A 72089-nucleotide genomic window follows, 5' to 3' on the forward strand; every position below is an offset into this window, starting at 1 on the left:
CGGGTGGATCACGAGGTCAGGAGATCGAGACCATCCTGGCTAACACAGTGAAACCCTGTCTCTACTAAAAATACAAAAAATTAGCTAGATGTGGTGGTGGGCACCTGTAGTCCCAGCTACTTGGGAAGCTGAGGCAGGAGAATGGTGTGAACCCAGGATGTGGAGCTTGCAGTGAGCCAAGATCCCGCCACTGCACTCCAGCCTGGGCAACAGAGCAAGACTCTGTCTCAAAAACAAAAAACAAACAAAAAAAGAAAATGTGGTATTGTGGTATTCACATATAATGGAATATTAATGAGCCATGAAAAACTGGTGTTCTGATACATGCTACAACATGGATGAACCTCGAAGACACTATGCTAAGTGAAATAAGCCAGACACAAAAGGAAATATATTGAATCATTCTATTTATGTTAGGTGCCTAGAATAAGCAAAGTCACAGAAACAAAGTAGATTAGAAGTTGTCTGGGACTGGGGGAGGCAATAATTAAAGTTATTGTTTAATGGGTACAGAGCTTCTGTTGAGGGTGATGAAAAATTTTTGGAAATAGCTAGTGGTGGTTGCACAACATTGCATCTGTAATTAATACCACTAAATCGTGTACTTAAAATTGGTTAATACAGCAAATTTTATGTTATATATTTCACTACAATAAAAAATGAGATACTTAACAAGATATTTCTGAAATATCTTTGAACTTATATATATATACACACATACATATATATACATACATACATATATATACACACACACACACGTGTATATATATATATATATCTCCATCTCCTGCGGCACAGCAGGAGATGGCAGTGGGTGAGCCAGTACTACCTGAGCTCCGCCTCCTGTCATATCAGCTGCAGCATTAGATTCTCCTAGGAGCACGAACCCTATTGTGAACTGCTCTAATGAGGGATCTAGGTTGTGCACTCCTTATGAGCGTCTAATGCCTGATTCGAGGTGGAACATTTCATCCTGAAACCATGCCCCACCTCTTCGTGGAAAAATTGTCTTCCACAAAACTGGTCCCTGGTGCCAAAAAGATTGGGAACTGTTGTGTTAGAATTTGTCCACTAGAACGCTTCAAAGATGGGAAAGCCCAAAAATGGCAAACAGGAGGCTGCACGCCAAATCCAGCCAGGAGGTAAGTTTTGTTTGATTTTCACAGTGTTTATCAACACAGTATTTAGGATTTAAAAAAATCAGTTGCTAAAATTAAAAACACGAGAGTATCGATATAAAAATTCTGATTCCTGGTTTCTCTGGAAACATTGGATGATCTGGTAATACCAGACCCATCTTCTCAACAGGAGTTATGAAATGGCTGCTCCCTTTAGGCAGTATTTGAACTCTCTGTACTGTCTGTATTGTTTTATTCCCAGCTGGCTTTGTAATTTCTGATACTTGCATTTGAATTTCTGATCCCTAACATAAAACAATAATCAGGTAAATTGTTTCTGAGGGCCCTGTCCCTGGGTTGTCAATTTATATAAAGTATTAAATATTTTGTTTTCTTTTAGTTTCTTTCTTGCCTCATCTACAATATGGAAACAACTCTTCTAGGCTACCACATAGGGCTTCAGATTTCTGTAACTGACACAAATATGTGTATATAATTTTGCAAGCATAGAGTTATAAAGAAGACTTAGACTATTCATGCATGCAGTTCTTGAAGTTGGGTCACTGTTTTCTAGAATAGTTAAAACATTTTATAACTACTTTTATGACCACACATTTTATTGGTTTTATTTTTCATTTCAAAGAAAGTCAAAAGTATTACTTTAGTGTTAAACAAAACTTAATGCACAGAAGTACCCAAAATAAAAAGAAAAAATCCTTCCTGTTTTACTTCCCTAGGGGTAACCACAGTTAGCACTTGAGTGTTTTTCTTTCCATACCTTTGTTTCCGTTTGTGTCTTTGTTTTAGTTTTAGGTTTTGCACCTACAATTACATAGATATTTGAATATGTATTTATATGAACATAGAAACATAGAACATATGGGTTTTTCCCAAAAATACGTGGTTTGCAACTTGCTTTTAAAAAATTTGATGGTATATCATAATCATTTTTCCATATGTATACACAAATGTGTATGCTTCATTGTGATGGCTACGTAGTATTCAGAGAATGGATGTAATTTATTTTAGCACCTCACTTTTGACAGATATTTCAGTTATTTCTGATTTTTACTAATATAAATGTAATGACACTGTTTTTGGCAATGTGATGGGCAAATGATGGTGTCTCATTTTGTTTAATTTGAATTTCCCTTCTTAATCACTGAGATGGAACATCTTTGCCTATGTTTATTAGCCATTTTTATTTCCTCTCCTGGGAATTGTTTATATCCTGAGTTGCTTACTGAGCTGTGGACATGAAAATAATGTAACCAGAACATACATGTATGTAGTTATGTACTAAGGGATGTTTCAAAACCTCACTCCTGTCTTGGAGTGTGTGTTCTTGTTCCTTCCTAGCATGTCAGCTTCCTCTTTTTATGGCTTGTAGATCACCAGATTAGCAACATTTGTTCTTTGTTCAGAACAACTAGCTAGGGGCAACATGTAATTTACAAAGAAATGTAGAGGTTACAATCTACTGATGGCAAAGAGAAGTAATAGATATAAAACATACATGGAGCAAATCTAACAAAAGATAATGAAAATTGCTTTCTTTTGAGCAGTGCTTTGCAGTGTTAAAGAAGATGTGTATATAAATAGCTAAAATATTAAGCAAAAAGTTAAGTGCTGTAGCATCGTAATAGGGATTCCAGGGGCAACAGATATAAGTCAAGAGTGTGGGGACTGATATTGTGGAACCAGAAAGAACTCCAAGAAGGATGGTAGAGAGAGATAAAAGAAGGGATGGGAAGCCTTCTTCGAAGTGGAAGATAAAAATGTGAAGAGAAAGGACAAAAGAAGGACCAGCTCCCATTAGATTGAGCACAGCGTTTAGAATGCCTGGGAAGTGACATAGGAGTGAAGACTCCCCTATTAACCTTTCTTCTGAGCACCATACACCTGTTAAGTCAGTCTTAAGGCTGTGCCATTTTTATCAGCCATATCTCACTAGTGGTTTATCTGGGGTTTGAGTTGAACTGAAATCTTCTAATGTTTCCACACAGACATTGTCTGTGACCACAGAAGGAATACACTACATGTGAACCATTCTATCCCTGATTTTTAGTCACTGTGACACCCATTAACTCATTGAGTCCTTTATTATCTAATGTGACAGCATTCTGAAGATAGGTACTGCCCTCCCAGTATGCATTAGGGCTGTGGTAGATGATAAGGAGACAAAGGTGAACGTGGCAGGTTTCCTTCCTTGTGTAACCTCAAGTTTCTTACAGGTGGGATAAGTGGAGTGCTTAGGTACTTGGCTAGAACATGTGAGTACCCCAGTCTCAGAGGTAGTGTGTCTGGATTTAAATCTGTTTCAAGGCCTGATCTTCACTCTTGTTAAAAGGGTTAGCCTGCAAAGGTTCTTTACCACTTGTATGAGTCTGGTGAGACAGAGCACTCATACATACCAAGTTAGGCAAACAGATGTAATACTCACAGATAAGCAGCAAGGATAAACCAAAGCCTAGGATCCATGACAAGCTGGTCCTCCAGACCTCAGGAAAGCCGCCCAGGGTGGGTGGAGTCTCATCTGCACAGACCCCATGTCACACTACAGCTAAGGACACTGAAAGCACACCACCCTGGGCTTTTATATCCTGGGAGACATGGGACTTGCTGAGCGCAAGCGTCACAGAATATAGCCCGGTGGTTCCGGGCCTTTCTCCTTATCTCAGGATGTCATATTCTCAGTGCAAGAAATCTGGGTGGATCAAAGTTATGCAGAGACCTGTCCTCCTGCATAGCCTTGTTGGGAAGGACCAACAGGTGGCTTGCTGGTGCCTGAGACACAAGAGACTGGTGAGATGAGCTGAGAATGGGAGGTGATAGTTCACATTCTCATTCAGGGAAGCCTTGGCTTTTATTTATATTATATTTTATTGTACCTGTTTACAGAAGATCAGTATGCCTTAGCAGATGGAGGAAGTTTTACTTACACTTAAAAGTAAAGTTTTACTTACACTTAAAAATTTTTTTTTTTCTTGCTGAACCAGTTAGTTCACATGGCCCTCTGGCATACTAGAAAGGTGGAGTGGCTCTAATAATGTTGGCATTACAATAGAATCTAACTGGACATCTCTTACTTCTTTCAGGGTTCATATTCAGATTACTTTGTTTTGTGTTATCTTGTTTTATTGCTTGCTGTATATTGTAAATGTTACAATAACAAACTGACCTAGGGTGAGAACAATTTTCAACTTGCTGGATTTCTATATAAATAATACACTCTGTGTATCTCCTACATGGGTTTGCTCAGATAGTTTATAAAACACCAATAAAATGTCTGACTTCAGGATTAAGGAAGCTGTGTAGTACGGTGGATAGACACTTGATAAGTGTTGGAAGGTAAGGCTTCTGATCTCATTTCTGCCACTTCTAATTGTGTAGCACAAATCACAAACTTATTTCCTCATAGGTAAAATAGGGAGGGTTCAGTTGACAAGGTGTCCTTAGTGTCCCATCCAGCTGCCAAAAACAACAGCCACCCCGGACCCAAACCCACGACTTCAAGAGACACAAGTGTGTGCTGACCTCAGAGATGCATGGCTGCATATCTTCCTGGTTATGCATTTGCTGTGCCACCTGACAGCCTGACCTTCAATCTGTCCTCTCCTCTATCTACAAGCCTGAGTCCCTTAGCTTCTTGGAACTTCCATTTCTTCAACTGTAATATAAAGAAAATAATAGTACTGTTACCGGAAAGGGTCCCGATCAAGACTCCAGAGAGCGTTCTTGGATCTCACACAAGAAAGAATTCGAGGCAAAATCATACGGCAAAGTGAAAGTAAGTTTATTAAGAAAGTAAAGGAACAGCAAGCAGGCTCTGTGGTGTAATGGACAGCGCATTGGACTTCTAGCCTAAATTGAAAGAGATTTAAAGATAGTAAAGGAATAGAGCATGGCTAGTTCATAGACAGAGCAGCCCTGAGGGCTGCTGGTTGCCCATTTTTATGGTTATTTCTTGATTATATGTTAAACAAGGGGTGGATTATTCATGCCTCCCCATTTTTAGACCACATAGGGTAACTTCCTGACATGCCCATGGCATTTGTAAAGTGTCATGGTGCTGGTGGGAGTGTAGCAGTGAGAAGACCAGAGGTCACTCTCATTACCATCTTGGTTTTGGTGGGATTTAGCAGGCTTCTTCGCTGCAACTGTTTTATCAGCAAGGTCTGTATGACCTGTATCTTGTGCTGACCTCCTGTCTCATCCTGTGACTAAGAATGCCTTAACTTACTGGGAATGTAGGCTAGCAAGTCTTAGCGTTATTTTATCAAGTCCCTATTTAATATACAATTGCTCTGGTTCAAATACCTCTGACAGTACCTCTGTCATAGAGGTGCCTCGCGGTCAGAACAAATTTATAGACAAAAATATAATGTGATGTACAGAAATTGGAAGTGAGGTACAGAAACAGCTGGATTGGTTACAGCTCAGCATTTGCCTTATTTGAACACAGTTTGAACACAGCAGTAAATGACTGGTTGAAACATGGCTGCTGGGATTGGCCAAGACTCAGAGATTGTTACAGGCACATACGCCTGAGTTAGGTTTTCAATCTTGCCTACCTATTAAGTTAGGTAGCAGTTCATGCACCAGGACTAAAATACAGAGGTATGGAGTCCTTCTCAGGCCATGTTTAGTTTGCTTTAACACACTAAGACATTTTTGAAATGAAAACAGCGAAATTCCAAATAAACAGTAAATAGAACTACCAGTCAGTGAGTCATTTTTCCTGGCTCACAGTGAAAATGCATAAAAACACTGGAGAAAGTATAACATAAAATGACATTTAATGAAGAAGACTTCAATAAATCGATGAGAAGTTGGGATTTTTCAGAGGCTAAAAAGCAAGTGAAAGCAGAAACACAAAAAGGTGAAAGAGGTAGGCTTTTACCATGGAGACACTTACCAAAGCAAACTCTGATTTTCTTCCTTGAGAAGCCCAAATGACCTGGAGCCAAGGCGTGTTACAGTAGGTAGCCAGGCAGACATGAACAGGGCAGGAGAGGCCCCCCTTCATCAGGAATGTCTGGCAACCATCAGGTGATGGTCAGGCTGTTGTTAAACTGCCTCTGTAAAATAACAATTTGTTGCAGCCAGCGCCAGGGAAGGGCAGTCTCCCAATAGATAGAAACTCCTCAAACTGGTGATCAGCAGCTTCCCGATGGAGTTGGGCGGGCGGGTTCACGTATGTTCACCAAGCAGCAAAATGGCAGAGTTTAACTGGTATAGGACCTTCTAGGAACACTTGACTAGTAAGGGAAGAACGCCTCAAGTGAGCATGCATACAACTCCAGTAAACGCAATGCCCAAGTGGCCCCTCTCAAGTGCTGGCAGGTCACTGTGCACGTGGAATGCCAACGTATAAGACCCCAAGTCGAAGGTCAAACCATGCACTTGATCTCTCAAGTCACCTGCTTGGCCTCTTCCAAGTATACTTTACTTCCTTTTGTTCCTTCTCTAAAACTTTTTAATAAACTTTCACTCCCACTTTAAAACTTGCCTCAATCTGTTCTTATGCCTCATGCCCCTCAGTCAAATTCTTTATTCTGGGGAGGCAAGAATTGAGGTTGCTGCAGACCCAAACAAATTCAGATTCACTGCTGCTAACAGACTTGCCTGAATTGAGGGTGGAATAGCAGACCCCTATCAAACCTAGAAGACATAAAAAGTAAAAGTGCTGATGTCTTCTTGGATTTCTTCTTTTCCCTTTTCTTTTGGAAGCAAATTGTTCAGGAAGTCCTCTTCATTCTGTAATGAGTCATTGCTCTTGACCTTCAACCCTTCAGGCACTGACATCCTCTACCAGTGAAAATCTCACTTACATGTGGAATCTTAAAAAAAAAAAAAAAAAAAAAAAAGTCAAATATAGAGAGAGAGAGAAATTGTGGGTGTGGTTACCAGGGGAAGGGCAGGGGTTGGGAGGAGAGAGGAAATGGAGACATGTAGGTTAGAGTTTACAAAGTAGCAGATGAGTGGGATGAACAAATCTAGATATCTAATGAACAACATGAAGTCTATAGTTAATAAAATTGTACTTTATTTGGGAATTCTGCTAAATGAGTAGATTTTAGCTCCTCAGGACACATACACACACGCAAATGGGTAATTGCATGAGATGATGGATATGTTAATTTGCCTCACTATAGTAACCACATTACTATCTATATGTATCCCACAACATTATGTTGTATGCCTTAAATACACATACACAATTAAATTTATTTAACACAATTTTAAAAAATAAAATAAAGTCATGGGTGTTGGAGTATGTTTAGATTTGCACAATTTATAGCATGTGGTATGTACTCAAAATATATTAGTTTTCCCATCTTCAACTAGAAAACAGAGGAGATTGTAATGTTAAAGATGCTTGAGAATGTTACACATTAAAAGCAGAATTTTAAGAATCTTAATGTAATAGCAGTGTTGGAAAGAAAAGCATTAGAGAATAGGACAGTGTTAGGACACGGTTTAGGACAGTGCTTTTCAAACTGTTTCTGATAAGGAGCCAGTCTTTTCTTTTCTTTTCTTTCTTTCTTTTTCTTTCTTTCTTTCTTTTTTCTTCCTTCCTTCCTCTTTCTTTCTTTTCCTCCTTCCCTTCCTTCCTCCCTCCCTTCCTTTTCTTTTTTCCTTCCTTCCTTCCTTCCCCCTTTCCCTTAACCCTTTCCCTTTCCCCTTCCCCTTCTCTCTCTTTTCTTTTCTTTTCTTTCTTTTCTTTCTTTCGTGTTGCCCAGGCTGGAATGCAAGGGCACAATCTTGGCTCATCACAACCTATACCTCCCCAGGTTCAAGTGATTCTTCTGCCTCAGCCTCCCAAGTAGCTGTGATTACAGGCATGCGCTACCACACCTGGCTAATTTTGTATTTTTGGTAGAGACGAGGTTTCTCCATTTTGGCCAGGCTGGTCTCGAACTCCTGACCTCAGATGATCTGCCTGCCTCGACCTCCCAAAGTGCTGGGATTACAGGCATGAGCCACCTTACACAGCCAAGACCAGAGTTTTATTATTACTCAAATCAGTCTGAGCATTTGGAGAGCAGGGTTTTTAAGGATAACTTGGTGGGTGGAGGGAAGCCAGTGAGCCGGGAGTGCTGATTGGTTAGAGATGAAAAATAATCGGGAGTCGAAGCTGTCTTCTTGCACTGAGTCCATTCCTGGGTGCGGGCCATGAGATCAGATGAGCCAGTTTATGGATCTGGATGGTGCCAGCTGATCCATCAAGAGCAGGGTCTGCAAAACATCTCAAGCACTGATCTTAGGAGCAGTTTAGGGAGGGTCAGAATGCTGTAGCCTCCAGCTGCATGACTTCTAAACCATAATTTATAATCCTGTGGCTAATGTTAGTCCTTCAAAGGCAGTCTAGTCCCCAGGCAAGAAGGAGGTCTGCTTTGGGAAAGGGCTGTTACTGTCTTTGTTTATAAACCATAAACTAGGTTTCTCTCAAAGTTAGTTCAGTCCATGCTCAGGAATGAACAAGGACAGGTTGGAGGTTAGAAGCAGGACGGAGTCTGTTAAGTTAGATCTCTTTCACTGGCTCAGTCACAATTTTGCAAAGGTGGTTTCAAGATCAAGTGCAGGGTTTGACCTTTTGACTTGGGTTTTATATGTTGGCATAATTCCAGGTCCTTGCATTATTTCTGCCCTGATTCTTCCCTTGGGGTGTGCTGTCCACAGGCGCAGTGCCTTGCCAATGCTTGGGAGGGGCTGCATACACAGTGTGTTTACTGGAATTGTGCGCACGCTCACTTAGGTCGTTCTTCCCTTACCAGTAGAGTGTTCCTAGAGTAAGGTCCTATAGCAGTTAAGCTCCACCATTTTGCCTCTTAGTGCACATGCTTGAACCCACTTGCTCAGATCCTAAGATCTTACTGGAAAGTTACTGATCACCAGTTTCAGATTTTTTCTACCTATTGGAGAACTGCCTTTCCCCTGGCACTGGCTGTGACCAATTATTATTTTAGAGAGACAGTTAACAACCACCTGACCATCACCTGGTGGTTGCCTGACATTCCTGGTGGTGTTGGGGAGGGGGGGTCCTCTGCTGCCCTGCTCATGTCTGACTAGTTACCTACTCTAACAAGCCCATTACGTGGTTACATTTATAGCAAGGCAGATTGCACATCCTGGGACATCTTAGTAGAAGCAAGTGAGAAAGGCTTATTTTAGGATTTGGGCTTGTATTAGGTGATACTGAGAAGTGGAGCTTTGCCTGGATTCGTTGCTGTCAAGGGAGCAGAGGCAATTTTATGACTGGGTATTTTAACCAATCTTATTGAAGGGGGTAGGAATAAACTGAGTCTGAAGTTTTAATTGGCAGAGGCAAGATCCTCTCATATTAGCTAGGTTGGGGGATATTTCGGTTATTTTTGTGGTTTGGGCTTGTTTGTTTTTCTGTTCAGATATGATGATGGAGTGCTCTTGTTTTTGTCATGATCACAGAGTACTGTGGTCTGATGTTGATGTTCAGTGAAACTGTTTATGTTCCACACCAAAGACTAACTGTGAGTGCTAGGCCAACTTCCAGTTGTCGGGCTGCTTTTTCCTTTCTTACCTCCATGAGGTGATATAATTCTTGTGTAAGGGTAAAAACATTGGAAGGATAAAGGAACAAAATGTGGTGGATTGCTGTAGAGGACTAGCATTGATCCTCAAACTTTGACATGCATCAGAATATCCTGGAAGACCTCTGAAGATACGGAGGGCTGGGCTCCATGCCGAGTTTCTGATTCTGTAGCTCTAGGGTAAGACTTGAAAATGTGCATTTCTAACCAGTCCTCAGGTGTTGTCTATGCTACCAGACCACACTTTGAAAACCACTGAAATAGATGGAAGTATCAAAAGTGAGGATAATTACAGTATAAGAAAACTGACCCAATAGAGGTAGCTGCAATTCCCAAGATAAAAATCTAGAGCGGGCCGGGTGCAGTGGCTCATGCCTGTAATCCCAACACACTGGGAGGCCGAAGCGGGTGGATCATCTGAGGTCAGGAGTTCGAGACTAGCCTGGCCAATGTGGTGAAACCCTGTTCCTACTAAAAATACAAAAATTAGCTGGCTGTAGTGGTGCATGCCTGTAATCCCAGCTACTCAGGAGGCTGAGGCAGGAGAATTGCTTGAACCCAGGAGGTGGAGGTTGCAGTGAGCCGAGATCACGCCACTGTACTCCAGCCTGGGCCACAAGAGTGAGACTCTGTCTCAAAAAAAAAAAAAAAATCTAGAGTGGTCTCTATGTTACTCTCTGATGCAATTCTAACACTGTAGAATTGTAGAATTGTGCATTTTCCTATTTTAAATTACCAGTCTTTCAGGGGGAAGGGCATATAGGAAGATTCTCCCAAAAATAATTTGTGCAAATTGTTAACAGTCAAATTATGTAGTACACATAAAAGTAAAAATTTTATGTGTTTATTGTTCATTTTCCAGGAAATTCTCAATTATAAGTAGGCAGATTTATTTTAGGGAAATGGATTAGAAAAACCAGTTTTCCACTAGATTATTTACAAATTGTCTTACTATACATTATACATATTACATGCAAAGTAGGCCTTATCATCCTTTTTTAACTATTCTCTCATCAATATTAAGATAGAATTCTTTAAAAGGAATGTAACTGCTCACCCTTTTGACTAAAAATTTGACATTTTCTACTTGATTTGGTTTACTTTTTCCTGAAAAAAGGGAACACAGTGAAAGGAAGTGAAAAATAGATATGCGAATGGGTTATCCTTTCTTGTTCTGAAAAATTAGTTTTAAGTTTATTTTTCTCTATATAGGAGATAAAAGAAGTGTGACATGGACCACTTATGGTTTAAGCTGAATTCCCTCTGTCTTATAATTTTTACTGAGATCCAGTTTATGTTTGACCTAAAAAATTTAAGTATCATACAGTTTATATAAGAACTTAATATAATTTTCTACAGCTCTTTTAACAAGTTGTAAACTATTTTATTAACCCTTTCTTTAAAAGGCTACCAAGAAGCTGATAATTCATGAGAAACAGATAAAATGACTATAAATTATTCCTCTCAAATAGGACACTTGGCCCTCTTTCGAAAATAATTTTGTCATCTCTTTAGAGAGACTAGTCTTTGGCAGGGAGCTAGAGCTTGCAAATCTAACAGGGGGTTTTCCGTGTTGCATCAGAATAAGAATTCAGGCTGGGCACAGTGGCTCACACCTGTAATCCCAGCACTTTGGGAGGCTGAGGTGGGCAGATCACGAGGTCAGGAGTTCAAGACCAGCCTGGCCAACATAGTGAAACCCCGTCTCTACTAAAAATACAAAAATTAGCCAGGCATGTTGGCGTGTGCCTGTAGTCCCAGCCACTTGGGAGGCTGAGGCAGGAGAATCGCTTGAACCCGGGAGGTGGAGGCTACAGCGAGCTGAGATCACCCCACAGCATACCAGCCCGGACGACAGTAAGAGACTTTGTCTCAAAAAAAAAAAAAAAAAAAAAAAAAAAAAAAAGAGAATAAGAATTCAAATAGAATAAGATAATTAACTTGAAATTCTAGGGTTAGGTCCACTCCTGACTATCTAGTGGACCAGGAGCCAGTCTTGTGTCTTGCTCTGATGAGTAATTAACTTCAGTTTCTTCATTTGTGAAATAAAGGGCCCAGACTAGATCATCTTTAGGGATTCCCTGAGCTCTGAAATGTTTAAACTGTTGGAGTAGGCCTAAGGGTATCAGTTTCAATGATGTTGTACTCATCTGTTTCACAGCTCTTCTTGAATATTTTGTTCAATATCAGAAGGATGTTGAGAGCAGGGCATGTAAGGAGATGATGAAAGGTCTAGGAACATATTAGGAAGAATTGGAGGAATGGAGCTTGGAAAAGTGGTTCAAGGTGGGAGAGGTATGAGATCTTTTTCTCTGAAAAATATGGAATCTCTCATGTGAAGAAGGCAAACATGTATTCCAAGAACAATGGGTGAAACTTACAAGGAGACAATTTCAGTTCCTATATACCCCTTTATCGCTAACTTCTGGTCCCTGATCCTCCAGAAGATCTTTTGATCTCTGGGCCACTGGCTTAAACTCTCCTCCTCAAAATCCAGTCCCACCTCCTCAACACATTTTTATGTAAGTTCTAAAACTCCAACTTCCCTAGAAAATCCTTTAAACATCAACTGCCTGCTTTATCTTTCCTTTCCTTGCAAAATTTTCAGAGAGCACTCCAGCCTGATCTCTAGGCTCAGAGTATACAGGTCACTTGTGTCAATGCTGACAGCCAGAAAACAAACCTGGCACAGGCCCTGGTACGTGCAGCTAGTCTTGCTTTGTTGTACCTTACAACTCCTCCTACTTCCTGGTGTTCTGTAATCAGACTCCTCAGCCACAGACCTTCCTATACAATGCCTCCTGCGAATATATCCTGGATCCCTACTGCAAAGAATTCATGTCCCTTGGACAGAGACAGATCTTCTAAATTACAAAGCCCTTTTGCCTCCACTTTTGAAAGAGCCTGTCAAATTTAGAGAGGAGTTAGAAAGATTAGTGGCCATTTATAACCCCATTCATAGGAACCTCCACTGGCTACTAAGGGGTATTCTTTCCACCCATGATTATACTGTGGTTATCAGACATTCCAGAAAGCCCCCAGATGAATGTCTTACCTCTAGAGGGAACAAGTGGCCAGAACTTCTCCCAGATCCTCCTACAATTGACCAGGAAATGGCTGAGTTATGGGGCCTGATAGAGACAATAATTGAGGCCTTTTCCTCTAAGGTGAAGTGGTCTAGGGTTGAATTATGTACTCAGAAGAAAGGGGAACATCTTAAGGCCTGTATGGAATGATTTGTACAAACTTTTGGAAGGTTCACTGCATTAAATCCTGAAGTCTTAAGACATAAAAAATGTTAAAATTCTGCCTTGGTTAGAAATCACCCCGATATAAAGAGCCAAATCCAAAATAGTGTCATTGTGTGGACAGGTCATTCTCTGGACGTTATTATAGAAGGAGCAATGCAATTCTTTAAAAAGAACTTGCAGGGAAATAAGAGGAAAAAGGGATTAAAGTCAATAGTAATTGCTTTGCAAATTGATTCTTTACAAAAACAAAATCATAACTCCAGGGAAAACTCAAAACCCACTCACCTTTCTCCCCAACCACAGAGCTTTGTGTTCAGATGTTTGCAGATATTGTAAAAAAACAAGGGCACTGGAAAAACAACTGTCCTAGACTTATGAGAAAGGAAAGCTTAAATAACCGTCTCCCTAGACCCCAGCACCTTCACAAGGTCAGCTTTCTCTCTTCTGTGGGACAATACCCCATCGACTGATGGGGTCAGCTAGTTTTCAGTCACACCCTAGATCCCACTATTAAACTTATAGTAGAGGATTGGGAACTGACATTCTCTTTCTTTTTTTTAATAACAGATAAACTTTAGCTATGTTGCTCAGACTGGACTCCTGGGCTCAAGTAATCCTCTTGCCTCAGCCGCAGACTACAGACATGGGCCACAGGGCCAGCTGGGAACTGTAAAACTTAATTGCCACGGGTGCAACTGTCCCTACCATCTGCTCAGAGGATCTATCTCTCCCTGTCACCTCTGCTTCTATTCAAGCTATTGGAGTTTCTGGCCAATGTATTTCATTGCCCATGTATCAGGCCACCGCAATACCCTTAGGCCTTCTTAACACCCATCATGTAACTCTAATAGATTCATTGCCCAATGTACACAGCAAATCAATATGCGAAGACACATATTGGGGGCAGCAGAGAAGGAGGTTTAATTGTAGGGCTACCAAACGAGGAGATGAGAGGAAACCTCAAATCCACCTCCCTGAGGAATTTGGGGTTAGGGTTTTTAAGGATTTTGGAGTAGGCCAAAGCGTGGAGATTGTTGATTGGTTGAAGAGTACAGGGTGAACTAATGACACAGGAGGTGAAGAAGTTGTGTTTTCATGCTGATCCCATTCCTTTATGCTGGTCTTTAAATTGGTTGCTGGAATTCAGGGAATGTAACAAAACGTATGATTCTTATATCAGAGATCCTGTTTGTAGGAATAATGGGGATGCAAATCAATTTTTAAACAGTCTTACGACCCTAATCCAGACGAACAATGTGGACAATGTGTTTACATCTGCAGATGCTCAGATTCTAGTGCTATGTGCCTTTCAGCAACAAGGAAGTGGGCCAAAGTGCAGCCTGATTAATGCTGAATTATAATTATATTTCTGTCTAGAAACCGATATGCAATGCTTGTCAACCCTGTGGGAGCATTTTCAGTCAAGCTTTTCTAGTTTCTGAGTCCTCACCAGCAAACTTTTTATGTGGAGATGTGTTATGCAATGTAAAGAGAGAGGCATTTTTATTTCCCTGGCCTTAGACTTCCTCCTTTCCCTAATGGAAATTCATCTTGATTTTAAATTCTCTGAAGAGGAAGCAACCTTAAAAGATGTCTCAACTCATCTCCCAGCCTCACATGCCAATGAGGTTGAACTGCTACTGCACGTAGAGCCTGTAGGTATTGCCTGGAAAAGAATAAACCTTTCCTGTTAGTAGCTCAGTATGCCCTCTCGCAAAATGCAGAGCAAGAAATTAAACCTGAGAAAGAAAGAAAGAAAGAAAAAAAACCTTTTTGTCTAAGGAATGCAAACCTCTTTAAATTATCAGGTCCAGAGAGGTATTTATACTATATAAACAGCAGTCAGGTTTCATTCGCCCTTGAGCTAAAGAATTACCTATTGAAGCTATATGTGCTATATGAGCTATAGACTAACTGAAACCATGTAGCCAGAAGATGTCATATACCCTATAGTTCAACAATGTATATAGCCAATCACTAACCAATGTATTTCTGTAAATCAGTGAGAATTCTTGATGAACATATTTTGTAATCACTCCCTCTCCTGATTTGTCCTTTTTCTTTAAAAACTTGAACCTTTCCTTTGTTCTCCTGAAGGCTTACCAAGGCAACCTGGAATCAGGCTACAATCCTCAGCCTTGGCACAGATAAACTCTTTAATTTAGCCTCAGCTTCTTCCTTTTAGGTCAACAAACTTATAATAGACTGTCTTTTGCAGAGGGTGTTCTTGTCTTTATTTCCTTCCTTACTCTGTAATACCTTAATCTTGCCAGTAAAGAAAGAAGGAACATTTCATTCAGACAGGAATAAAATCTATTGACTTGTAAAAGATCTAAGAGCCCAGAAACTCCTTTGTGATTTTTCAGCACCCCTTAGTCCCTAATCCAGCTGACATTTCTACTTCAATTTCTGCTGATACAGCCTGATTTACAGTGATTGACATCTGCTCAATTTTCTTTTCAATTCCATTGCGCCCTGACTCAAAATTTCTCTTTACATTTACATTTAGAGGGAGAAAATTAACATGAACTCATATACCTCAGGGATACTGTGAGTCCTTTTCAATGTTTTCCCGAGTCCTTAAAGCCAGCTTAGTCTCTGTGGCCTTTACCCAAGGCTCCACTCTTGTTCATTATTCTGATATGATCCTTTAGTTTGTTACTGAACTAAGCAGCCTGCTCTTCTACACTCCCTCATTCTCCTAAAGGCACTAGCTCAACAGAGGCTATAAAGCCTTCCGATCTAAACTTCAGTGGGGGCAAATAACTGTTACTTATGTAGGATTGAATTGCTAGGTTGTCATATCTCAGAGCACTCAAAAGCTTACCCCAAAACGCCTAGAGTCAATTTTGTGCATTCCCCTCCCAAAAAAACATCTAATAAATGTCTAGGGGCAGCTGGTTATTGCCACCAATATATTCCTAATTTTGCTGCCCTTGCTAAGCTCCTATATACCCTCCTCCCGGACACTACTTCTGAGCCCATTTTCTTGGACTGTAGAGCCATAAATATCCTCTGGAGCCTTAAAACTAATGTCCACATCCCCTGCTCTCAGCTAATCTGATTTTGACATACCTTTTTGCCCATCTTACCATGAAATAATGGGATTGCTGCAGATATTCGGAACAATTTTTTTGCCTCTCTGATAACACCCTGTGGTATACTTCTCATGTCAATTGGACCCCCATGACGATGTGCAGTAGCCACAGCTACCACCCTAATAATTGACAAAGCCAGTATATTCTGATATTACACTGCTTCATTCATCAATATGTTTCCCATGCTGTCTGTTCTCTTACAAGTTCATAAGATACAACACCTTTCTCCAGGTGGCAGGCCACCTATGAACAGGCCCTGTCCACCAGCTCCTCTATCATGTTGCATTGTTGTAATACTTTAAACCCGGCTGCTCTACTGCCCCTCCCTGATGATGGAGATCTTCACGCCATTCCATATGATTGCCTTGCAATGATAGAAAAGGTCTCAAAACCACAAGAAGACCTCCTAGATACTCCTTAGGCAATCCAGACTTATTTCTGTTTTGTAATGGCTTCCGTGGATGACATTTCCAGGAAACATAACTGTTAAGCCATAGTTTTCCCTTGTGAAACATTTGAGGCATCCTCTTTGTCCACTGTAAAGTTAGCCCAAGCTGCTGAATGTATAGATCTTGCTAGAGCTGGCATAATGGCAAAGGAAAAATTGCCACTATTTACCCTGACTCCGGATATGCCTTGGGCGTCTGCCACACTATTGACAATCTGGAAATCCAGCAGATTCTTAATTTCTGCTGATAATCCTATTGCCAATGAGCATATAATTGCTGCTCTATTACACGCTATTCACCTCCCTATTCAAATTGCTATTGTTTATTGTTCAGCTCATCCTAAGGAGACTGATACTATATCTCTAGGGAACTGAGAGGGTGGAGAAGGCTACTAAGAATGCAGCCCCAAAGAACCTTCCTATTCTTTTCTACCCTTTATTAACCTGCCTTTATTGCTTACTGGTGTTATTGATTACCAGAGAATGCCCCACAATGCAAAAACAACAACAAAAACCCACAAATGAATACAAACGAATGTCAGATAAAATTATCAGGTGTATTATACCTGTGGCCAGTGGAATTCCTGTGGCCCCCTTCTTTTTGACTTTTTGGCTTGAAGCACTCATCTTCCTTCAGATGAGACATATGTACAGACAGAGGATAGTGAAGGAATGAAAAGATAATTGGTTTTGCCTTGGTATTTACAAAATTTCTAACTAAATTATTCTCAGTGCACTCCTAATAAATACCATCAAATTTTTGGAGGAGACCAACAGGCCTCAGCAAGTCCTCTAAGACATTAGGCTTCAGGCTCTTGTTACGGTTTGGTTGTTGTCTGTATGTTTAGTGGATGGATTGAATGCTATCTGACTAGATGTGCTGACACCATGACAGTGGTAAAGAAATTAATAACAGGTCAGCGCAGTGGCTCATGCCTGTAATCCCAGCACTTTGGGAGGCTGAGGCAGGTGGATCATCTGGGATCAGGAGTTCGATACCAGCCTGGCCAACATGGCAGAACCCTATCTCTACAAAAAAATACAAAAATTAGCCTGATGTGATGGTGCACGCCTGTAGTCCCAGCTACTACGGAGGGTGAGGCAGGAGACTTGAACCTGGGAGATGGAGGTTGCAGTGAGCTGAGATCGTGCCATTGCATTCCAGCCTGGGAGACAGAGCAAGACTCTGTCTCAAAAATAAATTAATCAATTAATAAATAATAAATAACAGATCATTCTTCATTTGGACATTCCATTATAGATTGAATCAGACCACTGGCACTTATTTTACAGCAGAAATAAAACAGTTGTTTGTAAAAATTCTAGGGTATTCATTGTAATTTAATACCCTATATCATTCCCAATCCTCAAAGCAAGTGGAATGTAAACACTGAGACACAAAAGTAACTTTCGGACAAGTCCGTCAAGAAATTGGACTTAATTGGCTGAAAGCATTATACCTTATAAAAAAAAATGGGCAAGGTGCAGTGGCTCAACTCTGTAATCCCATCACTTTGGGAGGCCAAGGTGGGCGGATCACTTGAGGTCAGGAGTTTGAGAGCAGCCTGGCCAGCAAGGCAAAACCCCATCTCTACTAAAAATACAAAACTAGCCGGTCGAGGTGGTGGGCGCCTGAAATCCCAGCTTCTTGGGGGGCTGAGGCAGGAGAATTGCTTGAACCCGGCAGGTGGAGGTTGCATTGAGCTGAGATCGCATCACTGCATTCCAGACAGGGCGAGACTCCATAAAATAAACAAACAAACAAACAAACAAACAAAAAGCATTACCCTTTATAAAAATCTAGAATACTCCAAATAGAAGACATGGATTAACCTCTTTTGGAATAGTGTTTGGTTGCCCCATGCCTACTGGCAGCTCTAAACCTTCCATTTCTGGATTGAATGAACATTACAGGGACTTCAGTGAACAATTTGATGCTATGACTAGCTATACACAGACCCTATTATATTTAGAGCATATCATCAGCAGGTAAAAGGGGGATGGCTTCTGCTGACTAACAAGCCTTACTATAAACCTTTTGATTGGGAAATCAGAGTGCGTCAAGGTTTTCAGAAGAAAACATGCGCTGTCACCTAATTGGAAATGCCCTTGCAAAGTACCACTAACCCCCTACTCTGCTATCAAAATGAAAGAAGAATCCTCCAGGATTCATGCAAGTCATGCCAAACCAGACCCTGAAGACCAGTCCCAGGGCAACTGGAAGACCATCCCTACAGGTGACCTTTAAGTAAGGATTTCCAGAGTTGAGAACCAGGCCCAGGAAGCAAACAATATCATGAAGTAGACAGTTTTTCCCAAGATCACAGATCAAGAAACTTTGCTTGCACCTATTAATATTTTCTTCCTCTCTTCAGCCTCTCAAATTCAATAAATATAAAAACAACAAGAGATCAGAAAACAACAAACAAACCCGCTTCCTTCATCACAGACTACCTATGAACAGACCTGTTCACCAATCCCTCCGTTGTGTTGACTTATTGGCCTTTTATTTAAGGGCTGACTGTGGAGATCATTGTTCCAGTCTCTTCGATTGGCCCTCTGATCCTCCACTATGACCTTTTTTTTGAAACTGTGTCTCTCTTTTATTAACCCTGACAGTTTTCTTAACAGGTTAATTGTGGACCTAACTCCCCTGAAACCAGTTTTCCAAACTTGGCCACATTAATTAATCTGATTGCTGGTTATGTCAGTGCCATCCAGATTATGCAAAAGAACCTAAACTAATTTTCATTTCTGCCAATGCAAGTACCTGGTGGACCAACTTGGAAAATGGATGTGTGACAGGGTATGGTATCCATGACCAACAAAATAATATCACTGGGCACAGTGGCTCACACCTGTAATCCCAGCACTTTGGGAGGTTTAAGCGAGTAGAGTTCAAGACCAGCCTGGGCAACATGGTGAGACCCCATCTCTACAAAAAAATGCAAAAAGTTAGCTGGGTGTGGTGTTGTGTGCCTGTAGTCCCAGCTACTTGGGAGGCTGAGGTGGGGGAATTGCTTGAGCCCAGGAGGTTGAGGCTGTCATGAGCTGTGATTATGCCACTGCACTCCAGCCTAGGTGACAGAGTAAGACTTTGTCTCAAAGAAAAAAAGAAAAAAGAAAATAATACCTTTCTACATCTTTTGGTGAGTTAATTTGATATAGAAAAATCTCCATGAAAGCTCAAAGGCTCTCCTTTGTTCAAGTAAAGTCATTAAAGGAAATTTTTTCCTTTGTATGGAAAATAATCATGGTGCTGGGCCCTTCCTGGGTGATATACCAAGGATATGTTGGAACCAAATCCTGTGGTTTGTTCTATAGGCGGCATCTTCAACCTCTCATGAAGGTCGTAGATGGTCCTGGCACTGACTCTTGTGATATAAGCACTTGCCAAATCACCAGATGTCATAGCTGGCCTACAAGCCAGCCCTGTGCAACCCGGAGTAGTTCAGCTATTCCTCTAACTGGGCTTCCAAAAACCAAAGGTTACATATGGATAGACCAAAAATGTAGATTAACTTGGTCAGATGACAAAACCATACCTTATCGCTGCCAAAGCCAAACTCTAGGACTCTTATATCAGATACTTTGCAGCAGTTCTGCTCCTACAGACTGACAGGGACATAGGAAGATGGGAATGTGCAGATGACAACATGACATGTGTCAGAACATAACAAACCCCAGACTGGTGGGTCACAATTCCACTCTGACCTCATCCATGAACAACACTGGTCTTTTTATCTTATGTGGCAACAAAGTATATATGGTGTTCCCATCTATATGGTTAGGATGATGCAGACTTGAATACCTGATACCTCCCATCACCAGATACTCCCCTTTAAATGCCAGTCAGATTACAAGTGTGGGCTCAATTGTTCACAAAGTAGTGCCACACAAATGTACCAGAAGTGACATTATGGAAAACCCATTTGTGTGTCACAGTTACAAGTTCTCTTCACTATTGAGATCTTGTTCCTGGGCTTTGGAACTTACTTATTGGAAAAGGCAGTTCCAAGTCTTTCCATAGTAATGGACAAGAGTTCAGTATTACTATTTAAACATTGGAAGCACTCCAATCAGAAGTTAAATTTTTGCTAGAGCCCAGGAGTTCAAGGCTACAGTGAGCTGTCATCATGCTATTTCACTCCAAAATTGTCATGGACTAGATTCACTAATAGTCAAAGAAGGAGGAGCTTGCTTGATCATTGGTGAAGAAAGCTGCTTCTATGTAAAGAGCTTAGGACAAATAGTGTCTAATTGGCGCCATGTAAAGGGCGAGATAAATATTAGTCCTCTCCATCAGATAAATGAGGCTCACGATTTTAATGGACTGACCTATTTCTAGGGATGGGAGACTGGCTTAATGGGATATGATGAAATGTGCTTAGATTTGTTCTTTTCTGATGATTCATATTTGTAATCTATGTTCTTCTCTCCCTTTGCACATCTCTTGCCACTCAGCTACTAACCCAATTTTTTTCTCCACCGCCACCTGCTCAGCTTTTAATGTATGAAACTTCTAGGGAAGTTTCAGATGGGAGAAATAAAGGAGTTAAAAACATGCTGCCTCAAAATATGCTCCTCTGGCATATTGACTATTTTGAAATAAGGTACTTGAAAAACAGCAGGTGCAAGATCACTCTTTCTTTCTATCTCTTGAAAGTAGATGATGAAATTCCCGTGTGAAAGGTGTCTTCCCTATACCAGAAGGAAACATTATTCTTATCATTGGGGAAGGGAAGTTCAAGCAAAATATAGGGAGGGAAATCTGTAAATCAAACCTTGTTAAACTAACTCTTATCTTCCTAGTTTCTTCTCTACCCCATCAACTACCCTAGATCAAGCCTTTTAACTTTGTCACATTTTCATAAGTTTTTAATTTTTTTTGTTAAATTCAGAATATAAGTGTTTAACTCTAACTGTGACTTTGGGTGCTCATTTCCTTATGAAGACTCCTGTGCTACATAACATTTGTATTAAACAAGTTTGTATGCTTTTCTTCTGTTCACCTGTCTTATGTCAACTTAATTCTCAGACCCAGCTGAAAAACCCCAGGGAGTAGGAGTAAAGTTTTGTTCCCTTACAGTTCTATGATTCTAGTTTGATTCTAATTTAGTACAGATAAAAATTTGACCCCATGGTCACTTGGGGTATATAAGTTTTTATGTACTTTAAGAACGGATCCCAGGTTGTGGTAAGGTTTACTGATCATACATATTCATTTATTCATGCATTTTTTCAACAGTCATTGAGGATATATTATGTGTATACTCAACTATGCAACTAACTGACTAGATTACAGAGACAAATTAGACCAAGTCTTTGTCCTCAGTGACAGTCTAGCCTAATGGAGGAAAACAGACACAATGAATTAGGTATAATAGTGTCATAGGTGCTATGATAGACATTTTCATAGGGTCATTGAGGCTACTAAGACTAAACGAGGATAAAAGATGGGACATTATGAGAGGAGTGTAACCGAGAAACCCCATTTTTCTAAGACATAGTTTAATTTTTTTTTCTCTCTCTTATTTTCTCTTTCTTCCTTTCCCCTGCTTCCTACTTAGCTCTTTAGAAATGCAACTATAACCTCTCACCCACCAGGAAGTTGTCTTGAGAGACAACAGTTGAATTACAACCCAAAGTCTTGCCAGCTCTCCCACCTGGAGAATTTTCAGCCACCTTTACAACCTATTTCTGCCTATAAAGATGCCAACTCAACTGCCTGGTAGATAAGGTACCAAGCTATCACATGGACCCTCCCTGCCTGCTTACTTCCTCTCCTGGCTTTTAAAGTGCCCACTTTTTGCTCCAAAAGCAAAGAAATACCATTAAGACAGGAAGCCTATATTTCTTCTCCTAAACTAGCTTTGGAATAAAAGGTACTTTTTAAATACCAGACCTTGCTCTTGTTCATTGGACTCTGCAAGCAGTGAGCAACTGAACCTGCGTTTCAGTTACAAGACAGTAGGAAAGGCTTCATGGAGGAGTTGACTCTTGAGTTGAGTCTTGAAGATGAGAAGATTCCACTAGGAGAATGGGCAATGAAAGGAAGGCCAGTACATGGGAGCTGATAAAACAGCATGGTGTGAGGTGAGTCAGCCCAGTTCACACTTGTCTTGAGTGCAGTGTCCACAAGTACTGTATCATGAAGAGCTTAGTTACCAGGCAAGGGAATTTTAAAGTATTGCATCCTAAGCAGGCTTGTCCTAACACTTGTGGAGTTCAGGGCAAGAGCAGAAGTACAGGCTTCTTCCTATTTCCTCTCCTACAACTTAAAGATCCTCACACACATCTGTGAATAGGCCAGCCTGCGTATCTAACCTATGTCCTATCCTCATGAAAACATCTGCCTTTTGGTCTCCTCTAAGGCTTAAGAATGAGCCTTGGCAGCCTGGTGGCTTCATGGATCTGGAAGCCAACTCAGATCTTTTGGGCTGGGTGTTCCAGGAGTGTTGTCTATAAGTGGGGAGGACACAGGCTCTGGGAAGAACAGCCCTTTGGACCCATAGAGACTCCTGATCCCGAGTGAGGAGGGAAGTGTGGTTAGAGGAGGGCCAGAGTGGGGCTATCTAAATTTTAGTGGGGTAGCAAACTTTTTCTGTGAAAGACTAGCTAGTAAATAATTCAGGCTTTGAAGGCCAGATATGGCCACCACTGGATGTTCCTGTTTTGTTTTGGTTGCAGGCATTAAAAATACAAAATCCATTCTTAGCTTGAGGGCTATACAATATTAGGCTGCAGGTTGGATTTGGCCAGGGGTCATAATTGGTATGACATGCAACAAGAGTAGTAGCACATCTCTGAAGAGTGTGAAAAGGGGACTGACCGTCACTTTGTGTTTTAGAATTATCAGTTTGGCTTTGTGGAGCATATATAGAAACTGGAAAAACTGGAGGCTATTGTAATAATTCAAACAGGAGATGACGAGGCCCTGAACTAACTCAGCAGCAATGGGACTGGAGAAGATAGTAAATTAAGAACATGTTAAAGGAATTAGTGACTCTGGGTTTTTTATTAAAGCGACTGGGTCGTGGTTCTAATGACTGAGATGGTGACATCAAAGGGCAGGGTAGCATGAGCTAATAGGTTCTGTTTTTAGTATCTGGTTCTTGATTTTTATGTAGGAGACTCAAGGGGATGTCCAGTAGGTTCTCATACATACGAGTTGCTATTCTGTAGTGAGGGCAGGGCTGAAGATACAGATTTGAGAGTCACAAAGGTACACATAGCCATCCCAGAGCATTTGAAAGGTGAAACTGAAGAGGAGAAATTCCTTGCATCCTACAAGTGTCTTGTTCTTGAGATGAACCAGATCAAGACAGAGCAAGAGAGGAGATACTGAAGCCCAACCCTGAAAACTTGGCCCAGCTTCTGCGGCCGACAATCAAGGCTGAGGCTGGTGAGCAGTGTGGTGTGAGAGGCTGAAGCATGGTTGGAGTGTGGCCAAAATAAATCCGGAAGGGTGACCTATGAATGGTCAGCAGAGAAATCTTTCCTCCAGGGGATAGTCTCTCAACTACTAGATCTACACCCTGAATTGGGAATCTCCTGTATTATTATATTTGACTCTAAGTCTCAAAGCTCAAGTGTGAGAGAAGCCTAATGTTTATGACCTATGAATCCACCTAATTTTGACTCCAAGCTGCCATGCATTAGGCTGGTAGGAAGGTGAACGTAAATCACTCCAGTAGGTTTGAGTCCACCTCAGTCACACTCCCTTACTCTGCCAAGGCTCCGGAGGCCTTCCTTAGTCATTGGTCATCTCCCACATCAGTCAATGCTGACATGCCCATTGTCTGTGTCTGCACAGTACTGGCAGGTCTGGCAGCATCTGGCAGTTTCCGTAACATATTTAGGACACTGGGCTATTTGGCAAAGCTCTGCAACCATTGCCTGGGGCTTTGTTTCCCTAGATGAACTGAGTACCTCCTGCCTGGAGTCTTGCTTCCCATAGTAATGACCTAAGCAGAGAATGGGTCCTTCTTGCTTCTAGACCTACAGATCTCTTCTCTTCAGGAAGTCTAAAGTAATCTCTAGTTTGGGTGGATATTTCTCCCTCTTGTTCTTTCACCATATGCTTTTATAGTTCATCAAATTCATAACTTGAAAAACATGTTCCTCTTTACTCCAGGAAAGGAAGAGATTACTAATTGAAAGTGAGGGAAAATATTTGCATTTCACTTTCTAGTCCATCAAAAAAAGGGAAGAAAAACAAAAACAGTTAAGATTTTGTATTGAAATCGTGAGCATCTGCACCCTGCCACATATTTGTGGAGAGGAAGATCAGCAAGTGGAAGGAAACACCCAGGCCTCAGAAGGACTCGATGAATGGGACAATTGGCAGGACGTATGATGGGTCCGAGGAGTGGTTGAAGGTGATGTCTTTAAACTTGGGCTTCCATGAGTTTCAGAATGGAGCACTGCAATGAGCCTGCACTCAGGGTCCATAGATCGAACCTGAATATCCACAGTTACCTAGTAGATAGGGCTGCAGGTGGCGGGGGTGGGGGCTGGGCATTGGTGGTCTGAGCTCATATGAACTGTCCTGCTTCTAGTCAAGAACGCTTTGGAATTCTGTTGGGGGTTGTGGATGCTCATGGCTGAAATTAACTAACTTTAAAAAATAATTGGTCAGTTTACTTGCTTTATTTCATTTGTTCTTCAAACTACCCAGGAAGGTAAATGTCACAGTTTCCATTCTGCTGATGGGAAACCTGAAGCTAAGAGAGGCCAGGGGAATTTATCACAGTAATACAGCTAGTATGTGACATCAAATCCATGTCAGTTATTGTAGGTTTACTCTAGTGGATAATTTATTGCTCAATAGTGATATTTTGAGAATGAAAGGGGCTGCTATTAATAGTTATCTCAGGACTATAAGTATAAACTGGAGTTTTCCTGTGTGGTCAGTCAACTCGGCTATTTCTTTATTCTTATTAACTTTTTAAAGAACAAATTGTAATCTTCGTACTTTTAAAAATTCACTTCAACTTTTAAAAATTCCCCAGCCTGGCCGACATGGCAAAATCCTGTCTCTATTAAAAACACAAAAATTAGCCGGGCATTGTGGTGCATGCCAGTAGTCTCAGCTACTCAGAAGGCTGAGGCAGGAGGATTGCTTGAACCCAGAAGGTAGAGGTTTCAATGAGCTGAGATCGTGCTGCTGCACTCCAGCCTGGGCAACAGAGCGAGACTCTGCCAAAAAAAAAAAAAAGAAAAAAAAGACTTCTAATTCCTTTTATGAAGCCAATATAACCCTAGTATCAAAACTTGATAAGAGCACTGCAGTAAAGTAGATTACAGATCAGTCTCACTTCTGAACATAAATGCAAGAATACTAATATGCATTAGGTAACTGAATTTGGTAATTAATAAAATAATATACGATGATTTAAAAATATAGCATACCATGACCAGTTATAGTTAATTCTTAGGACTGCAAGGAGATAATTCTACATTTGAAAAATTTATTAATGTGATTTCCCATACTAGGAAACTAAAGAAAGAAATACTTAGAACATTTCAACAGAGCATAAAAAGCATTCCATAAAGTTCTATATTTATTTACAGTTTAAATTAGCAGAAAACTAGGAACAGAAAGAGATTTTCTTAATGTAATAAAGAGATATTTACTGTTTACCTGGAAAATCTTGAAAAATGTTTGCTTTAAAATTAGGGATAATTCAAGAATACTGGCTATCATAATGTTCTGCCTCACACTGGAGGCTCAGGCCAATGTAATAACATAGAATAGAACACAAAGAAATATAATGATTGGATTGGAGGAAAATAAAATTGTCATTTGTGAGTGTTATGACTGCTATGGCCATTTACACAGAAAATTAAAGTAAATCAACAAAACTCTTAGAAGTAATAAGAAACTTGTTTGATTGCAAGATCCATATACAAAAGTCAGTAACATTTTTCAGTACTAGAAAAAATAAAATTACTGAGATAATAGAAAAGAAGATACTGTTCAAAACAACCACAAATCCCTGTAAAATATCAAGGACTTAATAGACAAAAACTCACAAGACCACCACAGAAGAACATTTTGAAACTCTACCAAAGGGCAAAAAGAAACCTGAATTAATAATCAGAAGAATCATCTTCATGAATGAGGCAGCAGTATTTAAGGATAACCATTTTCCCTCAATTTAGGGCAATTCCAAGCAAAATTATAGCCACCTTTAGGGAGAATCTGCCTTCTCATATTTTGAACGAACCCTTCATTGAGTAAGTCTTGATAGAGGGCAGAGCCCTGCCTCTCTCTGTGGAAGCGGGAGAAGAATCAGAACCTTCTTTCTCTCTGGAGACTAGGATATGAGTATGTGATCCTAACTTGGACAAAACATTCTCCTTTCCGGAACTTTGAAGCTTGTGTGAGTGGTAGGGTGATGCGGGGGTGGTTTGGAAGAACATTCTCTGTGGCAGCATCCTGGTGCAGTGTGGTCTTCTCTGTTGCCAGGCCTCCCATGGTTCCTGCCCATTTTCTGGGCCTGTTTCTCTAAACTTCTTTCTGATTTTGTGAGCTCTCTGGTATCTTTCCCAATAAAATTCATTTCTGTATTAATTTAGAATCAGTTGCTGTTCCTTACAATCAGTAACTTGGAACTGGGAATGTTTACAAAATGATTCTGAAATTCATGTAAAAGTATACATGTCCATGAGTAAATTAAGACCAGGGATTGGTCAACTTTTTCTATAAAAGACCAGATATTAAACATTTTAATCTTTGGTGGCTGGATGCAACTACCCAATTTGGCTGTTGCAGTGTTCAAAAGAAGCAAATGAGAGTAGTTGTGTTTTAATAAAACTTATTAAAATAGTTAGTGAATAGGGTTGGGCCCATGAACTATAATTCTCTGACCCCTGCCTAAGACAATCAAAAAAAAAAAAAAAAAAAAAAAAAGTAAGAAAAGAAAAGAGGGGACAGCCCCTTTCCATCAGATATTCAAACATATTACTCAGCCATAGTAGGTAAGCCAATGTGGTACTGGTACGGGAATATACGAATAGACCAGGGAACAGAAAGAACCCAGAAACAGGCACATGAGAATTTGGTCTATTTTGGAGAAAAAATTAGTTTTTATGGAAAAATAAAAATTAGATCCCTACCTAAGGGAGAAATATAAAAATAAGTAAGGACTTAAATATGAAAGATTGTAACTGCTAGAAAAAAATATGTAGGTCAGGCATGGCCTAGCACTTTGGGAGGCTAGGTGAGAGGATTGCTTGAACCCAGGAGTTCAAGACCAGCCTGGGCAACATAATAAGACCCTGTCTCTACAGAAAATACAAAAATTCGTTGGGTGTGGTGGCATGTGGCTGTGGTCCCAGCTACTCAGGAGGCTGAGGTGGGAAGATAACTTGAGCCTGGGAAGTTGAGGCAACAGTGAACCTGCACTGCACTCCAGACTGGGTGAGAGAACAAGACCCTGTCTCAACAACTAAAAATAAAACATTGAATATCTTTAGGATTTTGGAGTAGGGAGAAGAATTATGATCATCAGGCCAGTATTCAAATGTTTTGCATTCTCTGAGGACACATCAGAGAAAGTGATTGGGTTATAAGGATAAATTTGCCTAGAGCTCAATTCTATGTTGTTATTTCAGGTAAGCATAGTCTTTCTTCAAAGAACCAAGGACTAGCCAAGTGTGCTTTCGTCTCTACTTCAAAAAAAAAAAAAAAGAACCGAGGACTGGTTATTTATTGGTGGCTGAATGATTGGTTTGTGAAAAGACAGGAAACCCAGGCTGAATAAGGGAATGGTGGTCTGGTGGTCTTTGTGTTGACAGCAATTAATAGGAAAACCCCAAGAGGCAGAATTTGGAGCCAAAGGCAGTACGGGGCCCTGATGGATGATTCTATATGAAAATAGATTGTCCCTAAACATGGCTAACAGGGACAGTCATGAGGCAAATGAGTAAGTCCAGATACAAAGTCAGATATCCAATAATTGTTGTTTGTTTTTGTTTTCTATATGTATATGTCCTTAAGATTATCTTATTGGAGAGGCAATTATTATTGTTATTATTTTATATTTTTTTGGGACGGAGTCTGGCTCTGTTGCCCAGGGTGGAGTGCAGTGGCACAGGCTTGGCTCACTGTAACCTCTGCCTCCTGGGTTCAAGTGATTCTCCTGCCTCAGCCTCCTGAGTAGCTGGGATTACAGGCACCTGCCACCACCTAATTTTTTAGGCTAATTTATTTTTGTATTTTTTTCTTTTTTAGTAAAGATGGGGTTTCACCATGTTGGTCAGGCTGGTCTCAAACTCCTGACCTCAGGTGATCCACCCGCCTTGGCTTCCCAAAGTGTTGGGATTATAGTCGTGAGCCACCGCGCCTGGAGAGGCAATTAAAAAGACTTTGGGAACATACAAATATAGCTTCAAATCCAAGTGCTATTACATCCCAACTGTGGGAATTTCTTAATTTATGAAATGAATAAAATAATACCTACTTTTCAGGGTTGCTGTAATGATCAGAATGTGGGTATGAAGGGTGGATTGGGGATGACTGCACATTCTTCGTCATGTACTCACACTGAGAAATGGAGTTTAATAATTAATTGCCTCATTCAACAGATATTTAATGGGTGCTTACTCTGTGTCACGTGACCTTCTTGCTGCTGAACAAAGTAGATAAATTCCTTGCCTGAAAGTAATTAAGGTAATACCTTTTAATCATTGTTGGTGATGTAATGGTTATTAAGAGAACCAGAATATCAGGGTTTAGCTAAAAAGACCTAATTGTCTGATATGGACACGTAAGAAGTGAAGTTCAAAGGAAATCTGTCCTAAGTAAATTATAATTAACATCTAAGTATTAATCGTTAACAAGCCGAATAGAAACCATATAGCTATTTCAAATTTAAATTAGCCTCTATCTTACCTATTATTTTTAATTTATACCACTACCTTCTGGAAGATGCGTAAATGAAAATCCTAATTGAGTAAGTTAACACAAATAAATACCACTCATCCATTCATTCATTCAACCAATCATTCAACAAATATTTTATTTTATTTCACTTATTTATTTTTTGAGGCAGAGTCTCACTCTGTCACCCAGGCTGGAGTGCACTGTCATGATCCTGGCTCACTGCAACCTCCACCTTTCAGGTTCAAGCAATTATCCTGCCTCAGCCTCCCAAGTACATGGGACCACAGGTGGGCATCACCACGCCTGGCTAATCTTTTTGTATTTTTAGTAGAGACGCGGTTTCGCTATGTTGGCCAGGCTGATCTTGAACTCCTGGTCTTAACTGATCCACCCACCTTGACCAAAGTGCTGGAATTACAGGCATGAGCCACAGTGCCTGGCTTCAACAAGTATTTGTTGGACAACTTTTATATGCTAAACTGTGCTAACCATTGTTTCTAACTCTGAATGATTCAGACATAGACTCTGCTTTTTCTGCCAAGAACTCCACTTTCATATCAAAATTATGGTAGACGAGGAAAACCTTGAAAAAAAGTGCTAGGTTAATCGCATTTTTTTTTTTTATATAACTGAATGATTTCTTAGATTAAGAGATTTTAATCTATTTACTTTGAGGTAGATTGATCCCTGAATGACATGGTCTAGTTACTGATAACTAAAAAATTACGATTAGATGTTAAGTTTGAATAGAATTTCAATCCATTATTTAGGGTTCCTAAATTTTTCTATATACTGTAGTTGCTTGGTTTTATTCAGGGCTAGGTAAAGTTGCGAATTTGAGAGGCAAGACAAAAAAAACCTGTCGAATGCATTCGTATTATGCCAACGTAGTTCTCAAGGTATCTTTCAAGTGAATGTTTAGCACATACACATGCTCACAAAACAAACTCGACATTCACCATTATCAATGACTAGGATGGCGAATCCAGTCTTGCTTTGTAACCAAGGAAAGTCACTGCTGCATGGTCCAAACGTGCTTAATCTTTATGAAGATGCCTCAGCAAAAGATGACAGGGATATAAGACTGTGTTATTCCTTTGAAGTTTAACTCATTATCCTTTGGTAATCATAACTCCATGTTTTTTACCTCCCCAATTAAAGTTCCAAAAGGCAACAGTAGGTCACAGCAGCCCCTTAGTCGGAGGTTAGGTTCAGGTGCAATTTACTCTCCTCTGCATGCTTGCTAGTAACCAAAGGAGTAACAATTCCACACACCAAGAATGATCAGTGAGTCAGTGGCCAGGGTTCACGTTGCATGACAGCCTTCTATACTTGTAGGAAATACAGATTTTACCATCAAAGAAACTACTGCCGTCACCAGGGTCATGGTCTTTAGATTCACGTCATTTGGAGTGTAAAGCACTAGATCTGAATTCCTTTTTTGTTGATTGCGGCATTGACAGGTGAGCTGTAATGATAAACGAAGGTATAAACTAGAACTTATCTTTGCTGATCCATGCAGCACTTTTTTGTTGTAGCAAGTGTACTTTTGGTTAGAATTAACACATCTCTTCTGGTTTGAATGAGTCTCCTGAAGTTGATGGAACTTAGTGGTTTCATAAGAGAAAGGGTGCCCTCATGTGGCGATTTAGAAACATAACAGCAAATTCTTTGGCATTCCCGGTTTCAAGGAGGAGGTGTGTATTGCCTCGTTTTAACTCTGGTTGTGTTTGTGATTACTTTTATCAGTGGAGTATGGCAGAAGTAAGGCTATTGACTTGTATGGCTAGATCTTAAAAGTCATACAGCCTCCATGGTGGAGGAGATGCCATGAGCAGGCAATATGGTTGACAGTCCCAGCTGAGCCCAGATTTCCAGTTATCTACAGTAACGCAGCAGACGTGTGACTGAAGCCATCCCAGTCCCTCCCAACCAGCCCATCGGCCGATAGAACAAAAGGATCACCCAAGGCAGCCTTGCCTGAATTCCTGGCCTACAAAGTCATGAGATATAATAAAATGATTGCTGTTTTGAGCTACGGTTTAGGGTTCTTTTTATGCAATGTTAGATAACTGGACACTCCTTGTATTAATTCAAGTTCTCCAAAAGCTGATACCAAGAGGGAATTCGACGTACAAGAGGTTTTTGGGGAAACACCTGTGGAGGATAAAGGGGTAAGGAGTGGACTAGGTAGGGAGAGCTTTCAGACTCTGATGCAGGTCTAGAATCTGAAGGAAGAAGGATTAGGCAAGAAGAGTCTTAGGCTCTCTCACAAGAAAATAAAGTTTTTCCAGGCTGTGGTGGTGGTGGTGGGGAGGTCCTCAAGCCTGTTAGAAAGATTCTGCTCATCCCAAACACTTTATGATCAAACTGGAGTTTTGGACCTGTGTGCAGCATGCTAGAATTGATAGAATGTAGCTTAGAAACTGATTAAAACAACTTAGAGAATCCCAATGTTAGGACTTTCTCCCTCTCACATTGTATATCATCTGTTATAACTCTGAAAATGTATAATGGTTTATTTATTTATTTATTTATTTAGAGATGGAGTCTTTTTCTGTCACCCAGGCTGGAGTGCAGTGGTGGTGCAATCTCAGCTCACTGCAACTTCTGCCTCCAGGGTTCAAGCAATTCTCCTGCCTCAGCCTCCCAAGTATCTGCGATTACAGGTGTGCCCCATCACGCCTGGCTAATTTTTGTATTTTTAGTAGAGTTGGGGTTTTGCCACATTGGCCAGGCTGGTCTCGAACTCCTGACCACAAATGGCTCCCAAAATGCGGCACTTGGCTCCCAAAGTGCGGCAATTACAGGTGTGAGCCATTGCACCCAGCCAAAATGTGTTATAGTTATTCTTTATGTAGCCCATGTTATTCATCAGACTTTGAGATTCTTGAAGGCAGGGTCTGTGTGTTTTTCATCTTTGTATCCTTCTTCATTCCCCAAGTTTCTGGCTTAATGAATGCTTGTTGAATGACTAAGAATAATAGTGAAATCACATTCCTTGTGTGGTTCTCAGAACAAATTGTAATTCCCTGGATTTATCTGTAAGGACTTCATTGTTGATGAAATATCTGAATATTAATTACATCTTCTAAAAATATGTTGTAAACAGACTTGTAAATAATAGTGAAGAAAATCACACAAAAGGAGGAATTTCTCTTTAATGGTACTCTGCTATCTTAGTAAATAGTTTTTATAGTCTTGTCTGCTAGCACTGCTCTCCTACCATTTTCTGAGGATTATGGATAGGAGAATTCATAACTCACTAGACTGATGTTTTAGTTGACTTCCTAGAGAATACATTTGATCTTGCAAGTTCTGTACCTAAAGCCTTCCTTGTCACTGTATCCTATTGTGATGGTTTCTAGATTTTTGGATTTCATGGATTAATATCATTTTTTAAAAACTGGGGTGCTGACGCTTATTTTGTAAAGCAAGAACATCAAAAATAATCTATGGCCTGTTATTATCATCATTTTACAAAAGAAAGGCTATGTTCATAACAAAAAGAGGAAAAAATTATCTCAGAATTTTAAAATGGAAAGGACAGAGACAGATTACAGAGGTAGTACATTATCCTTATTGTTTCTCATTCCTTTACAGTTTGGTACCAGACTGTGTACCTGAACTATTGGCTGTAAATTAAAATTTCAACTTAAGTAAGGCTTTCCTAGTTGGTGCTCAGCCTATGTCTTCAGCTTCTTTTTATCCCCATATCCAGTAGCTGTCATTTTCCAGGGGCTGGGAAGGATGAATGAGAATGTCCTGGGGACGATGCTTTTTTTTTTTTTTTTTTTTGAGACGGAGTTTCATTCTTGTTGCCTAGGCTGGTGGGCTGTAGTGCAATAGCGTCATCTTGGCTCACTGCAACCGCTGCCTCCTGGGTTCAAGCCATTCTCCTGCCTCAGCCTCCCAAGTAGCTGGGATTACAGGAGCCTGCCCCCATGCCTGGCTAATTTTTGTATTTTTAGTAGAGATGGGGTTTTGCCATGTTGGTTAGTCTGGTCTCAAACTCCTGACCTCAGGTGATCCACCTGCCTCGGCCTCCCAAAGTGCTGGGATTATAGACATGAGCCACTGCACCCAGCCAATGCTTCATTTTTACAGAGGCAACACAAGAGTTGCACACCTCACGTCTGCTTACATTCTGTTGGCCTGGACTTGGTTGGAGGAACAGACTAGTGAGGCTGGGGAATTCTGGTCTGCAGCTCTTGGCCATGTATTTAGCTAAAACTTGGTGATTCTATTTTTGAAAGGAAGGGGAGAATGGATACTGGAGAAAATAGTGATCCATCACAGCCCACTCCTTTGGCCCTCCATGTAGCCAGGTTCACCTTTTGTCTCAGTAATGGAGTATAATCACCACATACCAACAACCCAAAGTCCTGTCTGGGGGCCACATCCGTCCCCAAGTCCAGGATCTCTGGGTGATGTGCTGTCCTCTCTGTCAAGTGACAGGGTGGCTTTTGCCTCGCACGCCTGCATCCAATACTTAATGATGTTGTAGAATGGTGTGTCTGCAATAAAATCTCTTTCACAAATGGAAAATTGGGAAATGGGAAATGTGCAGGAGTCAATGGTTTGTAACAATGGTGAAATTCTAACGGGGAGAAAAACAGACTCTTGCCCTGGCAATGGAATACATTCTTGGTTAGAACTTGTTCCATTTTCTGTGAGCAATTCTTTGTCTATTGTCCTTTACTCATTATTCTCTACTTTTTGCCAGTGTTAGAAATACGTTCTTGTAGAAGGCTGTTTAGATTTTATAGCCTTCTTCCTGCTGGTGCAAGATAGGTGTGCCCGATCTATTTGCTATATGCATTTTTTAGAATAGGCTACAGACCCCAGAACATAATGATTTAAAGAAAAGATAGTTCATTTCATTTTTTACAGAAGAGCTCTGTGCTGGAGTTTCATACCAGCAGTGGCCCTGCTCCATGCAGTCCTTTGAGGACTAATATCAGTAGAGAATGAGCTAAGCTTCTTGACAAGGGGATATAGATATGCAGTGGCTTAAAACATAGAATTTCATTTCTCTCTATATTTCTGACTGCTGGCTGGAAATCAGAGACGAGCAGAGCAAACTTGGGAGCCTCATACTGAGGAAAGCTCCCGCACCTGCCCAGGTCTGTGCACTGTTAGACTGTTAGATAAAAGAGAAATAAAATGCAATCTTGTTTGAGCTCCTCTCCAGCTAGCTTTTCAGGCTGCAAAATGTAAGAAAAGCAGAAAAGCATAAGACCAACAGAGACCCTTTAAGCTTCCCTAGATATCCCACATCACATTTCTGTATACTTGTTGTTAAGAAAGTTTGAGAAATGGTTTTTGATTTACAATGGAAATGTTCTTAGCTAAAAAAAACCAAAAAACAAAAAACAAAAAAAAAGCGGAGAATGAATGTTTGAGTAGGCATCTAGTAGCCTATGCCATCCTATGTAAACACCAGGAGAAAATTAGTTGGCCTTTTCAGTGGCTGTCTTAGTCTGTTTTGTGCGGCTATAACAAAATACCACAGACTGGGTAATATATAAAGAACAAAAATTTACATCTGCAGAGTCTGGAGGATGGGAAGTTCAAAATCAAGCGGCTGGCATCTGGTGAGGGCTTTCTTGCTGTATCATTCTATGGTGGAAAGCAAGAGGGAGAGAGAGAGAGGAGAGAGAGAGAGAGAGAGAGAGAGAGAGAGAAAGGGGGCTAAACTTGTCTTTTTATAAGGAACCAATTCCCATGATAACAAACTCACTCCTGCAATAATGGCATTAATCCACTCAGGAGGGCAGAGCCCCTACAGCTGTGTCACTTCTTAAAGGTTCCACCTCTTAATACTGTTTGAATGACACTTAAGTTTCAACATGAGTTTGGGAAGGAACAAACATTCAAGCCCTAGCAATGGCTTAGTTTGTTCATCTATAGTCACATAATGTGCGTTGCCATGTGTGGTTAAATATAGTTTAATTATTGTCAAGAACATTCCAGAAGACATGAAGTTGAAGAAAAGGAGTTCTACAACTGTGATGTGTTATTAAAAATGATTTCTTTCAGCCTAATAAAAGTAAAACTGGAATAGCTATAATTTCTTCACGAAATTATTAACTCTGCAATGATAAATAGCTGATTCCTTTTTAATACAAACAAAAATTTTAAAGAGACACTTTTATTCCATGGTAACTTGTGTTATTGTTTCTTCCTAACAGTCACACTTCATTTTTCAGATGAGATATCCTGTTTCTAACTTTCTCTTCCTTATTAAAGAAACTTTTTGCCTGAAGAAACTTTGTGGTGATTATTTTTTATGTGCTTTTGAAAAATATTTTATGGTGTTATTATTACAAAATAAATTCATGTCCATTATAAAAATACATATAAGGAAAACCTGGATATGATCATGAATACTATTTTGTTCTTTATCGTTCCACACCTAAACATATGTTTATATGTTTAAATTATACTGAAAATACAACTGGTAATTCAATTCATAGTATTTTACAAATTGAATTTTAACTTACGATCTTTTTTCATTGCAAATGTTTTCTCTTTTTTTGGGGAAAAATACACATAACATAAAATTTACTGTCGTAATCATTTTTAAGTGTACAGTTCAGTGGTATTAAGTACATTCGTATGGTTGTACAACCATCACCACCATCAATCTCCAGAACACTTTCCTTCTTGCAAAACTGAAGCTCTCTGCCCATTAAACAATAATTCCCTATTGACCTTTCCCCCAAAGGCCCTGGAAACTATCATTCTACTTTCCATCTCTAAGTACCTCATGTAAGTGGAGTCATGCAGTGTTTGTCTTTTTGTAACTGGCTTATTTCACTGACCATAATGTCCTCAGGTTTTATCCAGAAGTTTCTTCCTTTTTTATGGCTAACATACACCACCTTTTGTTTATCTGTTCATCTGTCAGTGGACACTTGGGTGCCTCCACATTTTAGCTCCTGGGAATAATGCTGCTATGAATGTGAGTGTACAACTGTGTCTTTGAAATCCTGCTTTCAATTCTTTTGCGTACACTCCCAGAAGTGGAATTGCTGGATCATATGATAATTCTGCTTTTATTTCTTGGAGAACCACTGTACTGTTTTCCATAGCTGCTATACAATTTTCCCTCGAAGAGTGCATAGAGGTTTCAATTTCTTCATATATTCGCCAACACTTATTCTCAGCTTTTAAAAGTAGAAGCCATCTTAGGGGATGTGAGGCAGTATTTTGTTGTAGTTTTGATTTGCGTTTCTCTAATGATTAGTGATGCTGAGCATGTTTTAACGTACTTATCGATCATTAGTATATATTCTTTGTAGAAACTTCTATTTAAGTTCTTTGCCCATTTTTAACTCAATGTTTTTTGTTGTCGAATTTTAGGAGGTCTCTATATATTTTCTATATTAATTCCTTATCATATATATAATTTGCAAATATTTTCTCCCATTCTTTGGGTTGCCTTTTTATTCTGTTGAGAGTGTTTTTTGATGCACAAATTTCCTGCATTATTTTCTTCTTTTGTGTTTAATTGATTTGTTGTAATAAAATGTTTCAATTCTTCTCTCATTTTCTTTTGTGTATATTATTTTATCTTTTTTTGAATACTGTTGAAATTACATTTAACATTATAAAGTTAGAACATTCTCATTTGAATTTATACCAGTTTAATTTTAATAACATAAACAAACTCTGCCCCTTTAACACCCTCTGCTCCTTTAACACCGCCACCATTTTCAGTTGTTGATGTCACAAAATTACATCTTTATACATTGTATGTCCAAACACAGAAATAATTTTTAATGCATTACTTTCTTAAATCATGTAGAAAACAAAATGTGGAGTTACAAACAAAAGTTAAAATAATACTAGCTTTTAGATTAGGAATTTTTTTTTTAAAAATGTGTCTCTTAAAACATGTAGAAACAAAAAGTAGAATTACATACCATCATTACAATAACACTATCTTTTATAATTGCTCCTCTATTTACGTTTATTAAGATCTTTATTTCACCATACGACTTCAAGTTACCGTCTGTGGTTCTTTCATTTCAACCTGCAGGATTCCCTTTAGCATTTCTTGTAGGGTCAGTCTAGTGGTAACAAACTCCGACTGTTTTTGTTTATCTGATAATATCTTAATTTCTCCCTTACTTTTGAAGGACATTTTTGCCAGATATATAATTCCTGGCTGACTTATTTTTTCCTTTAGCACTTTGAATACTTCTGGCCTCCAGCGTTTCCAATGAGAGATCTGCTGATGATCTTACTGAGGATCTCATATGTGACACATCATTTATCTCTTGCTGTTTTTAAAATTCTCTCTTTGTCTTTGCCTTTCAACAGTTTGATTATAATGTGTCTTGGTGTGTATCTCTTTTGGTTCATTTTATTTGGAGTTTATTAAGCTTCTTGAATGTTTACAGTCATGTCTTTCAACAAATTTAGAAAGTCTTCAGTTATTAATTCTTCAAATATTCTCTCTCCTCCTTCTCTTTATCTTCTAGGATTCCCACAATGCATGTTGGTTTGTGTGATGGTATCTCACAAGTCTCTTAGACTCCATTCCCTTTTCTTCAATTTTTCTTTCTGTTTTTCAACTTTTATAAATTTGGTTGTTCTATCTCAAAGTTCACTGATTCTTTCTTCTTCCCACTCAGATCTGTCTTTGAATACTTTTAGTGACTTAATTATTTTAGTTATCGCACTTTTTAGCTCCAGCATTTCTTTTTGGTTTATTTTCAGGTATTCTATCTCTTTATTAATATTTTAATTTTGTTCATATGTTATATTCCTGACTTTTTCTAAGTCTTCTTTTTGTTCTTTGAGTATCTTTAAAACAGTTGCTTTAAAGATTTTGTCTGATAGATCTACTATCATATCACTTTCAGGGACAGTTTCTGTTGGTTTATTTTATTTATCTTTAAATGTGCAATACTTAACTTTTTATTTATCTTTAAGTGGGCTATACTTCATATGCACTGTGACTTTTTTATTGCTGTTGAACACTGAACATTTGAAGCTAATAATATGGTAACTCTAGAAGTCAGATTCTCTCCCATCCCTAGGTTTTGCCTTCCCTTTTTTTTTTTTTTATTTCATTCTTATAGGTGGTCTCTGCACCAAGGATCAGCTTGAAGTGTACATTTAAGGTCTTCTCAGGTCTTTTCTGAGCCTGAGCCTACCCTCGAGCATGCATGGTGGCTTTCTAATTTCCCTTGTATATGCAGTTGCCTTTTAAGGTTGTGTCTTCAGTGTCTGATCCCAAAAGGGGAAAAAGAGAAAAATGAAGGGGGAAAAGGTGCTGGCCATTTAAATTCCCTGGAAGTTATTTCAGTCAGACGGGGAGAGCTTGTAACAGTGAGAGAGATGAAAAAACAATGGCCATAATCTCTTTTTGTGTACTTCTGTGATCAGAAGCAGCAATCTGGAGATCAGAGCACAAATACCTAATAATTGCAGGACAGGGTCCTGTTCGTCCACCCTGGCTTTCAAAATTGTGTGAAAGTTGTATTATATAAAGCTGCTCCAGGAACAGGTGCACAATTGCCTGCCACTGGGCTTAGAGTGGGGGATGGGTAGCCGCTACTGTATTAAGAGCTGAAATTCACCAAAATTCACCACATACCGTCTAAGCTGTCCCCTGGAAGATGGAAGCCTTCCATAGACTCCAGAGTTCTAACATATATATAGTTACATCAGACAGATTCTTCCAGTGCAATTGTCATCTAGGTGAGGAGCTAGATTTCTGGTAGTTCCAACTCTGCTATCTTCCTAGAATCCTCATCTGTGGTTCTTTTTAAAGTTCTCTTTTTCCTTAATTTCTTGGGCATTGATCTAGTTATGTACTGTAGATAACTCAACTTTCTGTATTTTGGGAGTGACTTGAATGATTTAATAATTTGAATATAACCTTAATGGAAGTTTCTGTTAGTGAAGCTTTCATTCAGTTTCTGAAATAATTGTTTTTACACATATATATGTCCAATTTCATTAAGAAGCTGACAATCTAGAGTGGACTCCTTAATTAAACAGAAGATTGTTAATTCAGTGAGGTAAGTGATAAATGTGAGGGGTAAAGTGTTAGTTACGGAGGCAGCTCTTAAGAGGAGCATCTAAGCAGGTTTAGGTGAGTGTGAGATCAGTGAAGGTATTCTGGACGTCAAGATATATAGACTGAGAGGTGCTCCAGAAGTAGCTAGGTGAAGAGAAGCGGCTCTTTTTATATCAGTTTTAAACTCTGTAAGCTAGGTTGTTTCCCTTGTAGAGCCCCAATGAATGATTCTGATAATACACATTTTCCTTCACATCCTTGTTTTTCATAATAGAATTGATAGCATTCGTAAATTTACTCAAGGGTGAAACCAAATATTTTGACATGTAGAGGATTCTAAAATCATAAAAGATTACTAGTAAATATTATCTTATTAGGTGATCATTAAATTTTAGAACTAGAAGGATCATAAGCCTCGCTTTATAAAGTAAGGGAATTAAAATAAATGATGATCTGTAGCTGAGAAAAGAAAGCCCAAGGCCTCCCTACTGGTTAGAGCATAATTAGGATCAAAACAGAACTTCAGACACAGTTCAATACTTTTTCTGTTTCATATAATTATTTTTACATTAACAACAACAACAACAAACAACAACAACGTTGAGAACAGCCCTGATTAGCTTCACACTAGGTTGGCACCAGGAGAAAAAAATAATTAACTTATTTGTTTATACCACTTCCGTCACCTTTGCTCTGGTCTTCATTCTGCATTGTTGGACTCTATTCTTTCTGGAAAGTTTCATGGCAAAAAGGGTGAATAACACCAAAAAGGAGAGGAAGACTACTACATTCTCTTTTTTCCCTTTATAGTTAGGTTCATTTGTTTTTGTGCTAGCATGGCCAAAAAATAATTTCTTGGAAGAAGATTAGAATGCTTTATGAAATCCTAAAGAAGCCATTGAACAACCAGGGTGTGGGAAAGAAAAGTTTTACAGTATTTCTGGGATCTTCAGCAGCTTATTTGAAATATATGGATCTTTCCTGTGGGATCTCACCATAAACGAGACTCAGCTCAGAGCTCCCAGTCTCTAGGCCTCTCTATTCACTGTGGTTAGGTTGTGGGGTCTATGTGCATACAAGGGCTTGCTCTGTTCAGGATGGTGTCTTTCAGGTTATAACAGGGCCTGGGAAATGATTGCTATGGTTTGGATATGGGTTGTTTGTCCCCATTAAATCTCATGTTGAAATTTAACCCCCAGTGTGGTGGTGTCAGGAGGTGGGGCCTGGTGGAAGATGTTTGGGTGATGGAGGCAGATCCCTTGTGAATGGCTTGGTGCTGTTCTTGCAGTAGTGAGTGAGTTGTTGTTCTTGGGAGACTGGATTGGTTCACAGGAGAACAGATTAGTTCCCTTGAGAGTAGGTTGTTATAAAGCCACGATGTCCCTTAGTTTTGGGCCCTGCTTCACACACGCCTGCTTCCTGTTTGACCTTCTCCATCGTGTTACGACTTAGCACAAAAACCCTCACCAGAAGCCAACCAGATGCTGGCGCCATGCTTTTTGTACAGCCTGCACAACTGTGGGATAAATATACCTTTTTTTTTTTTTGAGAGGGAGAATTGCTCTGTCACCCAGGCTAGAGTGCAATGGCACTATCTCGGCTCACTGCAACCCCTGCCTCCCAGGTTCAAGTGATTCTCCTGCTTTAATCTCCCAAGTAGCTGGGATTACAGGTGTGCGTCACCACACTTGGCTAATTTTTATGTTTTCAGTAGAGACAAGGTTTCGCCATGTTGGCCAAACCTTGATCTTGAACTCCGGACCTTAAGTGATTTGCCCACCTCGGCCTTCCAAAGTGCTGGGATTACAAGCATGAGCCACCGTGCCTGGCTTGGCCAAAATCTCTTTTCTTTATAAATTGGCCAACCTCAGGTATTTCTGTATAGCAACACAAAACAGACTAAGACAATGGGAAACCATCAGTACACATTGAATGAGTAAGTGAATGGAATTCCACAATCCCCTGTGGAGAAAGCACCTGGTTGGTCCTGCCTGGGTCAGGTGTCTGCCCCTGCTCCCAACAGCTGTGGCAGGAGTTGGGATAGTATACAGTTGGCATGAAGGCCTGCTATAGGTCAGGATACTCGTCAGAGAAGAAAGACTGTCAGAGAAGGGGGCTGATGACTTGAAAGTGAGTTATTTATGTTTGTTCTTAAAAGACTGACAGGCACCCAACAGTTCTGGAGAATTGGCATTTAAAATAAGAAAAGATTATTATATAAACTTTGGTGTCTTTTCATGTATTTCATCTAAACTTGGTATTCCAATTAGCACATTTCTGAGAAATAAAATGTCATCTACTGTAGGATGAACCATTTCTTTGTGTACCATTAAAAAAGAAGAGATGTTAAAGAAGTAGAGTCTAACAGGAAACACTGAGATGGAGCTCAGGCACCAATGACTGATCTTGTGGTACAAAGATAAATGAGAAATAAATCTGCCACACCAAAAATACAGCAAGGTCCAGCCTGGCCAACATGGCAAAACCCCATCTCTACTAAATACAGCAAGGCCCAGCCTGGCCAACATGGCAAAGCCCCATCTCTACTAAAAATACAAAAATCAGCCGGGCATGGTGGTGCATGCCTGTAATCCTAGCTACTCAGGAGGCCAAGACAGGAGAATTGCTTGAGCCCGGGAGGCGGAGGTTGCCCTGAGTCGAGATCACACCACTGCAGTCCAGTCTGGGCAACAGAGGAAGACTGTGTTTAAAAACAACGACAACAACAACAAAAATAAACCCAGCAAGGACACATGACTATTTAAGTTGTAGTACTGGAGGGAAAAACACCATACTGCCTCAATGTATGAATGTTAAGCAGGCACTCCTACAGGTTTGCTGACTGAATTCATGCAAACAGTGTGGCCTAAACAATCTCAAGCAAATGATTTAATATCAAGTGATCTCACATTGATAGGGCCCCATATGTTTGGCATAAACAAACCCAAATCCTCTTCAGGAGAACTGCCAGCAGCTATTGTAAGATGCCATCTTATTTTAGCAGTGTAAATATGTACAAATGTGTGTTTTACAATCTGTGAAATTGGCAACGTGCTGAATAATTGTGGAAATTCATCCAGTTCTCCAGCATCCTAGATTCACAGATTAACCACAGGATAAAAGTGGGTTTTGAGAGAGTGAGGACAGTTTAGCTAGGCAATGATAAAAGGAGAAATATATGGAAATCAGAAAAGATTTAATCTCCTGGCACATCAAAGTTGATTTAGTCTCCTGAAACAGCAATCCAGAAAGACTACTTTATAATTTTAGCATCCCCAAAGTATCATTTTAAATTCAGCCTTGAGAAAATGCATAAATTAGATATTTGTCTTGGTCTTTTCCATGTGAGATCTTTCTGTCTTTTCTTCCTCATTCAGAGAATCATCATTTCATCCCATTCTTGTGGCCTCAGGAGAGGATCAGTATCAGTTATTTTCTTCTTGGTATAAATTTGTGTTTATACATTACTTCTTTCCTTTTTTTTTTTCTTTCCTGAAAATGTGTTTGCAACTGTGGAAGAAATTTTCAGGCATTTGCTTAGAAGTGGAGGAAGCATTGGATATCAAAGTCTCTCGTTAGCACACCTGTAATTATATCATATGAGCAACACTCTTGCCTTCCTCTTTCTATTTCCTCACATTTTTTATAAATAAAATATCTCAAAATGTCAACAGTAATTATTTCTGTTTGATTTTAAATTATTTTATTTTTCCTCTTTATATGCATTTTTATTTTCAAAAATTTTCCCTGTGGACATACATTGCATTTATTTAATTTTTAATAAAAACAATACTTTTATATAAATTAGAAAATAAAACCCAGAGGGAAAAGTGTTCCCAGTAGGAAAAGCAACTTCTCTTTTTTCCTTCCCCCGACCAGAAGTAATATTTTTTTTTTTTTTTTTAGTTGTCTAAAAATAGTTAGCTCCATATTATTGAATAATATGCTTACATCACTATTTCTTTTCTTTCTCTTTCTTTTTTTTAAGACAGGATCTCATCCTGTCACCCAGGCTAGAGTGCTCTGGTGGGATGACGGCTCACTGTGGCCTCCTTGACGGCCTGGGCTCAGGTGATCCACCTCAGCCACCCAAGTAGATGGGACTACAGTGCATGCCACCATGCCAGGCTAATTATTATCTATCTATCTATCTATCTATCTATCTATCTATCTATCTATCTATCTATCTATCTATCTATCTATCTATCGTCTATTTATCTATCTAGCTAGCTAGTTTGTTTGTTTGGTTTTTGAGACAGGTTCTTGCTCTGTAGCCCAGGCTGGAGTGCAGTGGTGCAATCTTGGCTCACTGCAACCTCCAACTCCCAGGTTCAAGTGATTGTCCTGCCTTGGCCTACTGAGTAGGTGGGATTACAGACACCTGCCACCATGACCAGCTAATTTTTGTATTTTTTTTTGAGACAGAGTCTTGCTCTGTTGCCTAGGCCGGAGTGTAGTGGCACAGTCTTGGCTCACTGCAACTTCCGTTTCCTGGATTCAAGCGATTCTCCTGCCTCAGCCTCCTGAGTAGCTGGAATTACAGACGCCTGCCACCACGCCTGACAATTTTTTTTTGTATTTTTAGTAGAGACAGGGTTTCATCATATTAGCCAGGCTGCTCTCAAACTCCTGACCTCATGATCTGCCTGCCTTGGCTTCCCAAAGTGCTGAGATTACAGGCGTGAGCCACAGCACCCGGCCCCAATTTTTGTATTTTTAGTAGAGAAGGGGTTTTGCCGTGTGGGCCAGGGTGGTCTTGAACTCCTGACCTCAAGTGATCTGCCCGCCTTGGCCTCCCAAAGTGCTGGGATTACAGGTGTGAGCCACCACGCCTGGCTGTAATTTTTTTTTTTTTTTTTTTTTTTTTTGAGACGGAGTCTCGCTCTGTCGCCCAGACTGGAGTGCAGTGGCGTGATCTCCACTCACTGCAAGCTCCGCCTTCCCGGGTTCCCGCCATTCTCCTGCCTCAGCCTCCCGAGTAGCTGGGACTACAGGCGCCCGCCACCGCGCCCGGCTAATTTTTGTATTTTTAGTAGAGACGGGGTTTCACCGTGTTAGTCAGGATGGTCTCGATCTCCTGACCTCGTGATCCGCCCGTCTCGGCCTCCCAAAGTGCTGGGATTACAGGCGTGAGCCACCGCGCCCGGCCTAATTTTTTAAATTTTATGTAGAGATGCGATTTCACCAGGTTGCCATGTTGGTCCTGCTTGGGTCAGGTGTCTGCCCCTGCTCCAGATAGCTGTGACAGCAGTTGGGATAGTACACAGTTGGCATGAAGGCCTGCAATAGGTCAGGGGTACTTATTAGAGAAGGAAGACTGTCAGAGAAGGGGACTGACAACTTGAAAGTGAGTCCCCAGCTCAAGTGATTCTCCCACTTTGGCCTCCCAAAGCTTTGGGATTGCAGTCGTCGGCCACCACACCTGGCCTATGTCATTATTTCTTTATCGGTTTTAGGTGTTCTCTATTCAGAGCATTTGCTCACTTGTACTACTCTCTGCTGTCCTTCCATTCTCTCCCAATTTTGAGAGTTGTATCATTATTGGTTTTGCTTGTAACTTTACATGATTGATGTAAATCTTTGCTTCTTGTTCCATCAGTTTCAGGAGCACCTCTCAGTTCCCCACCCTGTAATAGGAGGCTCTCAAAGCCTCTGACATTCTCCGCATCTCTCCCTTCCCTTCACCTCCCAACTTCCCATATTGCTACATTGTCATGCTTGATATGACTTTTTCATTCTGTATCCATCATTAAATTGCCTGAGTTTTATCCGTGTGTTGATTTTGAATATCGAACAACCAATTAAGAGCATTTAAATAAATCACCATGTCAACATTATTCAGCTCAGAGCTAAGCAGTGAGCTACAACCACATTTCGTCTCTCTGGTTCCGACACGACCCCCTGCCTCTCACAGAAGAATTTTCCCTTCATTTCAAATGCGCTCTCCTTTCTCCCACTTCTCTGATTCCTCTTGGAGTAATTACTCTGACTACTCTTTGAGAATTACTCCTGTCACATTTGAGTTTGTTGCCTTATATTTGGATCATGATTTTTATTATAATTCCCCATTTTCCCTTGAATATCTCATTTTTCTCCACTGGGAGATGAAGTTTATGTCCCTTCACCACGTCCTATATATTTTACAGATTTTTACTTCTCATTTCATATGTTGTTTAGTAGCTATTTCATCTTTTCTTAAAAACCATCTTTTTTTTTTTTTTTTTTTTTTTTAGGTCTCATTGACTTACTGTCGTAATTTGGACTGGTTACTTTCTAGCCCGGAGCACAGCTATCATTCAGAGATTCCTTTTCCATAATTTCCATATCTCACATCTTCTGTCTTGGATTTCATCCTTTGTGTTTGCAATATATTTTAAATTAGCTATCTCAGAAAATGGACACGAGAGATGGACTTTCTGAACTCTTATCGTACAAGATTGAGTTTATGTTGGCTTCACACCTTGATCAGTTTTCTAGGGCTGACATAAAAAAGTACCATAAATTGTATGGCTTAAAATAAGTGTCACAGTTCTGAAAGCAAGAAGGTCAAAAGTAAGGTGTCAGCCAAGTTGGTATCCGAGGGAGAATCTGTTCCAAGTCCATCTCCTAGCTTTGGGTGGTTGCCAGCAGTCCTTGGCATTTTTTGGCTTGTAGTTGCATTGCTCCAGCTTCTGCCTCTGTTACTGCCTGGTGTTTTCCTTGTGTGTATCTGTGTTCTTCTGTCTTTACATGGCTTTCTTAGGACAAGGGTCATTGGATTTAGGGCCCACTCCACTTCAATATGGCCTGATTTTAACTTGATTACCTCTGCAAACACCCCATTTCTAAATTAGGTCCCATTTTCACAGGTACAAGAGATAAGGACTTCAACTTGTCTTTTTGGGGGACACAATTCCGCCCACAACCACACTGGGTAGATAGTTTGCCTGGGTATAGAATTCTAGGATAGAGATAACTCATCCTCAGGGTTTTCAAGACCTTACTTCACTCTAGCTTAGAATCATTTTTGCTGATGAGAAATCTGATGTCAGTTTAATTTTATTTTGTTGGAGTCCTTTTTTTAAAAAAAAATCTTGGGGCATGGTTAAATCTCTTTATTCTTAATGTTCTAACATTTTAACATGATGTTGGCTCTTTCATTTGAAGACTTGTTTTTCTCCAAACCATTCCCCCTTCTCAAGACTGGAAAATGTCCAATTATTTCTTTGATAATTTTATTTTCTTTATTTTGTCTATTCTTCATTTCTGGAAATCTTATTGGCTGTTGTAGCAGACAAGGTTCAATGAGAGGAGCAGAATCACTAAGAATGATGTAAAACAAGGGACTTATTATAGGAATTTATCCTCATACCATTGTGGGAGCTGGTAAAATGATCTTGATTTGGCTGTTTCTTCTGCATCTGGTGCTGAGCTTGAAGTTACAGGACAGGTGTTAGGGGTTAAAAGATAGAAGTAAAGTGGGGAGAGCAGGACACCTGGGACTTGTGAAGTGAGTAAGAAGCTGGAACCTCTCTCCTTCTATCACAGGTACTTGTGATGGCTTCTCCCTGTTGCTAAGTCTCCAACCTTGCTTCCGTGGGTGCCCCGTGGTAGATACTAGTATTATTGTATGGAGTAACACTCAGACCTAGCTCAGGAGTTGGAGAAGTTGAAGGAAGAGAGAATGTGGGAGCTGGAGCCCTGGGCCTGCAGTGTTTTGTGCTCACAATGTGAATGGGCAGAACCACGAAACTGTGCATGAGCTGCACAGCACCAGACTCGTATCAACCTTGGTAGAGCAAGTATTATTTTACTTTCATGGTCCAAATTCCATGTAGATTTTTCTTGTGGCCAGCCCTAACAAGAAACAGAGAGATAGGAATTCTGGAAAATAAAGTTTAGCTTAGTCAAGTTGACGTATTTCAAAGCCAACAGAGTTGGGCGTTGGACCTCCTGAATTGATCTTTTCTTCTTCTTTTTTCTGTGCTATTTTCTATTTTTTTGTCTTTCAGCTCTTCATTCTGAGTGGCTTTCCTTATCTTCCAACTTTTTAATATTATACTTCTTTCTTGACAATCATAAATTCAATTTTGAAGAGTTTCAGCTTATTCTCTGATACTTTTTAATGCAATCTTGGTATTACTGTTTGTTGTTGTTGTTGTTTGTTTTGTTTTTGAGATAGAGTCTCACTCTGTCTCCCAGGCTGGAGTGCAGTGACATGATCTCAGCTCACTGCAACCTCCGCCTCCCGGGTCCAAGTGATTCTCTTGCCTCAGCCTCCCGAGTAGCTGGGACTACAGGCGTCTGCCACCACACCCGGCTAATTTTTGTATTTTTAGTAGAGATGGGGTTTCACCATGTTGGCCAGGCTGGTCTTGAACTCCTGACTTCAAGCCATCCGCCCACCTTGGCCTCCCAAAGTGCTGAGATTGTAGGCGTGAGCCACTGCACCTGGCTGGTTACTGTTTTTCATGTATGTAATGTCATCCCAAATTTCTGTGAGAATGTCCTATTTTTTTTTTTTTTCTCATACCTCTTCTATTCTGTAAATTATTTCTGTTTTTTCTGGGATGACTTTTTTTGGTATCACCTTTTTTTTCAACAAGCTATTATTTTGTTCCCCATTTCATTTTAATAAGAGGTGTGGAGACTAAAGCAATTCCATCTTGGATGTTAATCCACCATGTTAATTTCTCATTAATCCCAGTTCTGGGAAGGCCTCCAAGATTTCCAGCTTATTTATTATTCCTTGTGTAAGAGTAGGTACTTAACCATAAATTTCCAGTCAAAACAACCTTGATGTTACTGTGCTACAATTTTCCTACCTATCCCTTCTGAAGTATGTATACCCTTTCCCTATGGCACGTGACTACTGGTTCTGCGGGTAATGGTGCAGGAAGCTACCCTCTCATCTTATGGCTGCCCAAGATAAGGCTTCTGTTCGTAAGTCACGGTTGAATGTTTCTTTCTGAGAAACTGGATTTGTCAGTCTCTTTCTTCAGCCCCACAAGTTCCTCAGCCTTTGTGGGTAGATTTGCCTACACCTGTCTACCACAGAACAATGCAGTAAGAAAGCTGACTAGGGGCTTGGTGTCCATGGATGTTCTTGTTCACTGGTACATTTAAGTTAGGATGAGCAGATGGATGGGGGCTTCCCTATTCCCAGCCTCAAAGCCAAAATATGGATATTTTGTTCAGAGGCACAGAGCCCAATTTAAATGTCCTGTTCTCTCTCAAATTTTTTTTAAAAACTTATTTAGCAAAGAACCCTTTGCTGTTTTGCCTGGACGTGAACATCTGGCTCTCTGCCTTTTTTTGTTAGAGGGATGAAATGAAGTTAATTGTCTTATACGCATGTACACATACACAGTTAATCCCCTGATATCATTTTTCACCCTGCCTTCATTAAACCTTCTAACTGAGATTTCAAAGCCTCTCAGGAGTTAGACAATTGAACTCCCATTTTCACTGTAGGCCTCTTTGTACATCCTAGGCTGAGGCTGATATGTTTTGTGTATCAGCTGTATTAGATCTTACAGAAATTGATTGAAATCCCTTGTCCATTGCAGACCTCCTCCTGTTCTGTTTTATTCCTTCACTACTGCTTAAATGGAATCTTTGAAAGGAGGGAAGACAAATTCATCTAAGACCTTTTTCTTAAACTGGAGTTTATTGACTTTAAAACCAGAAAAATAACAAGTAATTTATAAAATACACCCAAGTCTTATGGACTTCTATCAATACATAGTACCCTGGCTTTAGAATACAGATTTTTTTTTTTTTTTTTTTTTTTTTTTTGAGACAGGGTGTCACTCTATCACCTAGGCTGGAGTGCGGTGGCATGATCTCAGCTCACTGCAACCTCTGCCTCCTGGGCTCAAGTGATCCTCATGCCTTAGTCTCCCAAGTAGCTGAGATTACAGGTGCCTGCCATCACACCTGGCTAATTTTTGTATTTTTAGTAGAGAGGGGGTTTTGCTATGTTGGCCAGGCTGGTCTTGAACTCCTGACCTCAAATGATCTGCCTGCCTCAGCCTCCCAAAGTGTTGTGATTACAGGCATGAGCTACGTGCCCAACCAGAATTCAGGTGTTTATTTCTTTTTTTTTTTTTTTTTTTTTTTTTTTTTGAGACGGAGTCTCACTCTGCCGCCCAGGCTGGAGTGCAGTGGCCGGATCTCAGCTCACTGCAAGCTCCGCCTCCCGGGTTTACGCCATTCTCCGGCCTCAGCCTCCCGAGTAGCTGGGACTACAGGCACCCGCCACCACGCCCGGCTAGTTTTTTGTATTTTTAGTAGAGACGGGGTTTCACTGTGTTAGCCAGGATGGTCTCGATCTCCTGACCTCGTGATCCGCCCGTCTCGGCCTCCCAAAGTGCTGGGATTACAGGCTTGAGCCACCGCGCCCGGCCTAGGTGTTTATTTCTTAAAATATGACAATCTTTTCCTCAAATAAGTGTCAAAAACAGGCAATGTCACCTTAATTTCTTACTGGTTTTTCTTTCTCATGGGATGGTACAGAATTAGAGTATGATGGTGTCCTGGGTGAAAATGGTAGAAGGGTTGCTAAGTATAATACAATGAAATAGTTTATTCTCTTTAGCTCAGTGGTTCTCAACTGGGGACTATTTTTCCTCTTGGAGGATATTTGGTACGGTCTGAAGACTTTTTTGGTTGAGAGAACTGAGGATATTCTACTGGCATCAGTGCATAGAGGCCAGGGGTAACTGCAAGCATTCTTTTTTTTTTTTTCTCTTTTGAGACAGGGTCTTGCTCTGTTGCCCAGCCTGGAGTGCAGTGGTACAGTCATACCTCACTGCAGCCTTGACCTCCTGGACTCAAGCAATCCTGCCACCTCAGCCTTCCAAGTAGCTGGGACCACAGGTACGTACAACCATGCCTGGCTAATTGTGAATTTTTTTGTAGAGATGGGGTTTTTCTATGTTGCCCAGGCTGGTCTTTAATATCTGGGCTCACACAATTTGCTCGCCTTAGCCTCCCACTGTGCTGGGATTATAGGCATGAGCCACTGTGCCTGGCCTAATATTCTTAATACATAGGACACAACAAAGAATTATGTAGTCAAAAATGCCAATAGTGCTGAGGTTAAGGACTTTTTCTCTTGTGCAACAGTGTGAATACACTTAACATTACTGAACTGTACACTTAATGGTTGAGATGGTAAATTTTATGTTAAATGTATTTTACCACAATTTAAAAAAATGGGTCCTTATTTGCTAGGAAAAATTTCTGTTTACCAGTTAGTTTTATGCTATTTGATCAGAAAAAGAACATTTTATTTACTTCTCTGCTCTGTTAGAGCTTACTTCATTGTTAAGATTGAAGTATGTGGTAAAATACAGAACGGAGCCCGTATGTGCAGATACCCTAGGAAAGACAACTAAGCTACTGTGCCAGGGATTGCAAACCACAGACATGAACTAACTATGGATAACTTAAGCAATAGACAAAATGTATTGGAAGGCAGTGCAGTCAGTTATAAATCTGGAAGAGAAGCCCTACACCTAAGCTATGAGAAGGACAGGGCCCAGGGCAACCTCGGGCAATCTGTCTGGGTGCAGGATTCAATAGGCAGTGTCTCCAGAGCCCCATGGCCAGTTTGAATCCACCTATAATCCCTCCAGTGTTTTTGGGAGACGGTGTCTGATAGGCCAAGCTTGGGTCCTGTACTCTTCTCTCAGCCCAGGCAGCTTGTAGCAACCTATGTGACATCTCATGAAGATTGTACACAAAGGGAAAAGGTAGTTTCTTGTCTCCAAAAGTAGGGTGATGCGCAGGTTAAAACAATAGACATCCACTTTAGCTGCAAGATAGATACTGCCTCCTGCTGTCCAAAATCAAAATACAAAGAGTTAAACAAACAACAAAATGTTTAATCACCACTTTTGCTTACTGTGAACCTTAGGGAAATCATTTAATCTCTGTTTTGTCTTCTACAAAAGGAAGAACTTGAATTTAATGACATAACTTCCTTTTCATTCCAGCATCATGTGTGTGTGTGTGTGTGTGTGTGTGTGTGTATATATATATATATGTGTGTGTGTGTGTGTATATATATATATGTGTATATATATATATTTCCTTATGTTTTAAAAGGGTCTTTGAACTCTTGTTCACATACACTTTATATTTTGCCTGGATTGTGGATTCTCCTCTCATTTGAACTATTCTAGGAATGGCTTCCTAAGGCTACAGGATAGTTCTGAATTTTGGGATACTGATCTGCTTTTAGGGTATGTGTGGGAGGGATAATTTTTATCGGTAAGAAAGTAAATTTCAATTGTTCATCTCCCTATAGAGAAAGACATGCTTGGGTATTGGGAGTGTGCAGGAGGAGGAAGAAAGAGAAGGCTGAAATGGCAAAGCCCTTGCCAGCTCCGTGTTCTGCTAATTAAGTTTAAACCCTGCACAGAGAGTGCTTCACCCAGAGAAACGCAGTGGGTTTCTGTGTGTGGAAAGGGAGGACCTGAGCTGAAGGACATCAGGAAAATGAGTTTCTGGGGAAGTGAGAAGGAATGGGGTTTAAAGACAAGAGATGTTGGGAGAGAGGTGATAGGAGGCTGCAGCCTGCAGAAGTAGGTGGCCAGTGAGAAATTCCTGATCTGGGATAAGTAAAGGATTTGGGCTGGGTGCGGTGGCTCACACCTGCAATCCTAGCACTGGGAGACTCAGACCAGTGGATCACTGGAGGTCAGGAGTTCAAGACCAGTCTGGCCAATATGGTGAAACCCCATCTCTACTAAAAATACAAAAATTAGGCAGGGATGGTGGCATGTGCCTATAATCCCAGCTACTTGGGAGGCTGAAGCAGGAGAATCGCTTGAACCCAGGAGGTGGAGGTTGCAGTGAGCCGAGATCGCATGCCACTGCAAGCCAACCTGGGCAACAGAATGAGACTCTGCCTCCGCCCCCCCCCCCAAAAAAAAAGATTTGAAGGATGGGAATAACATCCAATTTTAGTTTTGTTCAATTTTATGAAAATTCTACTATTTATGCAAATCTCCAGCAACATCTACCTTTTCATTGAAGCCTGTAGCACTGGTTTGTAGAAAGTTAAAGAGAATAGGGTGAGACCAATATCTGGGTTGGCATGGGGAAAAGGGAAGGGAACCTGGAGAGTGGCTGCAGTAGGAGAGGTTGCATGAAAATCAGGAGGTGATGGGGAGGTAGGAACTTGGAGCTGGAAGTGACGGTGAGGTGGTAAGTTGTAAGTTGTTGAAAATTCTCAGACATTTGTGGGAAGAATTGGATTTTCCAGAGGACTCAGAGTGAGAGCACGGGCCACAAAGGTAAGGGGAAATTAGTGTAACTTTAGGCACACTAGTGAACGATAAAGAGGTGGAGCTCCTACCTTCCCTCTTGGGTGGAAGGGTGAGGTGCAGCGGAAGACCCCAAAATAGTGTGGTGGGATTCTTTCTTTGTCCTAGTCTTTCTTTTCATTGTATAGTATGTCTTCACTTGCCATAGAAAGAGTGCTCCCAAATATAAATAAATTTACCACGGAATAAACATTTTATTTATTTGTGTACATAACATTTATTGACATCTACCCACTGCTAGTATAGATGAGTAAGACACAGTCACGCCATAAATGAGTTTATCCTTAAAAGGAGTGAAAGACATTCAAAAACCAACTGCAATAAAAAAGGGTGACATAATTGCTACACAGAGTGGAAGAACAGTGCTTATCAATTCTGATTGTGCAACAATGATATAAAATCCAATGAATGAATGGATGTTCTCCTTGAAGTTTCTATTTCTTTCTTGAATTACTTCTCTTTCCTATTGAGAGAAAAAAAAAGAGAACATTCTGATGTGTAGAAAATGGATAAAAACCATCCTAAGATTATACAGACAAAGGAAATGTCACAGAAAGTATAATCTATTATTCACTCAGCCCAGTTCTGTGTACCTGGGACAAAGATTCTGAAGAACAACCTCCAGAGGCTAAGAAGGCAGGATTGACTGGAGTGTGGGCCCGGGGCTCAGGTACCTTTGTATCTTGTCTCTACCAGTTTACTAGCTGTGTGACCTTAGGTAGTTTACTACTTAACCTCTCTTAGCATCGGATTACAAATCTGTAAAATGTGGATAATAATGTCTCATTGAATTCTTGAATTAAATGAGTCAATCCATGTGAAGTCTTGGAATACTGCAAGTACTCAATGCATGTTAGCTATTATTTATTTATTTTTTGAGATGGAGTCTCACTCTGTTGCCCAGGCTGGAGTGCAGTGGTGTGATCTTGACTCACTGCAACCTCTGCCTCCTGGGTTCCAGCAATTCTCATGCCTCAGCCTTCCGAGTTGCTGGGACTACAGAAACACACCTTCATGCCTGGCTAATTTTTGTATTTTTAGTAGAGATGGGGTTTTGCCATGTTGCCCAGGTCTCAAACTCGTGGCCTCAAGTGATCCCCACCCGCCTCAGCCTCCCAAAGTGCTGGGTAAAGGCGTGAGCCACCGCGCCCAGTCAGCTATTATTTTTATCATTCTGAGTATAGCATTAGGAATCTTGTATCTTAATCACTTTCTTTGGAATCTATGTTTTCTGCTCATATTCTGTTTTAGATTAACTCCCTACATTTACAGCCTACATAATTAAATTCTATTTCCATTTGTCCAGAAGTTACTTCTTTCCACCTCTGACCAGGGGTGCCCTTTTGTCTAATACTTAAGGTTTTAATGCACTAGTCTCTTTTCTTCCTATTAAATTTAATCAGTATGCCTCGGATCTTCTTTATTCTCTTTGTATTTTTCTTAGGGTTCTAAAATATTTACAGACTGCTGTAGAATATTCCATGAGTTTCACAGTTTTCTGTAAGGGGAGGGTAGTATTTTCAGTTTTCTTGGTGATAGCTTTACCAACAATAGTCAGCATTTTGTGAATCGTTTGGACAGCAGTGGTTCGTTAAGTCAGATCTTTTGGGAATAGTTACATAGCATTTTCCAAAGTGCGTTCTCTGAAGTACTATTTTATGAGACTCATTAAGACCCGTAAAAAGGATTATAATTTAGGAAACACTCGGTTAAACGTTTGTTCAATAGTCTATACTCTCCAATATTCTATGTACCTGAAATATAGTAGGTAGTGTTTCTTGAATTTATTTCTCCATAGTCGCCTTATCTGGAAATCACCCTGTAGGACTAGTGTTCTGAGAATACATTTTGGTACATGCTAATTTATAGTAAATGCTAGGTTGAACTGATATCTTAAATCCAGTGTCTTACTGGAATATTTCTCCCTTGAGGACAATCCTCTATTATGTGGAAGCACTTTCATTGCTCATGTGATCATTCGAAGAGTCTTATATGATCTTTTTGCAGTGTATTCTCTTCATCCTGATCTTTTTTACTGGCTAGGTTTAGTTATATCTGCTGATTTAAATATGCCATTCTGTATTCTTTTATCCTTACTAGGATAAAAAGCTTACTGGGCAGTGATGGGCAGGGATATGTAGTAGAAAGAGTATGAAGTCACATAGCCCTCATTTGGAATCAAGGCTCAAGCACTTGGCAGTCACATGACCTTGGACAGTCCACTTAGCCTCTGTGAACCTTACTTTCGTTACCTTTATCCAGAGACAGAGGTTTTTATTCTTGTCCTTTGATTTCTTTCTCAAATTCTACTTTTGGCTGACTCAATTCAGTAAATCCAAATCAGTTTTCTTAAAAAAACTGAATTTGGAACTTGATTAAACCAAAAAAGCATAGATTGGGACATGGGATATACATAAGTATCAAGACCAGGAATGATAAGCAGTTTCTGTCCGTGGTTAACCACTTTCTCTGCATGTATATGCAAACAGGAATAGTAGGGTCACTTTTAATTATTTAGAGTTGAATCTTTAGGAGTGGGCAGCTATGAAGAAAGGTGTTTTGTCCCTTCAATCCACCCCTACAGGGGACACTCTCCTAAATAAACTATTTAAACTGAGAGAGGAAGAGCAGTGGGTGGCAGCTTGAAGTAAATCTTGACAATATCATTTGCATAATTTTACCATATTGTACTATGTTACTGAAACTCACAATCAACATCTGCAAGGTATAACACAGCCTAGTTATATTTTAAGTATCTAAGGTCCCCAGTTCCTCCCCTTAATAGGCTTTTTGATATAAGTTCCAGTGTGGTTTTCCAGGTAAATACCCACTTCCTCGCCTTTCTTTTCCTACCCCACTCTAAAAAGAAAATGTGAAATCCTCTTATTTGAAATAATAAATATTACCATATAGTTTCTGAATGCCTTTAATATCATCCTGGGAAAGTTTAAAATTTTGGGGATCTCCGTTTCCATAGGTCGGATACATCACTGCATTGGGATCAGAAGAATGTCCCATACCCAAAGAATGGCCAAGTTCATGCGTTGCAGCATACAGGAAGTTAATTCCTACAACCGAAGAAGTGAGAAACTTATGATAAAAATAGCTGCATATATTATTGTAATATTACATATAATATATGATATCATAATTTAAATAACTAAAGAAAAATACCCAATTTTTAGCCCTCGGTAGCTTACTTATTTGTTTCTAGGCTTTCAAAAGTGGAGAGAGGTTAGAAGGATAATCAGAATAGGAGTACTTTAATCTCATCACTACTTCTGCTTCTTAAAAATGTGTAATGTTTTTTATTTGCTTCTTTCATTCAGGCAGCAATACTCTGCAGTGGAAAGCAAAGGCTTTAAAAGCACTAAGACCTAGGTTTGAAATGTAGCTCCACTGCTTACTAGCTGGACAACTCTGGACAGATTAATTGATGTTGTCGAGTCTCCGTTTCTCACCTGTTAAACAGAGACAGTAATTCCTGCCCTATAGATTTGTCATGATAACTAGAGTTTCACAGTATTTGGGAAGTCACAGCCATTCAATAAATGTTAGTGACTTTGGATATCAGAGGAGAGAAAGTTGGCTTTGAGAAAGTGAAGATTGAAAGGCAGGATCTCCAGGCAATGCTGAGTTTTGTCTTTCATTTTGATTCATTAACTTATATTACATATATCCTTTGCTCTCCTTCAGACTCATTGAAAGGCTTTGCAAGTACGTGGAAGATGTGAGCCTGTGAGTTTGAGGAGTGGCCAGAGCTCTGGTGATGTAGCATTGAATTGAAGGAAACTGCCTTTAACCTACCTTAAGTGGGAAGAAAAAAGAATGAAAAGAATATGCTAGATGTGAATGGGAGGCAGCATCACAATTTTACATAGATTTTCAAAGCAAGGCAGCAAGCTATGGTGAATTCCCTTTGCCAAACACAAATACAAATTTCCCTTTTAGGGCCAGTTGGTAGCCTTTTTTTTTTGTATTTTTTGTTTTTAAATTGTCTCTAGTTGGGATTTTTATGCCAGAGTCTTCTCCATTACTTCTCTGACGTGCCTATAATATCCTACCATGTAAAATGATAAATATGATAGACTAAGTCATGGATTGGTTCTTTTTGGAAAATAGTGAATAATTCCAGAATTGTGTATACTTCTTAAATATCGTAGTTTCTACTTCTCTTTCTTTTCCATTTGGAGCATGTATTTTTTGGAAATATGAAGAAAGAGCTATAATTTATTGAATTATTAATATATTCCAGGCACTATATAGGCATTATCCCATTTAATTTAAAGAATCCTTGATGTGGGAACTATTTATATTCCCATTCCACAGAGGAGGAGACTGAGGCTCAGAGAAATTCAATAACTTGCCCAATGACACAGAGTAATTGGTAGATGTACAGCAAATTGGACCAGTGCTGCTTGACTCCATAGCCTGAGTGTCCATCTTCTGTATGTGTAGCATTATGAGTATATTACATGAAATAATGCATTTCAGGCATATAGTACAGTGGTTGGCACTTAGCAAGGGCTCAATACTTATAAATTAAAATAATTATTTAACTTAGTGTAAGTCCAGGATTTTAAAAAGGATGTGGAGTAGAAGAGACATGAGATGCTATACCTAGACTGCTACCATCCGTCCAGCGTTCATCCTCATCGAAGTGAGCATCTCCTCCAAGACCTGGCCCAGGTGCAAAGGCATGAGCCAGCGTGTTTCCTGGCCCATCAAACGGGTATGGGTCCCCATGAGCTGAAAGAAAACGGAGTGATTGTTCTTAGTGACTGATTTTTTTTCTCCAATAATTTTATTTTTCAGTTTATATGATTATTGAGGCTAGAAAAAGCAGCCCAGTCCAGGCCAGGCATGGTGGCCCACGCCTGTAATCCCAGCACTTTGGGAGGCTGAGCTGGGTGGATCACCTGAGGTCAGGAGTTTGAGACCAGTCTGGCCAGCATGGTGAAACCCCATCTCTACTAAAAATACAAAAATTAACTGGGCGTGGTGGCACATGCCTGTAATCCTAGCTACTTGGAAGGCTGAGGCTGGAGAATTGCTTGAACTCAGGAGGTGGAAGTTGCAGTGAGCCGAGATCATGCCACTGCACTCCAGCCTGGGTTACAAGAGTGAAACTCCATCTCAAAAAATAAATTAAAAAAAAAAAAAAAAAAAAAAAGCAGCCCAGTCCAAGTAGCTGGCATTGTTACACGCTGTCAGTTGCATTCACAGGGTAGTTGGGGTGCTTTCTTGGCCCAGACACTTTTTCCTTTCACAGAATCATTGCTCATCACTGATAATCACCATATATTGAAAGCTTACTGGATATAGGACTTAAAATGCAGTTATATCTAACTTAGGGTTGCATTTAAGCTTTTGTTAAATTTGACCACTTTGCTCTGTCAAAGGGTGGTGGGAGGGAGAATGAATATGAATACTGCATTTGGCAGGTAATTTGTACACCATTTCATATGTTTTTTTTTTCTTAAAAACCTAGCTTATTCTTTGTGGGCATAGTAAATAGTCTCTTAGAGAGCCATGCTCAAGATCTCTTAAAATGGCTTTTGATAGTCCTTTAATTTGTGATGCGGAGCTGGTTATCTTCAAGGTGATATGAGGCCGGTCCAGTTTATCTAGCTCTTAAAAAACTTGTAGTGCTATGATTAGTGCTTTCCCATAGCATTTTCTTCAGTGTTTTCAATATTGTGGGTTGAAGTTCAAATTTCAGCTACAGTAGCCGGACAGTTCCACATAGAACAGACCTAAATGGGCAACATTTTTCTCTAAAGTTGCACCACGAAACACTAGCAATTAAGAACAGTTTATGTATATGTGTTATATATATATACACGCACACACACACACACACACATATATATAACCCATATACTAAAAAAAGGGTTTATATAAAAATATATATATATTTGCATATATGTATATATTTTTATATATACATATATATTTGTATATATACTATATATGTATTATATATATACAATATATATGTATTTTTTATATATATATATATATTTTTGAGAGATAGTCTTGCTCTGTTGCCCAGGCTGGAATACAGTGGTGTGATCTTGGCTCACTGCAACCTCTGTCTTCTGGGTTCAAGCGATTCTCATGCTTCAGCCTCCCAAATAGCTGGAATTACAGGCATGCGCCACCATGCTCAGCTAATTTTTGTTTTAGTAGAGATGAGGTTTCACCATATTGGCCAGGCTGGTCTTAAACTCCTGACCACAGATGATCCACCTGCCTCGGTCTCCCGAAGTGTTGAGATTACAGGCATGAGCCACCACGCCCTAGTGGGTTATATATTTTTAAGTTCTTTAATATGAAAGTTTCCATTTCCTACTTCCTTGCCACATGAAAGGCATTAGCAACAGGTTATATACCACTTCTCAGGGGCCTCTTGAGGCCTTTGGAAGCTACAGCTCTTTCTGTTGATTTAATATTGATGTTAGCTCGATACATTGTAAACATATAGTCATGTGCTACATAATGATCTTTCAGTCAACAGACCACATATACAATGGTCCTGTAAGACTATAATGGAGCTGAAAAATTCCTATAGCCTAGTGATATAGTAGCTGTGATAATGTCATAGCTCAGTGCATTACCTTTTCAATGTTTGAATATGTTTAGACACACAAATACTTGCCATTGTGTTATAGTTGCCTACCGTATTCAGTATAGTAACATGCTGTATAGATTTACAGCCAAGGAGCAATAGGCTATACTATATAGCCTAGTTGGATAGTAGGCTGTATCACCTGGGTTTGTGTAAGTGTAGTCTATGATGTTAGCACAATGACAAGATTGCCAAAGGTCTCATTTCTCAGAATGTATTCCTATTGTTAAGCAGTTCTTGACTATACATACAAATAATAATTCACATTACAAAACAGAGATTGGCAAACTTTTTCTGTAAAGGATCAGATAACAAGTGTTTAAGCTTTGTCATCTCTGTCACAGTTACAGCCTGACCCCAAACAGTCATAGATAATAGGGAAATGAAGGATCCTGACTGTGTTCCAGTAAAACTTTGTTTACAAAAACAGAAGGTGGGCTGGATTTGGCTCAGTGGGTCCTAGTTTGCCGACTGCTCCTATAAAGACTGGCTCTATATTACCAGATTATAAACATTATAACAATATTACTAAATCTATCTATCTATCTATCTATCTATCTATCTATCTATCTATCTATCAAATCTCATTAAAGGATTTTAATCCTCATAAGAAAAGAGCACTGATATAAACCATGAACAAACAAAACAGGACACAGGATTAGCCTACAGGAATCTTTCTTACCTCCTCGTGCAAAGCCAATCATGATGTCAGCAGTTCCCCATACAACTTTCCTGAAATGCAGGGGGATCTCTTTGCCCCACATGTTTAAAGCCTTTGACACTAATCGATCCACTGTAAAATGCGATAAGTCTCGAGTATATGATACAATCCTAGTAGCAAACAAGAAAACAATGTTTGACCTCTTAGGAAACAGGCTTCATTGTTTTTGCCAAAATGAGCCAGAGCAAAACTAACCTGTAGGTAACTACTTTGGAAGTCCATTTTGGGCTATTTGGAAATAGTGAGTATTCTGCAACATCTGGCACTCCACATCTGGGCTTCTGCATTATTTCTATGATGCGGGAGTTTAACATTCCAGTTATAGGCAGGCCAAAGAATTTTTCCATCTCCTTGAGTTTGGCTTCTAAACTGTTGGCATTTTTTGTTTCTGAGTCATAGAGATAAAATCTCTTGAGATAGTCCTATTGAAAAGAGAGTAATTAATCTATAGTTCTTTTTTATTATCTTCTTTTATCTTAGAAGCTTATACATCTCTTGCCTTTGGTTCCTGTGGATTCAAATAATGATTTGAAGACAGAATAATTACATAGTCACTGAGTAAAATAAGTGTGCATTAGTGAGGAGAAAATTTAATATTGCTAATGAAGCACTGGCATGCCATTTCATGAGCAAAAGAAAAGAATCCCTCAGTTTTTAAAAAATCCCTTTAAATGTTTGGGGCAGAAATACACTATACACTTTATAAAGCCTGGATGTGTGTAAGAGCAATCAGGAAGCATGTACCAGTCTGTCCTCAGGGGTACAACTGGGACCTTCTCTCTGTTATCATAGACCCTGTGGGGGAGAGCTGAGGTCAACCAGCCCTCTCTAAGGTCCAGCTGAGATGTAGTTCCAGCCAAAAGTTAAAGGGTCTTAAAATTTTAGCTCTGGGAAAAGATATTAGCAAATTATTAAGTAGTTCAATTTAATAATCCAGCGAAGGAACCAAAGCTTATAACAACTAAATGATTTATGTGCCCAGGTTCATACCTTAAATTAGTAGCAGAACTGGACTTGACTTTCCTGACTCCTAGGCCCTCTTTTCCCTCTTTCTGCTCATTCCATTCCCAGCCCCTCTTTCTGCTGGTAAATCTCTAGTCAAACCCACTTTGGGAGATTGTAGTATACAGTAGGTCTCCCAGGTTTATTCCACACAAAGTTGGGTTCCTGGGAATTTCTCTAAAGGTTCTCAGTATCTGGATATGAGAATAGGAATCCAGCAGCACAAATACAACAACAGAAGTGAACGAACTAACAATAGCAACCTCACAGGAACATTTTTAAGCACTTACTAGTGCCAGGCACTCACATATTTATTTTATGTAAACCTCATAACCACCCTATGAAACAAGTATGGCATTGTTATCCCTATTTTATATATGAAGAAACACAGCTCAGAGAAGTTAAATAAATTGCATAAGATCACCTCGTGAGTAACTGAAGGAGCCAGTATTTGAACTTAAGTGTTTTGACTTCTATGCATTAGAAACATGTGTAGGGTTATATGATGCCTGATAGTACTGTTGTTAAAACGATTTAAACATTGACTTACTAATTTGCAGTTTATTTTGAGTAGATGGTAATGGTTACCTGTCTGAGGACAGCTCAGGAATATGCAATTTATGTAAGAAATCTTATTAATATTGTAACTTTTTTCCTGTTGCCAACAGTTGTCTCATTAAGTACAACAAATACTTATGTTCATCCATGACAATTGATAACTGATCCTTTACTTAAAAACAAATAACCCATTTAATCCCTTCTAGAGCTACAGACTTTACCAAGACACCCTCTGGATGTGAGATTTGGTAAATCTTTGTTGAGATGACTTTTCCTATTTTTTGTTAAACCTAGCTAACATCCCTCCGAGTAAAGAAACTCTAAGTTTCTGCTAACCTGCACTCTAAGTAAAGAAACTAAATGCAAAGTACTCTTTCTGGAGAATTCATTAGGTGGAACCATATAAAATTGCTGTTTTGGAGATTTTAAAAGTTAAATACTAGTAACTTCATGTGGTTCAATCTAACTTGTTATAACTGGAACTTTTTAAAAGTCTAAGTTAATGCAAATTAAAAATTGACTTTTCTTATGCTTAAAGCTAAATTTACAAATAATGCTTATGAGTAATCATCCCATTAGTTGACCAAATAATAATTAGTAGACTGCTTGTATTTATTAGATGCTTATTAAGAAGCATATTGGAAAGAACATGATTTTTGAAGCAGAAGCACTTGTCCTTGATTTCTATCTCTACCACTAATAAGTATACGAATCAATTTAACCTTGGTTTCCTCTTTTTATAGAACTAAGGATTAAATGTCACAATGTATATGTAGTACTTTATAATCTACAATTGTTACATACATGCTAGTCGGTTTTGTTATCACCTCATTTACTTACTAGAATACCCCGTGTGGTATAAAACACATAGTATTTTTTTTCTGCTGGACACAGGAGAAAACAAAGTCAAAAGTTAATGCCTTGTCTATTGTCATTGATTTGTTGGAGAGTTGTAACTTCTACCCATGTTTTCTGACTTCAAATATCTCCATTACAAACAGTTTTGTAAATATACAAACAGTATATTTACAAGTTGTATCTTAAGAGGCAATATTCTGTATGCTATAGAAAAAGAATCTCAAGTTATAGTAAATAAAAATAAGAACTTAATTTAAACAATGTTTCAGGTATTGTGTTAAATGCTTTACAATACCCTCATTTGGTTGATACCATGCTTATCTCCAACTTCCAAATTGGAAACCTGAAGCTTGCAGAAGTTTAATGACCTTCCTGAGTCTATCTACATAGTGAGTGGAGGGTTGGAACTCAAGCCCGATTAGAGCAGACTCTGAAACCTGCTTTTAATGGCTACTTGATGAAAACATATATTGCTTTTATAATCAGAAAAACTACCCCAAAGAAAATTCCACTGCAATGCTAACATGGGAAGGGAAATAATTGAAAAACACATTTCTTAATGTAGATGGCAAAAGAATGGAACCCCAAGTAAGTGGGCTGTGACATACCTGAGCCTGTTTCCACTGGAGCTCACTCATGCCTCCCGCCTCCCGAGGCAGCGGCAGGGCCAGGCTGCCAGGCAGCAGGCACACAGCACATAGCACGGTGAGTCGCATAGCTGCCATACAGAGACAATTGTTCTTGGACCTATGGTTGATTTGGTGTTTTCTGCTAGTGACTGCAGAAATTTATATAGCTTCTGAGCCTCGAATGTGGAAATAGGTGACTCATTTGAGTGTTTTCTTTCTTTTTAGAGTCTACAGAACTTTGAAAGTATGTGTTATTTTTCATTAACTAAAACGAGGAAGTATTACATCCTTATTGGCAGGAAGCACACAATGTATTTGTCTTTCAAAGGATTTTTTTTCTGTCTGCCGCAAAAATTGAATCCATGAGAAACCTCATTTGTTTGCCAAAGTCAAATGACTGCTCACATAGGTCTTTTCAATTTAAAAATGTAGGGAAGCATCATTCAGGACATGGTTGTACCATATATTTTTAAAGGATTTTTTTAAAATTGAAAGGTATGAAAAAGTGCACAAAACATATAAATAATGAAATATAATTAAGCAAAGACTGTAACAGTCACCAAAGTCAAGAAATAGAACATCACCAACATCCTGTCGTTCTCTATACAGGGGAAAGATGGCAGGAGGCAGATGGAGATGCTGCTGTGCGGGTGGATTAATGGCGACCATAGAACTGTGTTGTGTCCCCTCACCTTCCGGGTCCCTTGGCAGAGCAGTGATAATTCCCTTCTTTGGGTCTCCTTTTAATCAGTTTATGTCTTTTCTTAGTGGTGAACACTGCCTCTAATTCTTCTTGAAATAAACATGAAAAAATACCAAGCCAACAAAAATCTACAAGCATGGGCTTAACTGTTCATCTGGCTTACTTATTCTGCTTCTCATTTTATAGTCACAGATTCTTCCAAAGCTAGACCTTCAACTTGGAAATCATTGTATCCAATTTTTTTCTTCCAATCACTCTGACTCTGGCTGCTACCCAGCTACAGGTAGGGATGCATTGGTCCTTAGTACACAAAATGGTTATTCTACGTATAGCAGTAAGAATCCATTACCTACAGATTCTAGCCCAATGACTCTATTCTTACCAAAGATGAAACTGAGGCCAAGATGACAATTTAACTTACTATACTTCTCTCAGCTCACACAGATAGTAGCTTAGTGCTTTTTCTATCCCACTGCACTGCCTATTCATGTTGTAATAGGTCTGTCTCCTTTATTATATTATACATTACTTGGGAGAGCACCATGGCTTTTGACTCTAATACATCATGGGAAACACTCCAAATATACTGGAGCTAAAAAATTTAATTAATCACATGTCACTTAAATTACACGGTAGTTGAGCACCGTGAGCCAGCAAAGGTAAAATTTTCAGATCAGTTAATTAAATTTGCTGTCTTTACAGAGACATCTTGATTCTGTATGGTCACAGTTTAACTAGAGCAATTGGTATCCTTAGTCAGAGTTTGACATATGATAAGGTGCATCATAAATATTTGTAGAATAATGAATATTTATGAACTCGAATCAGCTAAAAATGAAATTATATCAGGTTTTTGGTAATATTTGCATTGAATTAAAATCAAAAGGCATTTCCTCAAGCGAGTGAGCACATAAGCCACAAATTGGATGAAAATAAATGCAAAGACACATCCATGGCCAGGTGCAGTGGCTCATGCCTGTAATTCTAGCACTTTGGAAAGCTGAGGCCAGTGGACTTCCTGAGCTCAGAAGTTTGAGATAGCCTGGGAAACATGGCAAAACCCTGTTTCTAATAAAAATACAAAAATTAGCCAAGCATGATGATGCGTGCCTGTAGTCCTAGCTACTCAGGAGGCTGAGGCACGAGAACTGCTTGAACCTCAGAGGCAGAGGTTGCAGTGAGCTGAGATCACTCCACTGCACTCCAGCCTGGGTGACAGAGTGACACTCTCAAAAAAAAAAAAAAAAAAAAAAAAAAAAGACATATCCAATACAGGACTGTTATCCAAAATGTACAAGTAACTTTTAAAACTCAACAATAAGAACACAAACAATCTGATTTTAAAAATGGGCCTAAAACCTTAACAGACATCTTACCAGAAAAGATATACAGATAGTGAATAAGCATATGAAAAGATTCTTCACGTCATATGTTATAGGGGAAATGCAAATCAAAACAGTAATGAGATACCACTACACACCTATTAGAAAGGTCAAAATCCAGAACACTGACGGTGGCAAATGCAGGATGTTTTAGTGGAAATGAAAAATGTTACAGCCACCTTGGAAGACAGTTTGATGGTTTCTTTCAGAATGAAACATACTCTTACCATATGATGCAGCAATGGTGCTCCTTGGTATTTATCTTAAGGAGATAAAAATTTATGTTTACACAAAAACATACATATGGATGTTTATAGCAGCTTTATCCATAATTGCCCAAACTTGGAAGCAATCAAGATGTCGCTCAGTAGGTGAATGAATACATGTACTGCGGGACATCCAGGCAATGAAATATTATTCAGTGCTAAAAAGAAATGAGCTGTGAAACCATGAATAGACGTGAAAGAATCTTAAATGCATATTATTAACTGAAAGAAGCAATCTGCAGGGCTACTTAGTGTACGATTCCAACTATATAACATTCTGGAAAAGGCAAAAATAGGTAAAAATATCAGTAGTTGTGTGGGCTGGACATGGGATTGGGGGATGAATGGGCAAAGCACAGAGAATTTCTGGGGGAGTGCATTTACTCTGTGTAATACTATAATGGTGGATTCATGTCATTTTACATTTGTCCAAACACACAGAATGTACAACACCAACAGTGACCACAAATGCAATGAACTTTGGGTGATTATGATGTGTCGGTGTAGGTTCTTCAATTGTAACAAATGTAGGCCGGGCATGGTGGCCCACGCCTGTAATCCCAGCACTTTGGGAGGCCGAGGCAGGCAGATCACCTGAGGTCAGGAGTTTGAGGCCAGCCTGGCCAACATAGTGAAACCCTGTCTCTACTAAAAGTACAAAAATTAGCCAGGTGTCGTGGCGGGCACCTGTAATGCCAGCTGCTCAGGAGGCTGAGGCAGGAGAATCACCTGAATCCAGGAGGCGGAGGTTGCAGTGAGCCGAGATCATGACACTGCACTCCAGTCTGGGCAACAGAGGGAGACTCTGTCTCAAACAAAACAAAACAAAACAAAACAAAAAACAAAACAAAAAACAAAACACACACACAGAAACAAATGTACCCCTCTGGTGGGAGATGTTGATAATGGGGGAGGCTATGCATGTGTGGGGGCAGGAGGTATACGGGACATCTCCGTACTTTCCTTTCAATTTTGCTGTGAACTTAAAACTGCTTTAAAAAAATAAAGTCTTAAAAAAGGTATTTTCTAGATTTTGTATTTTACATTTCTGTTTACTTTTAGCAATTCAAAGAGCATTAGAAATTACAAACACTTTAAATGAATTTTAGTAACTCCCTTTAATATTCACTCTTGAATAAGGAGGAAAAAAATCTCTTGTTCATCTAAATTGTAATTAGTGAAAAAAGACCCAGTGGAATCAAGTCCCACTTCCAGCCTTTAGAAGCTCGTGCTCTAGGGTGGCAATATCGGGAGGTAAATACTCTTAAAACCAAGTGACACTTGCTTATAGTGTGCCAAGTTACCAAAGAGAAGGGAACAGTTAATCCTTCTTGTGGGAATTGAGGAGAATCCATACAAGAGGTAGCATTTTAGCTGGATTTTAGAGGGTAACTAGGAGTTCCCTTGGAAAAGGGCATTCCAGGAAGAAGACATGGGAAGAGCATGGATACAGTAGAGTGAGCAGTAACGTGGCTGTGGTCAGGGGTGGTGAGTGGCTGGAAAAGCAGGTCGGGGTCAAGTTGTTGAGAGCGAGCCTCGTGTGCCAGGGAGTTTGGACTTTATTCCAAGGGCATCAAGGAATGTTTTAAAGGAAGAAAGCAGCATAATAAGCTTTGTAATGCTGTAAGAAAATGATACTGGTGATTGTAAAGACAGATTGTGGAAGATGAGATGATGCTCTGTAGAGGGATATTGGAGAGGCAGATAGACCAAGCAAAAAGTTATTACAATAATCCAGCTGAGAGAGGGGGAAGATGAGTCCCTAAACTAAGATTGTGACCATAGTGATGAGAAAGAGGAAGGAAATCCAAGATGTATGTAGAAGGTAGGATTGATAAAAACAAAACAAAACCAAAACTTGGGAGATGATTGGTTGCAGGAATGAGAAGAAAATCAAGGATGATCTGAGCCTAATAGACTTGGTGAGTGGTCGTGCTGTTAATATGGAAACATGGCTTACAGGAAAAGAAACTAGGAGTTGATTTTGTGAGGGAAACAGACGTGGTTGTGGGAAAGCACAGACATCATGGACATCCTGGACATTGGGTTCAAGGTTTCAGCTGGAAATCAGGTCTGGAGCTAATGAGAGTGATCTAGTCCATAGGTTATGAGTGACTTATTTTTAAGGAAGGAAACTATGTTTTCTTAACTGGTAAAATATACATCATATAAAATTTAGCACTTTAACCATTTTTAAGTGTAGAATTCTATGTCATTAAGTACATTTACAACGTTGTATAACCAGTATCAATTTTGAGAGCTATTTTGCCATTCCAAAGAGAAACTCTGTATCCATTAACGAATAGCTGTCTTCTCTCCTCTCCCTCTGCGCTCTGACTCTAGCAATCTGACTATTCCAGGTACATCCAGTGGAATAGCCATACAATCCATTCCAGTGGCTATACCACTGTAGAATACAATGTACTACACATTCCCACCAGCAATGTACTAGGATTTCAATTTCTCTGTATACTCTGTATTCAAAATAACATTTTTTATTTTATTTTTAATTCTTAAAATTATCATGGCCATCTAAGTAGGTTTGAAGTGGTATCTCATGGTTATTTTCATTTGTATTTCCCTAGCGACTAATGGATAACGCTGAGCATCTTTTCACATGGTTGTTGTCCATTTGTATATCTTTGGAGAAAGGTCTATTCAAGTCATTTCTTATAGTTTTAACTGGGTTATTTGTCTTTTTTGTTAAGTTGTAGGAGTTCCTTATATATTCTGGATATCAAACCTTTATCAGATATGTGATTTGCAAACATTTTGCAAATTTCTGTGGGTTGTCTTTCACTTTCTTGATGATGTCTTTTGATGCACAAAGGTTTCTGATTTTGATGAAGTCCAATTTATCTATTTTTTTCCTTGGTTGCTCATGTGTTTGGTGTCACATCTAAGAATCAATTGCCAAACCCAATGTCATGAAGATTTATTTCTACATTTTCTCCTAAGAGTTTTACGGTTTTAGCTATTATATTTAGGTCTTTGTTCCAGATGCTTTGATTCTGATAGCTTTCCTTTTCATACCTTTGATTTCCCCATGCTGTAGTGTGATTTTCTGCTTTGGTGATCTGAGCAGACTGACTTAACTTGTAATTATGTTAAAGGAGAGTCATTCAGCCCTGGTTACATTCCTTCTGTGTTACAGTGACCAAATATTTAACCTTTCTGAAATTCAGCTTCCTTATCAGAGAAAAGGAAATAGTACTTTTCCTTAGGGTTGTGGTGAGGATTAAATAAGAGGATTAAATGTTTAAAAGACTTAGTAGTGTTTTTGAAGCATAGTAAAAGCTCAGTAAATGCTAGCTAGTATTGATGTCATTGTTATTATTATGCTGAAAGTTTGTATGTAATATAATATCATTTTTCCCCATTTATGAACATAGCATGGAGATCAGACATGTATAAAGGAAAAATACAAGGTTTAAATGATTCTTTCAATAATTTTTATTGATACCAATGTTTTCTGAGACACAACGAAGTAACTATCTTAAATATTTCAATGTGATTTGTTATAATAATCAACCAAAGTAATCTCCTTACTATAGAAGCTATTAACTTTTTAAACAAGATAAGCACAATGTCTTTATATCAATAAAATCTTTGGGTGTACAGTGTGAACAACAGAACAAATTCATGGGAAAAATAGTCACAAAAATTGAAATAGGGTAAATCAGATAGGAAAAGTGACAGGATTTTAATTTCAAATGGAAACATTTTATATTCAAAAGCAGGATTTATGCAGAGAAAGGGAAGGTGGTGGAGCACCTTAGTGGATGCACCTGATGTTATGGGTGGCCCTCCCTCTGTTTGGGTGAGGGGCAACTAAACAAGGTGACATCTAAGCCTTTTGCAAGGCAAGTGTGAACTGCTGCAGCAACATTGCCTCTCAGTGCAGCTGCCGTTGCCCTGGTGCTCATGTGTCAGTGGATGGAAAGTTGTAGAACTACAGGAAGAAGGAGCATAAAGAGGAAAGGAAAGTGAGAGGAAAGTGAAGGAGAGGATGGTCTGAGAGACTGCAGCTTTCCTCAGATGCCGTGCTCTCGGAAACTTGCTCTCTCCACCACCAAAGGGAGAAAGCAAAATCAGAACCACTTATTCTTCCTTTCTGTCTATTCCTTCCTTTCTCCCAAAACTCTAGCCTGTAAAGAATTTAGATGTTATTTAACTAAGTACCTCTCCCGTGCTTGCAAGAGGAAGGGCAGGGAAACTTTCAAATGGGGCTAGATATTTTTTTCCATCGGTGCCAATTTTTACAAGTTACACTTCAGAAAGAAAGTGAAGTAATAATCCTTGTCCCAGCCTGACCTCTGAAGTAGGATGTAACTGTATGCTTGACCTCCTCCATACGGACTCACAGAAGTAGCTTTGTATAATAGATTTTACTGGTGAGTAGGGAGTAGGGATAGGCAAGTTTCAGCCCAGGATCATACTGTAGATAACTTAAAAATTAATATTAAGCTTCCCTGTTCTTAAAAAAGAAAATCTTTCACCAAATAGATCTTCTGCTCCTGCCCTGGCTTTTCCTATTCTATTTTCCTTCAGTCCTTCCAATGAACTTTCGTTCATTTTTTAAAATTAGGGGCCCTTTACTAATCTCTAGGCTGTCTCCATATAATCCAAGCATTCAAGGCCTTCCTTTCCATTGTCAAGCAGTTAGTTAGGTTTGTTGTTGCTGTTGTTTAAACAAAGACAGTTATTTCTCTAGAGAAACTGTGCCTACTGGTGAAACAAGAACTTAGCTGCTCAGCTGCGTCAGATAACATGAACTCCCCTTAGAGTTTGTATAGAGGTCATCATAGTTATGACTATATTTTATTTTGTGATTTAAAACATAGAAGCAAATAATTTACTTCATATCATGCCTAGAACTGTTAGGGCAAAAATTCTCTGAGTAATTACTTGGACTATCTGAGAGTATTTTTGTCTTTCAATGAGTTACTATCAGAATATTTGACCTTCCCTGTCCTCTCTTTTCTCATGTTTAGACTAATATTGAAAATTAATTAGACTGATGCTTAGAGCCAAAACATTTATTGGGACTTTTTATTGTATTGTTTATATCCATAGCTTTATGCAGTTTACAAAGCTAAAATCAGCAATAATTTTTGAAGAAAGCTAAGTGCCTAGAGTTTGGACTGACTCAAGAGGAGGAGGGATAGAGATACCCACCACGTCGAATCAGTTTGCCACTAATTAATCTGTCCAAAGGGCAGCCCCTGGGCTCTGGCTGGACCACACCACCACACTGTCTGATTCTTTTGAGGCCAGATTTGTGGCTCAGCAAGGGTGGTGTCTTCACTCATTTTTCTCATGTGGTTTTGGCTGAGGGAATTTGCAAGTTTAAGACTGGGTTCAAGTTGGGCACAGTGGCTCATGCCTGTAATCCCAGCACTTTGGGAGGCTGAGGTGGGAGGATAACTTGAGCCCAGAAGTTCAAGACCAGTCTGGGCAACATAGGGAGACCCCCGTCTTTACACAAATAATAATAAAAAAATTAAGCCACGGATACTGGATTAAGATGGCAGGTAGGAGGCAGGACTAGCTTTCAGCTCCCACTCTGATGGACAGAGCATGTGGAGACTCACATCATGAACTTTTGCTCCAAGAACTATGGCAGGAACATAGTAGGAAAGCTGAGAGAATCCACAGACCCTTTGAAGGAACTGGATCACCTCTGTAAGCTCCCTGACATGCCAAAAAAAAAAAAAAAAAAAAAAACCAACTGTGGGTTGGCTTGCTTTCTCAACAAGGAGGCTCATGATCTGAGACAAGTTCTCAGCCTTGGTCACTGGCTGCCTGGTGGAAATACTCAGTGCTGTTGAGGGGACATGGTGGGAGTGAGACTGGTCTTTAGGACTGAAGGCTGAGTGGCAGTAGGGTGAAGCCTGTGACTGATGGCTTTCCCCCACTTCCCTGGTGACCTGTATGACTAAGCAGAGGCAGTCATAATCCCCCTGAGAATATAAATACATTGAACTGGGAACCACATTCCCATCCTTGACAGTAGCTGCAGCAAGTCCCACCCAAGGAGAGTCTGAGCTCAGACATACCTAATGCTGCCCCCACCTGGTGGTCTTTCTGTACCTGCCCTGGTAGCTGAAGACAAAGGCCATAATCTCTTGGGAGCTCTATGGCCCTGCCCACCTCCTGAGAAACCTGAATACTTAACCAGATGTCCCTAGGGCATGTTTGCATCCTCCCTATGGGACTGCAGCTGATGCACTCTTGAATGCGCCATTTCCTGGCTGAAGGCCAACCAACACAAAACCAGCCCACTAAGCAAAAAACACAACCAAGGACCCTCAGAGTTCACTTCACTCCCCTGCTACTTCCACCAGAGCAGGTGCTGGTATCCATGGCTAAAAGACCTGAAGATGGATCACATCACAGGACTGTCTGCAGACACTCCCCAGTACCAGCCCAGAGCCCAGTAACTACACTGGGTGACTGGACCCAGGAGAGCAATAACAATCACTGAGGTCTGGCTCTCAGGAAACTCCATTCCTAGGGGAAGGGGGAGAATACCACATCAAGGGAGCACTCTGTGGGACAAAATAATCTGAACAATAGCCCTTGATTCCCAGATCTTCCC

At 39.7% G+C, this 72089-nt stretch overlaps 1 protein-coding gene and 1 long non-coding RNA gene across 2 annotated transcripts; one reads left to right on the forward strand and one right to left on the reverse strand.

Annotated features, from left to right (window-relative positions):
* The first annotated feature begins 773 nt into the window (after positions 1 to 773).
* On the forward strand, positions 774 to 33931 carry LOC126936013 (uncharacterized). The gene is made up of 3 exons (XR_007719368.1): positions 774 to 3949; positions 29086 to 29170; positions 33640 to 33931. It is a non-coding gene; the product is annotated as an uncharacterized LOC126936013 (long non-coding RNA).
* Positions 33932 to 52908: 18977 nt separating this feature from the next.
* On the reverse strand, positions 52909 to 63313 carry MMP7 (matrix metallopeptidase 7). The gene is made up of 6 exons (XM_050758278.1): positions 63117 to 63313; positions 60286 to 60512; positions 60052 to 60200; positions 57359 to 57487; positions 55645 to 55806; positions 52909 to 53201 (listed from the first exon to the last, which is right to left on the reverse strand). Exons 1-6 carry the CDS (start codon positions 63231 to 63233, stop codon positions 53173 to 53175), a joined length of 813 nt encoding a protein of 270 aa, XP_050614235.1. The 5' UTR covers positions 63234 to 63313; the 3' UTR covers positions 52909 to 53172.
* Positions 63314 to 72089: the final 8776 nt, after the last annotated feature.

Source organism: Macaca thibetana, chromosome 14 (assembly GCF_024542745.1).
Source record: "Macaca thibetana thibetana isolate TM-01 chromosome 14, ASM2454274v1, whole genome shotgun sequence".
In the NCBI taxonomy this organism is placed as follows: domain Eukaryota; kingdom Metazoa; phylum Chordata; class Mammalia; order Primates; family Cercopithecidae; genus Macaca; species Macaca thibetana.

Bases quoted from the DNA above. Each gene is read 5' to 3' on its own strand.
- MMP7 (XM_050758278.1), bottom strand. From the start codon at position 63,233: ATGGCAGCTATGCGACTCACCGTGCTATGTGCTGTGTGCCTGCTGCCT. The intron at 60,513-63,116 runs GTATGTCACAGC...TCTTTTCAATAG, and splicing joins TCCAGTGGAAACAGGCTCAG to GACTATCTCAAGAGATTTTA. The intron at 55,807-57,358 runs GTATAGCATCTC...CTTCGGTTGTAG, and splicing joins GACGGATGGTAGCAGTCTAG to GAATTAACTTCCTGTATGCT.